Source organism: Manihot esculenta, chromosome 10 (assembly GCF_001659605.2).
Source record: "Manihot esculenta cultivar AM560-2 chromosome 10, M.esculenta_v8, whole genome shotgun sequence".
NCBI lineage: Eukaryota > Viridiplantae > Streptophyta > Magnoliopsida > Malpighiales > Euphorbiaceae > Manihot > Manihot esculenta.
The window spans coordinates 26,354,534-26,417,847 of record NC_035170.2 but is presented as its reverse complement, the minus strand read 5'-3'; the positions used below and the strand labels follow the sequence as shown (position 1 = coordinate 26,417,847).

Below are 63,314 nucleotides of genomic sequence, written 5' to 3'. Positions count from 1 at the left end.
GGGTTGGGAGGGAACAAAAGTGGAGAGGTAAAATTGGGAGAACTTTTCTAAATACTTGGATATATTGCCATTTTCTGATGGAATTAGCAACGGAAGTACTAATTCTTATTAATTCTGTTGCAAATTTGCAGCTAAGTTATAGCTGAAGCACTGATTATTTTTCATTGTGGATCTGTCATAGATGTGGTTGGCAATTTTATTTTTTTTTTTTAAAAAAATTTTGGCATTAACAAGAAAAAAATTCATCTAAGAATTATAATGAGTTGAAAACATAGCATTACAAATCGGATATGTTAGCCTCCATTGTTTGAATTTTATTTATGCCTCCTAACATAGAAAACTATTGAATTATAAGATTTGGAAGTATATTTTACAAATAAATATAGTTTCAAGTGGTATTATAAGGAGAAATTTATTCTCATTAATCAAATGTAACGACGTGTTTACTGCATATTCAAGTCTCATCTTTTTTATACTAGTTTAAAAGATACATAATTGATTCAAGTCTCTCTGATCTCTAGTTGATAGAGAAAGGATTTTTCAATCATTAAGGATCGAGTGTTTATTTAGTTTTTATCTATCCGTTCAGTTGCTATGCATGAGACTTCTCTGTCAGGGACCACGTAACAAGGATTTGACAAGTGAAAAATGCGGTCTCGTCACAGAAAAGAGAGACCGGAACACTTTAATACTCGAATTATCATCAATACTCATCCTCTCTTAATAGACTGAGCGTTACTACAGAGTTATTGTTATCAAGCACAATCCGTATACCACTTGTGATAGCGGGATCACCAATCTATTAGCCGACAATATCTATTATCGAGCAGCCGACCATATAATCGCTGGATTTTTAGGAAATAATATATTTATCTCCGTTTCTTGGAGTATAAAATGCTATATTTATCTCCATTTCTTAGAGTATAAAGGGGAAACGATCGCAGAGATAAAAATATGATATATCTAATACTATTCAATATCTAATACTACTCAAACTCTAAGTAATCTATTGTGTTCTTTTTATTTTTCAGGATATTGACTTGAACGTTGGAGTGGTTGCCATGAGTACTCACCATCACCTCACGTTTTCTCTCTTAGATTCTAGCCAATCACATTACAATTCCATTACAGTTACGTCATCAATCTAATCTCAGCAATATCAATAGTATGTACGGTTTTAATTTTTTAGTCAAATTCAATATTTTTTTTAGAGGTTATTGGTTGGTGTATGTTTTACTTGGTTTTGTGGTCTTAAGATCTACGCTCCCTTGATTTGATCGACCATTGTCGGAGCGGAAGACAGGTGTGGAATGCTAATGCCTCATATCAGCGGGTCAAAATGCTGAAATTATTATGGGTCGGACCTTCTCTAGTAGTATAATGGAATTGGAATGAAAAAGATAACATTATTGAATTTTTTTTAACAATGAAATGTTTGGGCTTTTAATTAAGAATAATTATTTATTTTGAAAGGTCAATAATTATCCAAAATTTGAGGTCACAATTCATCTCTTCATAGATTTGGTCTTTTTTGTGCTTTATAAGCATTTTAAAGTAATATTTTAGGTTTTTATTTTTTTTTTTAAAGTAAAGCTAGTGGTTATATTAATAAAACTCCATTAAACAAAAAAAATATCATTTTAAACAGAAAAACGATTCATTTTAAAATTTAAATCGCGGCTAATGTATAAAAAAATATAAATTTTATTTCAAAATTGAAATGGGAAAGGTAATTTGAATTTTTATCTAGAATAACTTTAGGAGCAGAGGTTTTTGAGATCATAAGAAAAAAAAAATCATCTACTGAAGCACAGAAATGACTAAATCCAAAAAAATACCAAACACCTTATGAATTTTAGAAGTCAAAAATAAAATAAAATCAAAGAGAGCAAAGCAATAGTTGTGAAAGAGAATGCAAAGAAGAGCCCACCACCAATCTAATTAGGAGTCTTGAGGATGGATCTACTAAACTTAGTAGAGAACAACTAAAGAACCAAATTCCCTCAGCATGAGAGCCTGATAAGAGATCTTTTACTCAACTAATTAAGGTAGATCCACAGCAGTTCAGGACTCATGCAGATGAAGAAAAATGCTATCCAACAGAAGAAGAAGGTGTCACAAAGGAAGAAGCCCATTTTTTCCAAGAGCTAGAGTAGGTTAAGTCGAGTTTCAAAGACTTAATTTGGTGATACAATACTAAACCTGTAGGCAAAATAAAATTAAAAAAAAATACAATTAAGAACAAACAACTAAAAAACACTATAGATCTAAAAAGACCATCTTTCTTTTTTTACCATTTTACTTGTAAAATAATGTCAAAAAAGTAGTATAAAATAAAACAAAAGGTGAAAGAGAAAAATATGGATATAAATGAATTAAACTGTTTAGTAAACGAACCAAACTTGAAATTTATAGTATTTGACTCGTTAAAAATTTTGTGAACTCGACTTATTTCTAAATTTATGAATAAATTCGCGAACAAAATCGTAAATAATATCTTTAAATAGGCTGAAATTAATATTATAAGAGAAATAAACTCAAATCCTGCATTATATTATCTGATTTGTCATTATAAAAGCATTCTAATTTCACTTGTAAATTACCTTATAATAAGTTTCATAATCAAAATTTACAATTACTCAAAATTAAACCCAGTTCAGAAATATCTAAATGTGGAGACTAAAGAGATTGAATCACTTGCAAATAATCTATAAGAATACAACTATTAAAAGGTAAAAATTCCGTCGCAAAGAGCAAACAGTGACCGAGAGTTAAAGTTTCAACAATTACCGGCGTACCATTTCCTTCCGAAAAACCAAAAATACCACGTTGAAATATACCCTCAGAGTTTTCCATAATAAAACCGTAGCCAATAAAATCTTGAATTTGAAACAAAACCCCATTAACTTGAAAGTCAACTGAAATTATCCAAGCTTGAAGATGACACACAAATTTGGAGAGGAATGGCTTCAGGATCATGAGCAGAGTTGAAGGAATAAAACAAGTTCCTGCTATGATATAAAGTAGCACTGATATTTCTATACAATCCAAAATATGAGGCATGACGTCTTCCACAAGGTGAGCAGCTGAATTTTGCACCTGATTCCATAATAATGAGTTCCTTACTGATTATAATCTCTATGCACAGACTATTATAAAGGTTTTTCGAAACTTATCTTAAAACTTCAAAATATGTAGTAAAAAATTAAAAAAATTATCATTAGGCTGCAAATCTCCCACTCCTCCTAACCTCCAAACTTCTTTAGACACATGACAATGCAACAAAATAAATTTGACACTTTCATCTTCATGGCACCAAGGACATCTAGCATCCACATCCACACCCTTGTGCCTTAAGTTATCCTTTGTAGGCAATATATTCCTACAAGCTCTCAAATAGAAATCATTCACTTTTCGAGTAACCAAAACATTCAATAAACTAGTCCACAACTCACCCCTCACATTAAAAGATGATCTTCCTAGCAAGTTCATACAAACAAAGTATGCGAACTTCACCGTATACACACCTCATTTATTAAAGTGCCACAAGAAGGAATTTTCCTTATTGATAAATACTAATAGGAATACTAATAATGCCCTTGATATCTCTAGGAGAAAAAAGCTCCAATAAAATAGCAATATTCCAATCCCTCCCATTACCTTCAAAAATATCACAAACATGCAAATGTGGTTCAATAAAATCGAGGCCATCATCTGCAAAAAATGTATCCTCCTTAGGAATCTAGGGATCTGAAGCCGCTAAAATCTTCTCTCTATTACTCACCCTCCACCTTGTACCCCTTCGAATCAACTCCCTTGATGCCATTACACTTTTCCAAACAGCTAGCTCAGGAATATGCTGCTCCATGAATTAATCATCTTCCACATTCTTTCTTTCAGAAAACCAAAAATTGCTTTTTTATTCCTCCCAATAAGAGAAGGTAACCCAAGGTAGGCACTATGATTCAATGGTGAATGAATATCTAGAATATTACTGATATTAGACCTTATAGAGGAGACCACATTGGGACTGAAGGAAATGCCTGATTTATTAAAGTTCACCACTTCTCCAGAAGCAGCCGCATAGCTATTGAGAATAGATTTAATATTATCTGCTTCCTCCAATTTAGCATTAAAAAATAGCAGAGAATCATCTGCAAAGAATAAATGTGAGATCTTTGGGCATCTAACACCTGCCCTATAGCCTTGCAACCAGCCCCTATATTCAACATCTTTAAGTAGTAACGATAAGCCTTTTGCACACACCAAATAGAGATACAGAGATAGGATCTCTCTGTCGAAGACCTCTACTAAGCACAATATGACCAATCCAATCACCATTAAAATTGATATTGTAAGAAACATCTGAAAAACACATAGTCAACCACCTAATCCATTGTGTAGAAAAACCAAATCGTTCCAGCATGCCTTTTAGAAACTCCCACTCTACCATATCATAAGCCTTAGAAATATCAATTTTAAGTGCACAATTACCATCATTTCTACCCTTATTAATTTTCATATTATGAATCATTCCAAACGCAACTATAACATTATCGGTAATCAACCGATGAGGGATAAAGGAAAACTGATTCTCAGAGATAATCATAGGACCTTTTAAATCTGTTGGCCAAAACTTTAGCCACAATATTATATAACATTAACATAACGCAATTGGACGAAAGTTTTTAACTGTTTCAAGACTATCTACTTTAGGGATCAAAACAATCAATGTTTCAGTAAGAGAATAAGGAAAAGTACCTTATTGAAGCCATAGGCGACAACCATCAAAAATATCATTACCAATCAAGTGCCAAAATCTCTAATAAAATGCAGGATTTAACCCATCCGGCCCAGGTGCCTTGTTTGGATGCATCTGAAAAAGAGCAGCTCTAAATTCCTCATTCGAAAAGGGAGCACAAAGATCAGCATTATTGGCATCACTAATCAAGGGCGGCACCAATTCAAAAATCCGTTCACAATCCACAGAACCGCCATAAAAAATAGACTGAAAATAATACAGAACATGATTTTTAATTTCCTGCTCATCCTCAATCCAGGTACCTGACAACTCCTTTAATTTAGTAATACGGTTCATTCTTCGTCTACCATTAATTTGTGCATGAAAAAATTTTATATTTCGATCCCCATTTTTAAGCCAAAAGCTCTTTGCCTGCTATTTAAGTCTAGCTTCTTCCTGCTTAAGAAAACGATTTCAGTCTTCCTTTAAAGAGGCGTGAGAAACAGTACTGGGCCCATTATCCAATAATCTCTGTATAGTCTTCTTATTTTCCCAAAACTCTCTATTTCTACTCCTACCCCACAACGAAAGAGCAAAAACTAAATCACCATGTTTCATCAAAAGGTTGCTTGGTATAGAATTAACCCAAGCTCCTTTAACAACCTCAGCCAGACCCTCATCACATAACCATGCATTATCAAATCGAAATCTCCTTCTATCTCCCCTATTATCCTTAGGAGTTGTATTAATCACCAACGGTTTGTGATCCGATTTAGGAACATGAACAATCGAGCAGACAACATTAGTGAATTTACGAGCCTAATCCTCAGTAGCAAGGGCTCTATCAAGCTTCTCTCTAACCAGATTTTTCAACTCCCTGCCCTTCTCCCATGTGAAGAAAGAGCAAACAGTGAGTATTTGAACAAGATTATTGTCTTCAAGTGCTTGTCTAAACTCCTGCATAATATAATTTGGCAAAGATACTCCTCCTTCTTTCTCATCTCTCGAGCATAAATCATTAAAATCTTCCGAATAAAATTACGGAAAAGAGTTTTTACGAAATAAAGTTTGAATAAGGTTACAAGACTGACGTCGTCGTTGCGATTTCGAAAACCCATAATAATCAATAAATCTCTATTGAACATTACCTTCCGGAACAGCCGAATCAATAAAATTTAAGAAAAAATTAACTACAGATATAAACACATGACTCTTTCACATTAATCAAAAATCTCCTTCCAATCCTTGTTAATTGATTGAGAAGCAATTATCAAAATGTAAAAAAATTAAGAAAAAAAAGTCGATTCTGGCTCTATAATTTTATAATTTTATCACAAGGATAATTATAAAATTATCAACTAATTCTTTAAAACGATAATTTTATAATAATCACATTTTCAAATCAACGATAGAGGAATTAACTCCAAAAAAAAAAAAAAAAAAAAAAAAAAAAAACTCTATCGTCAAACAGGCCCTTTTAAGAATCGATTGTGGCGTGGGAAAGTCGCACCGGCCACGGTCCACCACCTTCGGTGAAAATAAGAAAATATATTGACGACCGACTAGTTTGCCTGGTCGGCTAGTTCAATGGGGTCACTCTTCATAATGAACAAATTCCCTATAATACTGTCATCTTCATCCCCACTAGCTTGCACTCATTTTACAAGAAAATGGACAGGAAATTCCATTCACGCCAAACAGTAGAGTGCATGTTTATCAGTAATTTGATATCTCGTGGTGAAACCCAAGAAATTCAAAAGAAATGGAACGAAACTATGGATTCTATTGATCAGAAAATCCAAGCCATTATCAGAATTCCACTTGTCAGATTAAGGTTAATTCGAATTGGGAAGCAGCTAGAGTGCGAGAAAATGCACGTGCATGGTTCAATTCAAAACACTGGACGCATTCACTTGGTGAGCCCAAGCCACCTACGGCCTTGGCAAATTGTTGATAAGATGATTTCGGTGATCTGCTTTTACGGGAGATACGTGCCTTCAGCGTATACCCAGATGGAGAATTGCATAAATGAGTTCTTCTCAATGTGCCCATATGAGAACAAATGTTATCTAGAGGTAATTCGGCTGTCCTTTGTTCCAGAATTGTTGGTCTCCCTTTACTTGTCACCGTATCAAGTGGACAAAGCCATTGCTGCTGGAATGATTATGCATATTCTGAAGTTGAGTAGAATAGTATTATCGAAAGATTGGCGAAACGAATGTGCACGTTTGGTGTTAGAGTTTTGTGAATTGCTCAGGAGGGTGTCTCATGAGGATTCTCTGTATCTTTCTTGCCGGAGTGCTCTTGGGTTGTTACTCAAAAACATGGACATTGCTAGTTGGTTGTATGGAGAGGATGCCAAGGGAGCCAACTGTTTGATGAAGGAGATTTTTTCTTTTGTTGGTGAGCTGGGGAATAGGTTGTGTGAAGATTTGGTTTCCAGTACAGAATCTCCCTGGAATTCAGGGCCCTTTTTTGGTGATGTTTGTGACTTCAAGGCTTTTTTGCGCCCTTTGTTTGCTGTTATTAAGAGAGATCCTAGTTCTGATCCCATTATCAAGAGGGATTACGAGGAAGCCTTTGAGTTTCTTTATGCTACATTTTGTAAATTGTTGAGAAAGATGGATGAGTGTCTTCTTAAGATGCAGTGTTGTTTTCCTTTGAACACAACATGGGTAGATGTTACTGTCTGGAATGGATGGTTTCAGCATCTTGCCATTTTGGAGGAACTGCATAGAATCAGTGAATTTTACGAGGTCGCTGAAAGAGAATTGTGGATGTCTTTACGGCAGAGAGAGTTTGCACTATGTGTGCTGCTTGTTAAATATTTGAAGCCAACAGATGATATTAGGTGGCTACTAGAGCATAAGAATGAGCATGGCTATGAATTTAGAAGGCATTTGGCCAGGCAGATGATTCCCAAGGCAAATGAAGATCTCCAAAGATCGCTTCAGATAGTAATTGACAAGTACATCAACATGGAAGCATCATTCATCCATGTTGAAGGCCATCAGCTGCTGCCTAACGATTTGTTTTTACAACTCAGGGTACAAGAAGGGAGTGGAGCAGGACTCAATAACTACAGGACATGTTATTTGAAGGAGAAGTGGTTTCCCTCAATATTCCAGGCCATATTCAATCCAGAAAATGCTCTTTTTGTGGCATGTCCAAATGATCCTACACGGCTTTATCCTAATCCTGGTAAGCTTTCTACTGAATATAATGCATGTTTCCTTCAACAGGATCTTATTGTTTTGTATTCATGAATTTTTCCGATAGAAATGATAATCTATCTTGCATTAATAAAGCATCGGTTCCCATATTATTTTAGAATTTGCTGACACTTTAAGATTTATATTTATAACATTGGTCGAGCACCACTGTATTGAATTGAATGAAATGTAAACAAAAGCTATTAAGTATTTCATTTTCTTATCAAATTGTGAGAGATAATTATGCAGTGGCATACCAGGAGATGTTTACTGACAAATTAAAAAAATTAATGATGAATAGGAAGAAAATGAAGTCATTCATATATTGAAATAGTGCTCTGATAGAAACAAATGCTTCCTAAATTGAAAGTCTGGATTATGTATGTGATACTCTCCTCTGACATCTCCTTATTCCAATTGTGTTTTTGTTTCAATTAATATAATTAGAATTGCACATCTTTTATTCCTTCAAAAAGGATTTAGTGCTCATACATTTCTAACATATGCAGCAATTAAGCCGAAGACCTTGCACCTTCAGTATTTCCAGTTGGCTGGTCAACTGATAGCATTAGCTTTGATTCATAAAGTGCGAGTAGGTGTTGTCTTTGATCGTACATTTTTCTTACAATTGGCTGGAAAGACTATTTCATTAGAAGATATACGGGATGCAGATCCATCCTTTTATAGTAACTGCAAGCAGATAATGGAGATGGTATCCAAGCCTATTGTTTCTGATGCTTTAGAACTAAGGTTTATTGGAGGTGCAGAGTACAAGAGGAGCGCAGACCTTTGCCCTGATGGAAAGAGCATAGTTGTGAATAGAAAAAATTGGAAAATATTTGTTGATCTTATCATTGAACACCGCTTTGTTACGTCTATCTCTAAACAGGTTTCTTATTTTACTCAAGGCCTTACTGATGTCCTTGGTGACATACATCTCCAGAAGTTCTTTTTCCATTGTTTAGATCTTGAAGATCTTGATTGGATGATGCAAGGAAGTGGAAGCAGTGTTTCTCTTTATGATTTGAAGGCAAATGCAGCAAGCTTCAAGTATTATGTAAGTGATTTTCTTCCAATTTGCTTATGCTATCTGCTTGCAGCATTGCGCATATCAACTCTCATTGAAATTATCTCTTCATTTTTCATTTCTTCTAACATTTGGACAATCACCATGAATATTTGGCAGAGTGACAGAAGGAGACATGTTATTGCAAATTGGGAAAAAGGTAGGCTTTTGGGACGCGGGTCATTTGGATCCGTGTATGAAGGATATGCAGCTGGGGGTTTCTTTTTTGCTGTGAAGGAAGTTCAATTGCTTGATCAAGGAAATCAAGAAATTCAAACAAAGCAGTGTATTTACCAAATAGAGCAGGAGATTGCTTTATTAAGCCAGTTCAACCATCCAAACATAGTTCAATATTACGGCACAGACAAGGACGAAGCAAAGCTTTATATTTTTCTAGAGCTTGTAAGTAGTGGCTCTCTTGCAGAAATTTACAGCAGGTATCATCTCAAGGATTCCCAAGTGGCTGCTTACACTAGACAGATACTACATGGCTTGAAGTACCTTCACGAGCACAATGTTATTCACAGGGACATCAAATGCGCAAATATATTGGTGAATGTTGGTGGAACTGTGAGACTTGCAGATTTTGGATTGGCAAAAGTGACCGAATTTAATAACCTTATAAAATCCTGCAAGGGAACTCCATGTTGGATGGCCCCGGAGGTCGTCAACCCAAAAAGAAGAGGAGGGTATGGGCTTCCAGCAGACATATGGAGTCTCGGATGCACTGTATTGGAAATGTTAATCAGGAGACGTCCATATTCTCATCTGGAACCTGCACAGGTTTTGTACAGGATTGGAATCGGTGAGCCACCTCCAGTTCCTGATTTTCTGTCTGGTTTATCACAGGACTTTATACTGAAATGCCTGCAAGTCAATCCAGATGATCGTCCCACTGCTGCTGAGCTCTTGGACCATCCATTTTTAAGGAGGTCATCTCATGCCTAATTAGTCTCAGTAATTGTAAGTTTCAATTGATAATTACTCTTTAATCAATATTTACTCTTTAATCAATTGGTTAAGAAATTAAACTCCAAAGAGAATATCAAACCTGCACACTCAAATACAGGCAAAAACACGCATATAGGCATCACAAAAGAAGGTTATGCCTTAGTTTTGTGCATTAATTAAATGCATTTCTTCTTCTTCTTATTATTATTATTATTATTATTATGAATTTATAATGCAGATGAAAGCTTATTATAACCCCATTTTAGCTTTCCTTTGGAAAGGCTAGCCTCACGAGCAGCAGTAAACTTGGCAATGAGCTTGTCCCTAGGTGGCCAGCTTTCTTGGATTGTTGGGATATCGGAGAATTCCTGCATCCAAGCAGTTAATAGTGGGAATTTTTGCTGGTTTATTAGTTTTGCACCACTTATCTCTTCATAAATTTCAAGATAATAAGCAAGCCACCCTAATGCAAGATCTACTATTCCAATTTTCTCCCCTCCAAAGAATTTCTTTCCCTTTAACTCTTCCTCTAAATATTTCAAAGTTTGCTCCGCTACATGTATTACTTCTTCTTGTTCTTTGCCTTGTGTCAAAAGAACTCCAAAGCTTATTGACTGTAACACCTTTATCAAGTTAAAAATAATCAAGAATATATATATAGATTGGATACATAAATTAATCCCTAATCTTTATTAGCGATGATAGCTAATTACAAATAACTTGTCTTCACCAAATCTGACCCAGAACCGAGCCATGGCTTTCGAAAGGTCACTCTTGATTGAAATAATCATGTGAAAATTTAAGTATAACCCTTACAAGTGCAAGTTTTATTGTTCATTTGTCCAAAATTATTCGAGTAATAGATTTTAACTATACAACATATGAAAAATTAATTATTTTTAACTATACAACATATGAAAAATTAATTATACAACCTTAATTAAACACAATCTAATTAAATACAATAAATTGAACTCATACGTGATAAAAATCCCAATGGAGATAATCAGGAGGATGGACTTCCTCGCGTGGTCACAAAAAAAATTAACACAGGGATTGCACAGAAGTGAGGAAATTAGCAGAATCTCTAGTGCTTTTATAGAGAAGAGAGATTGCCATTGAGTTCATTTGACAATAACCTGGTGCTCAATTGGCCACAATTTCCCAGTAGAATTTTGAAATATGACCTCCGACGTTTTTCTCCTAAAACCATAAAGGCAATAATCAAAACTCCCACACAAGCTCAGATGGCACTTAATCTGCAGGTCGAAGCTAAAGAGAAGAAGCCTACATTGTTCTCTGTGAGATTAGAGAACTCTATGTCTGACTATTAAGGATTAAGACTTCTAGCTTGAGAAACGATCCCTACAATACCTTTAGGTTGTTGGGTTAGAGATGAGAGCTTAGGTGAGGGATGAAAGATTAAGGAGATGATAAGGAAACGAAATAAGAATTGAAATTAAAAAAGAAAATAAAGCTATTAAATTTCTTATTTATTTTAAAATAAATAACTTTTTCTCATAAATACTTAATAGCGTGCTCAATTTGGTGCCTTTTATTTACTTATCAGTGGCGAAAACATCACCATGTGAGATGTAAATTGCTTTTGTCATTATTCTGAAATTCTAATTTACTTTTAGTGGTGATTTTTTTTTGCCACTAAAAATTTGCCACAAAAGGATCAATTTTTTGTAGTGTTCTAAGTATCTTGAGCAACAATGGAGTTTGGTTCCATGTCTCATCCAAGTATTCAAGAATGACAAGAGATTCACAGATGGGGTTTTCCATTGTGAACAAGCACAGGAATCTTCTTATGAACAGGATTATATTGCAAAAGTGAAGGGCTCTTCTTGGTGAGATCTTCATATATTTCTTCATGCTCAATGCCTTTCAGTTTTAGTGCCCAAACCACCCTTAATACATATAGACTTGACCATGCCCTCAACACCTCCTCTTCTTCTCCCATGGCTAATTTCATAACACCAACTACTTCTCAGCTAGGCTAACCCACTCCCTTCTTTAAAACCAATTCCCTGCACTCCGCTCCTTTAAATTTGTAAAAAATTTACCATCAAATTCTTGAATTTAAAAAAAAAAAAAAGAAATAGTCTATACCTATTTCAAAATCACTCAAGTCCTTTATTTTGTAAAATCAAACTCTTCAATAATTTTTTAAATAAGTCGTTAATCAATTTATTCTAACTTTAATCAAAGAAGGTAAATAGTATGAGTATTTAAAATTATAGAAACTAAATAATACGTATAATTAAAATTAGCCTTATTGAATAAAAATTTCAAACGTTTACCACTTTTCACATTTATATTCTAACTTTAAATTTTTGGACAATAAAATTAATCATTTCACATTTGCTTCAATTTTAACTATTTACCTTAATTAATTTTGATAAAAAAACATTTTCGTACACTATAATGCCGTATAAGATTATTTGTTAAAAGACTTGTTGAATTTTTTCAAACCCTTACGTTAATTTATATTTATATTCAAAATTTTAAAATTTAGATAATAAAATTAAATTTTTTTTAATTTATCACAATTATAACTAAGAGAATTAAATTGAATCTGTTAATGATAAATTATAATATAGTTCTTAAAGTTTTATTTGAGTAATAAAATAATTCTTAAAATACATATTTTTATATCAATAATATCTTTTTTTATTAATCTTATTATTCACTTTTTATTTTCATTTTTATACATATATCGTAGTTTAATAGAAATTTAAAATGTAAAAAAAATTATAGTATAAAATATATAATATTTTATTTTTATTTAATATTATTAATATGAAATACGATTTTTTATCGAATCAGCCAATAAATTAATATACATTTATTTGTTGTATAGATGAAAAAATAAAAATATTGAATATCTCAAATAACTTACGATAAATAGATTAATATATAATTTTTATAAAAATCATAAAAAAGATAATTTTACATAAAAAATTGTAATATTTTATTTGATTTAATATTATTAATATAAAATTTTATATATTAAAAATATATACATAATTTATAATAATAAATATAAATTTTCAATAAAATACTTTAATATATAATATTTTATATAATAAAAATTTATTTGTAATCATTATTTATTTAATATTATATATAATAAATATAAAATAAAAATGTTCTTTCAATATAAATTTTAAATTAAAGGATTATATATTTATTAATATAAAAACTTTAAGTATTATATTATAATTTATCAATAACTTTTCAAATTCAATTTAATACTCTGACAAAGTTTGAATTTTTTTTCAATAACCCTTAAAATTATAAATTATATAATTACCCCAAGACTTTCTCTCTGGTTGATAGAGAGAAGTTTTTCACTTAACAAGGGTGAGTATATAGTGATGCCATAACATTGGTGGAGTGAGATATATAATCCTAACTTGAAAATTCTACAATAATATATATGATTTGAGTGACAAGATATTAAACTCAAAGCTGATCGTAGTTATTTTAGTCCATACCATACATCACACGTACGATCATATAGTGTCTAGCTAGATGTTATATTCTTTACCCAGCCATCCCTCTCGAACATCTCTTGGGTATCACATTCAAAGGTATAAGTTTTCGAACAGATATCCCAACCTTTTCTCTCATATCTAAGGTCTCATGGGTTGAATCTTTGTCAAGTTCCCAATTAAAACAGTGAATTAAAGATGCTAGACCAAGGAGAATTACTCTTTGAGCAAATAACATACCTACACAAATCCTCCTTCCTGATCCAAATGGAATTAGCTCAAAATTTTGCCCCTTGTAGTCAATGTTTAAACCTAAAAACCTCTCAGGCTTGAAGCTCAAGGGATCTTCCCAAGAATCTGGATCTCTTCCTATTGCCCATGCATTCACTAAAACTTGAGTATCTTTAGGTACATCGTACCCAACGAACTTTGTGTCTTGTATTGTGTTTCTTGGAAGGAGCAAAGGAAGTGGGGGATGTAATCTAAGTGTTTCCTTCACGACAACTTGCAAATATGGTAGTTTCTCTATGTCACTCTCTTCAACATTTCTGTTTTCTCCAACAACTTCAATGAGTTCTTCTTTAACCTTTCTCATGGCTTCAGGTTGACGAAGTAACTCTGCCATGGCCCATTCTATTACTGTACTCGTAGTCTCTGACCCAGCAAAAAACATTTCCTTCAACGTCAGACAAAACCAAGAATAATTAGTTAATTAGCCTTTATTATTGTGCTTTGCAAATTAGCAATTACAAGACATAATACAAAATCTTCAAGTAATGCAAGTATATGCTTACCAATACGAGTATGATGAGCCTTTCATATGGGATCTTCTCATGCCAATCTTTGCCATCACCTTCAAATTCCAACAAAGTGTCTAAGAAGTCCTTACTAGCTTTCTCCTTATCCCCAAATTTGTATTCCTCAATCCTTTCTTTCACAAACCCTTCAACAATCTCCAAAGCTCGTCCCATATCTCTCGTCATGTTTCTCTTTAGTCCTTGTGGATCTAACCATTTCAAGAATGGAAAAAAATCTGCTAAATTTGGCTTCCCAGCCCACACTGAAACCATTCCCATAGCTTGAAAAAATTCATACCCTTCTTTACACTGTGAATCCACAACGTCTCTCGAGAGCATAAGGTTACCAACTATGTTGAATGACATTAGGAAGAGATAGTGAGGTAAATTCACTACCCCTGACTCTCCCCTTGCAGTTGCAGCTGCTGTATCATCTTCAATACTCCTGAACATCAAAGCAATGGTAGTATCACTATTTCAATCTAACTTCATACAAAAATACTATATCTATAAACAGGATTCAAAAGTCAGTGGTTACCTAATCATCTGGAGGATGCACTTCCGCCGAATGGAAGCTGTATCATTGACTCGCTTGACGGTCATCATTTCCACCGAGCAAAGACGCCTAATCATACGCCAGTAGGGGCTAAACTGGCCAACAGCAAGTGACCCATCTCTGTAGTTAAGACAGTTAAATACTTCAAGAGACTTACGGTCACAGAAGCTGGTATCGTGATTCTTAAGCAGCTCAGCCGCAGTCTTAGCTGATTGTATCACAACTGTATCCATGGATCCTAGTCTGAGCCAGAGAACAGGTCCATACTTAAACTTAAGCTCCTCTAAAGCTTGGTGTGGTGCAATTCCTAGATCAAAAATATTGCCCAAGATTGGCCAACCTGGAGGCCCTGGAGGCAAATTCTTGGTTCCTTGTCCCAAAATTTTCCCTCTCCGGCATACAATCACAGCCAAAGATAAGAACAAACTTGCCCAAACAAGGAAACCGCAGATGAACTCCATTATTTCTCTTGAGTTCAAAGACTGCCCGTTCTAGTCGTTGTTCTATGCTTCTGTTTTATATTCTCACGTAGGAATATAATATTGCAATTAGTCATATTTTTGCGGCCACTGTTCTTACACATGCTTGTTTGGAGGGTTGAATAAAAATCAAATTGGGTCTGTGGAATTCAATTACTGCTTTTTAGAGAAATTAGTTTTAAATTTTTATTTTACTATTTTTATTAAAAAATTTAGAAATCTTTTGTATTTTTATAAACATTTCTTAAATATAATATATAATCTATAGAATTTTTTTCAAAATAATTTACAATATTATATGTTAAAAAAAGAAGAGAAATTTATTTTTTTAGAAGCCCAAATAGGATACGCTCAAAATACCAAATCTAATTAAACTGAATTATATATAATTTGATTGGATTCATTCAATTAAATAAATATTATTACTTAATTTATTTTTTAATTATTTATATCGAATTCAGTTTGAAAGAGTCTTATTTAATTTCAATATGATCACTTATTAATTATTATTTTTCTAAATAAATATTTAAAATATCTTTCATATTTAACAAAATTAAATATTAAATATTTTTTAAATGGATATAATTAGAGGGGAGTATTCGGTCGGTTCGGTTCAAAATCAAATCGAATCGAATAAATTGAAAATCAAAATTTTTAGTATTTATGAAAACTGAATCGAACTGATTTTGATCAGAAATCAAATCAAATCGAACCAGTCTGATTCGATTCGATTTGATTCGGTTTGATCAGTTTAAATTTTTAATAAATTTTTTATTTACACTTTATTTTTATTTTTAGTATTTTAAAATTTAAGTAAAATATTTTAATTTTAATATAATTTAATCTCTTTATATTATTTAAAATAATATATTATTATCACTAATCGTTTCGATTTTTTTAATTTTGTTATTAAATTTGAATCGAATTAAAATAACTAAAATTTTTAAAATTAAATATTAAATCAAATTGAAATGAATAAAAAATCAAATCAAATTTTTAAATTAATTTGATTCGTTGAATTTTTTCGATTTAAATCTAATACTGCTCACCCTTAAATATAATTTAAAAATTAATAAAATATTATTTTTTAACATTAAAAAAATAAAATAAATAAAAATTATCAGATAAAAAATACTAACTTTATATAAAAATATCAATTTTTTATATAATATAAAATTATGCAATATCAAATATATATACATATATGTGGTGGCGGCTTTAGGATTAAAAAAATTGGATAAAAGGCAAAGATAATGGAGTCCATGAGAGCAAATTGAATGATTCTAAACGATAAGTTTTAAGATGTTGATGTTCCTATTACATTGACATATTGGGGGACCATCGTCATAATCATGCTTCATAGTTAGACTTTAATTTAGATATATTATGGCTCACACAGTATTGAACTCGATAATAAATATATTTAAATAAATTTAAAAAATTTAAATTTTTATTTTTTTATTTTCAATTTTCTTTAAAGAAAAAGAAAATTTTATTGTAAAAAAAATAATTATTTTATTTATTTATTTCTACAAAATTAATTATTTCTTTTTCTTATCTCAAAAAAATACATTGTTAATAACTCAAAAAAAAAATTTTCAAATTTTCTTTTATTAAAACTTATTCTGGTTAACAATCATTTTGCATTCTATCCAAACACTCCCTTATAATGAAGGCCAAGTAAAAGCCAAACCCATGATTAAGAAATCAAAACTCCAAAGACAATATCATACTTCAATCAAATACAGACAAAAACACACATATAGGCATCACAAAAGAAGGTGATGCCTTTTGTTCTGTGCATTATTTTGTGGGGAAACTTTTGGCTGCATCAGAGAGTATTACACTAAATTAATGGGTGAGTCTCAATTGGCTTAAGCAATTGAGTCTTATTATTATTAACTTCATTTTGGGTGTCCTTTCGAAAGGCTAGCCTCACGAGCAGCTGTAAACTTGGCAATGAGCTTGTCCCTAGGTGGCCAGCTTTCTTGGATTGTTGGGATATTGGAGAATTCCTGCATCCAAGAAGTTAACACTGGGAATTTTTGCTGGTTTATTAGTTTTACTGTGCTATTACTGTTGCTTATTCTTCTTCTCCCATGGCTGATTTCATACCACCAACTACTTATCAGCTAGGCTAACCCACTCCCTTCTTTAAAACCAATTCCCTGCACTCCGCTCCTTTAATTTTTTTAAAAAAATTACTTTTAAATTCTTGAATTTAAAAAAAAAATAGTCCACATCTATTTCAAAATCACTCACGTCCTTTATTTTGTAAAATCAAACCTTTTAATATTTTTTAAAAAAAATCATTAGTCAATTTATTAACTTTAATTAAAAAGATTAAAAGGTATGAATGTTTAAAATTATAAAAACTAAATAATATATGATGATCTGAAATCCAATACAATAGGGTTTTACAAGGGCTTTTGTACTCAAGAAGAACTCTCTCCTCTCTCTAGAGGGGTATCCCTTTTATCCTTTTCTTCCTGCCTACTGATGACGTATAACGGCTCTCCCCTTATTGGACCACGCGTCTCTGCCACACAGATATGGGCGTACGAGAAAATCAGGCGCCTGCTCCATGCGTAACAGCCTCTGATTCTCCCCCGTGCGTACACTCGAACGGATCTGCCAGGCTGTATGACGAGTCTCGTTCTGGATTCTGGGCCGGGCCGTAAGCTGGGCTGGACGCTGAACCTTGGAGAAGAAGGAATCCGTGGGGAGGTTGTATGGGCTGGGCCGATCTCGATGAGGGAGAATCTGGTGGAGTCCGGCCTCAAGGATCTGGTGGTCCGGGCCTGTTTTACTTGAGAAGGCGTGCGGGCCTTCCTTTCATGGGCCATGGCCATAATCTAGGCCCAGGATTGGGGGTAGAGAAATCCAGCGGTCATCAATATATATAATTAAAATTAGATTTATTGGATAAAAAAATTTAAACATTCACTATTTTTTATATTTATATTCTAACCTTAAAATCTTGTATAATAAAATCAATTCTTTCATATTTATCTCAATTTTAGCTATTTATGTTAATCAATTTTGATAAAAGAAATTTATTACACTCTCATGCCACATAAAATTATTTCTTAAAAGACTTATTGAATAAAAAAATTCAAATATTTATGTTAATTTATATTTATATTCAAAACTTTAAAATTTAAATAATAAAATTAAAATTTTTTAATTTATCATAATTATAATAAAAAAATAAATTGAATTTGAAAATTTTATGTTAAATTATAATATATTTCTTAAATTTTTATTTAACTAATAAAACAGTTCTTAAAATATATATTTTTATTTTAATAATAATTTTTTTTATTAAATCCATTATTTACTTTTCATTTTCATTTTTATACATGCATAGTAGTTTAATAAAAATTTAAAATGTTAAAAAATTATAATATAAAATATATAATATTTTATTTTTATTTAATATTATTAATATAAAGTACAATTTTTTATCGGATCAGATAATAAATTAATATACATCACAAATTTACTTATTATACAGATAAGAAAATAAAAATATTAAATATTTTAAATAACTTATAATAAATATAATTAATATATCTAAATTTTTATGAAAATCATAAAAGGAATAATTTTACATACTAAAAAATGTAATATTTCATTTGAATTAATATTATTAATATAAAATTCATATATTAAAAATATATGCATAATTTATAATAGTGAATATAAATCTTCAATAAATTATTTTAATATATAATATTTACATGTGATATTTTACATAGTGAAAATTTATTTATAATAATTATTTATTTAGTATTACATATGATAAATATAAAATAAAAATATACTTTTAATATAAATTTTAAATTAAAGAACTATATATTTATTAATATAAAAACTTTAAGAACAATAACTTTTCAAATTCAATTTTATACCTCAATTAAAATTATGATAAAAGTTTGATTTTTTTTTCCAATAACCCTTAGAATTATAAATTATATAATTACCCCAAGACTCTCTCTGGTTGATAGAGAGAAAGAGATATATAATCCTAACTTGAAAATTCTACAATAATATATATGATTTGAGTGACAAGATATTAAACTCAAAGCCAGTCGTAGTTATTTTAATCCATACCATACATCACACAACCATATAGTATCTAGCTAGATGTTACATTCTTTAGCCAGCCATCACTCCCGAACATCTCTTGGGTATCACATTCAAAGGTATAAGTTTTCGAACAGATATCCCAACCTTTTCTCTCATATCTAAAGTCTCATGGGTTGAATCCTTATCAAGTTCCCAATTAAAACAGTGAATTAAAGATGCTAGACCAAGGAGAATTACTCTTTGAGCAAATAACATACCTACACAAATCCTCCTTCCTGATCCAAATGGAATTAGCTCAAAATTTTGCCCCTTGTAGTCAATGTTTAAACCTAGAAACCTCTCAGGCTTGAAGCTCAAGGGATCTTCCCAAGAATCTGGATCTCTTCCTATTGCCCATGCATTCACTAAAACTTGAGTATCTTTGGGTACATCGTACCCAACGAACTTTGTGTCTTGTATTGTGTTTCTTGGCAGGAGCAAAGGAAGTGGGGGATGTAACCTAAGTGTTTCCTTCACAACAACTTGCAAATATGGTAGTTTGTCTATGTCACTCTCTTCAACATTTCTGTTTTCTCCAACAACTTCAATGAGTTCTTCTTTCACCTTTCTCATGGCTTCAGGTTGACGAAGTAACTCTGCCATGGCCCATTCTATTACTGTACTCGTAGTCTCTGACCCAGCAAAAAACATTTCCTTCAACGTCAGACAAAACCAAGAATAATTAGTTAATTAGCCTTTATTATTGCGCTTTGCAAATTAGCAATTACAAGACATTATACAAACTCTTCAAGTAATGCAAGTATATGCTTACCAATACGAGTATGATGAGTCTTTCATATGGGATCTTCTCATGCCAATCTTTGCCATCACCTTCAAATTCCAACAAAGTGTCTAAGAAGTCCTTACTAGCTTTCTCCTTATCCCCAAATTTGTATTCCTCAATCCTTTCTTTCACAAACCCTTCAACAATCTCCAAAGCTCGTCCCATATCTCTCGTCATGTTTCTCTTTAGTCCTTGTGGATCTAACCATTTCAAGAATGGAAAAAAATCTGCTAAATTTGGCTTCCCAGCCCACACTGAAACCATTCCCATAGCTTGAAAAAATTCATACCCTTCTTTACACTGTGAATCCACAACGTCTCTCGAGAGCATAAGGTTACCAACTATGTTGAATGACATTAGGAAGAGATAGTGAGGTAAATTCACTACCCCTGACTCTCCCCTTGCAGTTGCAGCTGCTGTATCATCTTCAATACTCCTGAACATCAAAGCAATGGTAGTATCACTATTTCAATCTAACTTCATACAAAAATACTATATCTATAAACAGGATTCAAAAGTCAGTGGTTACCTAATCATCTGGTGGATGCACTTCCGCCGAGTGGAAGCTGTATCATTGACTCGCTTGACTGTCATCATTTCCACCGAGCAAAGACGCCTAATCATACGCCAGTAGGGGCTAAACTGGCCAACAGCAAGTGACCCATCTCTGTAGTTATGACAATTAAATACTTCAAGAGACTTACGGTCACAGAAGCTGGTATCGTGATTCTTAAGCAGCTCAGCCGCAGTCTTAGCTGATTGTATCACCACTGTATCCATGGATCCTAGTCTGAGCCAGAGAACAGGTCCATACTTAAACTTAAGCTCCTCTAAAGCTTTGTGTGGTGCAATTCCTAGATCAAAAATATTGCCCAAGATTGGCCAACCTGGAGGCCCTGGAGGCAAATTCTTGGTTCCTTGTCCCAAAATTTTCCCTCTCCGGCATAGAATCACAGCCAAAGATAAGAACAAACTTGCCCAAACAAGGAAACCGCAGATGAACTCCATTGTTTCTCTTGAGTTCAAAGACTGCCAGTGCTAGTCGTTGTTCTATGCTTCTGTTTTATATTCTCACGTAGGAATATAATATTGCAACTAGTCATATTTTGCAGCCACTGTTCTTAAACATGCTTTTTTGGAGGGTTGAATAAAAATCAATTTGGTTCTGTGGAATTCAATTACTGCTTTTTAGAAAAATTAGTTTTAAATTAATATTTTACTATTTTTATTAAAAAATTTAGAAAATTTGTGTCGAATTCAATTACTATTTTTATTTTACTATTTTTATTAAAAAATTTAGAAAAATTATTTTTTAATTATTTATGTCGAATTCAGTCTGAAATAGTCTTATTTATTTCTTACCCCTAAATATAAAATAGATATTCTCTATGTTACACATTTTAAAACTAGTAAATTAACTTAAACAAATTTAAAGTGTTTTTTTATTTATTTAAAATATTTCAAAATTTTTAAATAAATTCATGAAATTATCTGTCTCATAATTTTTATTCATTCTTTATTTTTTAATTATTTTAAAATTATTATCCACTTTTCTTTTTTATATTATAATTAATATATAAATTAATTATTATAATCTTATTTAATTTTATCTTATTTTTAATATAATTTCTTATTAATATTTTATTTTTCTAAATAAATATTCAAAATATCTATTTAAAATAGATATAATAAAAAATTATTTTTTAATATATTTAAAAAAATAAAATAAATAAAAATTATAAAAATATTAATTTTATATAAAATATCAATTTTTTATATAATATAAAATTATGCAATATCAAATATATATATATAAGGTGGCGACATTAGGAATAAAAAATTGGATAAAAGGAAAAGATAATGGAGGCCATGAGAGCAAATTCAATGAGTCCAAAATGGAAAGTTTAAAGATGTTGATAATTAATCACATAGATTCATTGAATGACAGACATTGATGTTCTTATTACATTGACATATTGTGGGAGACAGAAATTGTGGGACCATTGTCATAATCATGCTTCATAGTTTAGTCATAAATTTAGGTATATTTGACTTTAGGAAAAATAATTGTTTTATTTATTTATTTCTACAAAATTAATTATTTCATTTTCTTATCTCCAAAAAATACATTATTAATTACTAAAAAAAATTTCAAATTTTCTTTTATTAAAATTTATTCTGGTTAACAATCATTTTGCATTCTATCCAAACACTCCCTTATAATGAAGGCCAAGTAAAAGCCAAACCCATGATTAAGAAATCAAAACTCCAAAGACAATATCACACTTAGTCAATCAAATACAGACAAAAACACACATATAGGCATCACAAAAGAAGGTGATGCCTTTTGTTCTGTGCATTATTTTGTGGGGAAACTTTTGGCTGCATCAGAGAGTATTACACTAAATTAATGGGTGAGTCTCAATTGGCTTAAGCAATTGAGTCTTATTATTATTAACTTCATTTTGGGTGTCCTTTGGAATGAGCTTGTCCCTAGGTGGCCAGCTTTCTTGGATTGTTGGGATATTGGAGAATTCCTGCATCCAAGCAGTTAACACTGGGAATTTTTGCTGGTTTATTAGTTTTACACCACTTACCTCTTCATATATTTCAAGATAATAAGCAAGCCACCCTAATGCAAGATCTACCATTCCAATTTCCTCCCCTCCAAAGAATTTCTTTCCCCTCAATTCTTCTTCTAAATATTTCAAGTTTTCCTGTGCTATAAGTGTTGCTTCTTCTTGTTCTTTGCCTTATGCCAAAAGAACTCCAAACCTTATTGACTGTAACACCTGCATCAAATAAAAAGACAAAGAATAAAAATAAGAGATTCAGAGATGGGTTTTCCATTGTGAACAAGCACAGGAATCTTCTTATGAACAGGGTTATATTGCAAAAGTGAAGGGCTCTTCTTTCTGAGATCTTCGTATATTTCTTCATGCTCAATGCCCTTCAGTCTCAGTGCCCAAACCACCCTTAATGCATATAGACTAGACCATGTCCTCAAAACCTTCACTTCTTCTTCTCCCATGGCTGATTTCATATCATCAACTTCTCTGCACTTCCCTCCTTTAATTTTTATTTTAAAATTTATTATTTTACTCTATATTATAAAAAAATTATTAATTCGTCTTTTAATTTTAAAATAAACCTATTAATTAATGCTTTCATATTAATACTTCATCTGTTTTATAAAATCATCCAATTAAAATATCATAATATTATATATTATTTTTAATTTTTTTAACTATTAAATATAATTAAAATTATAAAGAGTAAATAATATAAACAATTACATACAAGTAACGAATTTTTAAAAGACGGAATTGTTGAATTTTGCAATGATTTTGTCGCGATAAAATAATTAAAAATTAAATTGAAAACTAATCATGCTTGTTTGTTTTAACATTACTCAATAATTTTGTAAAATATTATATAATGCCAATGATACAATTGAAAAATATATTTTATAAAAAGATTTATTGTTTAAGTTGGAATCTAATCATGCTTCTTTGTTTTCATATGTAAAAGAAGGTCCACAATAATACAGAGGGTCGTTGAATTCAATTTAAATTGAAAAAATTAATTAAATTAAATTAAATTAAAATTTTAGTTTTATTTTTTATTTATTTTGATTTAGTTTAATTTTTAATTTTAAAATTTTATATTATTTCGATTCAATTTAATTTTAATAAAAAAATAAAAAAATCAAACCGAACTAATTAGTGATAATAGTATATTATTTTCAATAATATAGAGATTAGACTATATTAAAATTAAAATATTTTAATTAAATTTTAAAATATTAAAAATAAAGTGTAAAAAATAAAAAAATATTAAATATTCAAATCGATCAAATTGAATCAAATCAGATGGGTTCAGTTCGATTTGATTTCTGATAAAATCGATTTGATTTAATTTTTATAAATACTAGAATTTTAATTTTTAATTTATTCGGTTTGATTTAATTTTAAATCGAACTGATTGAATGTTCATCTTGTGTAGTGCAATAATTAAATTTTTTTATATTAAAAAAATAAAAAAAAATAATAGTAGCAAAAATTATCGATTAAATTATATAAAAAAATCATTAAAATAAATTATCCACCATATGAATATTTACAATGAAATTATTTATTATATATCAATAAAAATTTATAATTATATTTAGAGTGGAATGAAATAATATATAAGTATAAATAAAACTCTCTTTTGAAGATGATTTCTGCATTGATCATATATGCCGGCAACTACTCTTAACTAAATTGTTTTATATAGATAAATTAAAATAAATACGTTATATTTTTTTAATCTTTTCATATCTTTAAATTTTGATTTTATATTTAATAAAAATAATTTAAGTAACTCATTAGTAATATCGTATTGATCTTGCAAAAGAAAAAGGGTTTCCTAATTTTATATTTATTTATAATTTGTTTTAAATATATTTCTATGTCTATTTTATATTTTGTTTTATAATTTTTAATCATAAAAAATAAACTTTCAGCAATGAATTTTACAAACTACTGACTATGTAAATTTATGTTTCTCTCTTGATTATCTCTTTTTTCTTATTTTCAGGTATATATTTATGGTACATGTTTATGTAATTTTTGGAATAAATATTTTTTAAATATATTAATTAAAGGCTATTTTAAAAATTATTTTAAATTAAATATAATTTATTTTAATCATTAATAATTGAAACAGTTAAATAACTTTTCAAATTATTTTTTAATTGATTTTTTTTTTAAAAAATCCAATTTAATCATTGCAAACAGTTCCCAGTACTTTTATTAGCAAATCCAAAGAGTACACGGGCAAGAAAGCCCAATTCAAGATGCAAGAAGCCAAATACATAAGATGGCACAGAGGGCTTGTTTAGTTTCCTATTTGCGCGACAAGTGAAAGCTCAGAACAACCTTAAAGTCCTGCTTTTGCAAGGGCGGCCTCACGACAGGCAGCAAACTTGGCAATAAGCTTGTCTCGAGGTGGCCAATTTTCTTGGATGATTGGGACATTTGAGAATTCTTGAATCCATTGTGCCAATTGTGGGAATTTTTGTTGGTCTATGAGTTTTAGACCCATCACTTCCTCAAATATACCCAACTCATATGCAAGCCATCCCAATGCAAGATCCACTAATCCAATTTCCTCTCCTCCAAAGAATTTCTTTCCTTTTAGTTCCTCTTCTAAAAACTGCAAATTCTCCATTGCTTTTGGTATTTCTTCCTCTTGCTCTTTTCCTTGCTTGAACAGAATCCCATATACTATTGATGGTAATACCTGCATCATTCTTAGTGCTGTAAGAGTCTCGACTCGAGCCACATCTAAAGTAAATGCTATTATATAATAAATCTAAGAAAGCAATTGTACCTTATCATCGCCAAACTTGGCCCAGAAGCGAGCCATGGCTCGCTCATGAGGATCTTGAGGCAACAACGGAACTTGTGGCCATGTCTCATCTACATATTCAAGAATAACAAGAGATTCACAGATGGGTTTCCCATTGTGCAGAAGCACAGGGACCTTCTTATGAACAGGGTTGTATTTGAGAAGCAAAGGGCTCTTGTTGGAGAGATCTTCATACACAGTATCAAACTCAACCCCTTTCAGTTTGAGTGCCCATATCACTCTTAAAGCAAATGGACTTGACCATGTTCTGAAAACCTTTACTTCTTCTTCTGCCATAGCTTCTTTGCTTTGTTCTTTCCAATGACTCTAGCCCACTGAGCCTGCCACTTATATACAATTTTTTTTTGCTCCATTCTCTATGTTTTTTCTTTATTTTATTTTATTTTAAAGCCAAGCTTTCATTGAATTTTCACACTCAACCCCTTATTCTTCCTTTCATGCGCGTGCATATTCGGCTTAAATTAAAAAAATTGACATATTTGAATTAATTTAAAATTTTAATTTAATTTTTTATTATTTTAGGGAAAATTACTTCTTAGTCCCTGAGGTTTAACGTAATTAACACTTCTGTCTCTTTATTTTGACGATCCAATACTTAAGTCCCTCACTTTCTCTTCCGTCCAAATTCGTAGTCCCTCCGTCCATTTAAACCGTTTGGTCAAAGAGTCAAAAGTGAGAGGTGATAATTTTTTCCAGAAATACCCTTTTCTTAATGTGAAATTCCTATTTTTTTTTCTCTTTCATGTTTTCTCCAGTTGCAGAAGAAGAAGAAGAAGAAGAAGAAGAAGAAGAAGAAGAAGAAGAAGAAAAAGAAGAAGAAGAAGAAGAAGAAGTTGCAGCAAGGGTAGGAAGAAAAAGAAGAAAGAAGAAGAAGAAAATGAAGAAGTTGCAAAAAGGGTAGGAAGAAGAAGAAGAAGAAGAAGAAGAAGAAGAAGAAGAAGAAGTTGCAGAAAGGAGGGTAGGAAGAAGAAGAAGAAGAAGAAGTTGCAGAAAAGGGTAGGAAGAAGAGGAGAAGAAGAAGAAGAGGCATTTGGGTTTGGGTTTAGTGAGAGTTAATTTTGTCAATTCACGTGTCCCAAACGGCTATTTTGGACGGAAGGACTATGAATTTGGACAGAAAATAAAGTGAGGGACTTAAGTGTTGGGTCGCCAAAATAGAGGGACAGAAGTGTTAATTACGTTAAACCTCAGGGACTAAAAAGTAATTTTCCCTTCATTTTAATTTAATTTAATTTTTAATTTTAAAAAATTTTAATTATTTTAATTTAATTTAATTTTAATTAAAAAATTAAAAAAATCAAATCGAATCTATTAGTGATAATAATATATTATTTTTAATAGTACAAAGATATTATATCATATCAAAATTAAAATATTATAATTAAATTTTAAAATAATAAAAATAAAGTGTAAAAAATAAAAAATTTATTAAAACTTTAAATTATCAAATTAAATTGAATCAAATTAAATCAGATTGGTTCGATTCGATTTGATTTTTAATCACAATCAATTCAGTTCAGTTTTTATAAATACCAAACTTTTAATATTTTATTTATTTGATTCAATTCGATTTTGAATTGAACCGATCGAATGCCTACCTCTAACTGAGATAGAATGACAAGTCTCATTTTTTTTTAATGAATGGTTGAAATTTGAATTCTAAATATAAAATAATTTTAAAATTTATGAAAAAATATTTATTTTTTTAGTAAATTATTTACTGTGAATTCAAATTAATTGATGTAATAAAATTTTAAATATTGAATAGTTTAAATAAAAAATATTTTAATAATATATAGAAATATTTTAAAAACAAATAGTTAAGGTTTATTTGAATAGTCGACATATTACATTAATTATAGAAATTTAATCATTGGTTTAATAGAAAAACGAAAACTTGAAGGACTATATCATAATTACAACATCACAAATTAAAAATTTACTCTGCCAATTTTATAATTTGTATCTATTTTTTATTTTTAATTATTAAAATTTTATTTGCTTTCTTCTTTTAAATTATAATTAACATACAAATTAAGTATTATAAATATATTTATTTTGTTTTGTTTTTAATATAATTTTTTATTATTTATTTTTAAATAAAATTTTAAAATATCTTTTAATATTTAATTCAAACTATATGTTATTAATAATATTTTTATTATTTAATTTAATATTTTTTGTATTAAAAATAAATATAATTGAAAAGTTAATAGAAGAATTTATTTTTTAATTAATTGAAAATAAGTATTATTTCATGAATACATAATAAATAACAAGTGTTTAGGGCAAAATGTATAAGAAATTATTCAATATTTCTGATAATATCACATATGAATGATGTGATATTTTTTATTAATAAAATTAAAATTTTTATTTATATGAAATAATTAAAATTTTTATTTATATGAAATAATTAAAAAATATAATTATCAATTCATTATTTTATTTTTATTCATAAATTATAATATAAATTGTTAGAAATACCACCTCATCTCATCATGAGATACTTTTGATATATTGTATAATTTTACACAGCCTTCGTTTTCAAATTCCAAATTTGACTCTCAAGCATTCCTCTTTCTTGACGGCTTCCTACTTTACGAAAATCGAAAAGTTTAGTTTGACTAAATATGAGCGCACTTTAAATTCCGCCCATGCAAATTCTTATTATATTATTATTAGGAGCACAAACGAATTAAATTATTTATAAATTTTATTGAGTGAATTTAATTTTTAAATAAATTAAATTTAAATTTAATTTTTAATATTATTTATTAAATAAATTAAATTTAAATTTTATAATATTCGATTCGTAAATTAATTTATTAAAAAACTCATAAACAGATTTATTTCTTAATATAAATGAATTCATTAAAAAATTTATAAACAGACTCGTTAAGAGACTTATGAACAGACTCATTAAGATATTCATAAATAGACTCGTTAAAATACTCATTACGTAAATTCATTAAGATGTTATCGAACAAATTTATTAAGAGATTTAATTCAATTAATTTATATATTTATATATTTATTTTTAAATATAACCGTAAATATACTTTTTAAATTATTAAATCTCTTAATAAAGTATTGTTATTATTATTAGTTTTATATGTTTATATGTATAAATATATATATATTTGTATGATTTTTTTTTTATAAATAAATATGATTCTATTGTTAAAATTTGAATATAATGTATAAATATAATTATATAACTTAAATTGATTATACTTATATTAATATATTTATTTTATATAATATTTTATATTTATATTATATATAAAATATTTTTATATAATAAAATAATTTAATATAAATTATATATTTAAATAAAAATAAATAATGATATATTATTTGAAATGATAACATATAAAAAAATAATGATAGTATATTAATAAATTTTATATAAAAAGTATATTAATACTAATAATAAAATTATATAGATTTAATTAAGATTATATATTGTTTATATTTAAATTTATATATTTATTATATATATTTCAATTAATTTTTCATATAATATAAATATTTAAATAAATAATTATTAAATTTAGTATTATATCATTAATTTTATATTAAATATATTTTATATAATTAATTAATTTTTTTTAAAATAAATTAATTAAAAGTTTATAATTAGTATTTAAATAATAAATATTATTTGATGTTATAAATAAATATGTAAATATTAAAATTTAAATAATAAAAGAAAATTTTAACCATTGTGAATGATAACAAAAACTCAACTTTTAAAAATTCACCTTTCATTTACCGGTAAATTATAGTTATTTTATTTATTAGGTATTAATATTTATTAAAATAATATTTTTTATCAAAAATTTATAGAGATGAAGAAGTCTATAAATAAAGATTTCACTTTCTATTGTACTTTAAATTAAAGATTTGATTACAGTAGATTTTAATTAAATTATATTTAATTTTATAAAAATATCTTTTAACTTTTTAATTTAAAACTTAAATATTTAAAATTTTAAATTAATTAAATTTTACTCATGAGTTTTTTAATTAAAGTTTCAAACTTGGATTTGAATTAGACTTATTATTAATTTAAGCGAACTTTTTAATTGAATTTTCAAGTTCGAATTTCAATTAGACTCGTTATTAGTTTAAACGATATTTTCATGAGTCGAATTAGAATCAAACTCGAATCGAGTTTGATAAAAATATTTAATTTTTGAGTCGAGTTCAAGCTCAATATTAGAGTTTGAGCTCGAATTTATAAAATTTTTTAATAAATGAGTTTAAATTTTACAAATTTTAATTTGACTTGATTTGATTACCCTACTTATTAGAAAAAATTTAAGGAAAATTATTATTTAGTTATAAAAATTTATTAATTGTAGAAAGAATATTAAAATATTTTAAAATTTTAAAAAATTATTAATTAATTCTTTTATTATGTATTTTAAAAAATTTAAAATATATTTATATAAAAAAATTAATTAGTAAATATTTTTATATAATTGAAAAATTATAAAATCTAAATAAAATACTTAATAATTAAAATTAATAGAATAATTAATTTATAAGTTTAAAAAATTTTAAAATATTTTAATTTATTTTTAAAATTAAAAAATTAATTAATTTTTTTATATTATAAAAATTAAATAATATATTTTTAAAATAAATCATTTAATTTTCATAATTTAATAAAATAATTATTTTATCTATTTATTTTTTAAAAAATATATTAGATAATTTATTTATTTTTGAAATATTAATTATTTATTTTCCCTTGTAAATTATAAAAACTAAACGGTCATACTTTTTGAATTATAAAAACTAAATAATGGCATCTTAGTCTTTTCATAGGTTACTAACGTTAGACTAATATAAAAATAAATCAATTGAAGTAAGATTCAATTTTTTAAATATTTATTAATTTATCATAATATAGTAAACTTTTAATAAATAATAATATTTAGAAGACTAATATCTTATTAAAACTAATTTTTTTCTATAATTAGAATTGCTATTAAAATAATTGTTAATATTTAATTTATATTAACCACAGCAATATTATATTTCAATTTTATATATGGATTCAAATTACCATTTAAATTTTTATTACTAAAAATTATTAGTGACAAGTTCTTCATGGCTAAAAGTTATTAGTAACAAATTAATATGTATTTGTGATTTAAATCTATTAATTCCTTCATTTTATAATTTTTATTTGTTTTTTTTTATTCCATAATTATTTTCCATTTTTTTTCTTTAGACTACGATAACAGATAAATCGACTATTATAATCTATTTAATTTCATGTTATTTTTAAAAAAAAATTTAAAATATTTTTTAATATTTAATAAAATTTAATATATTTAAAATAAATATAATTAAAAAGTTAATAAAATAAATTATATATTTTAATATATATGAAAAATAATGTGAAAAAAATTATAGTACGGAAGAGTATTAGCAATAAATTTAAATATCTATCACTAAAGAACTATTATTATTATTATTATCTTGAATTTTTGAAAAGAAATAAGTATTTTTATTTAATTTTTACCCTCAATCACTTCCTTTATTTTTTTTTCTCATTGGAATTAAAAATTTAAAAGAATTAAATTTATTTTATTTCATTTTATTTTTATCAATTTTCTTATTTAAAATGAAAAAAAATTTTAAACAGAATGAAATAACTCAAAATTTTTAACTTACAAAAAGATTATTTTAAAAGAAACTAAAATTTAATTCTAATTCAATTATTAAAGTGATGCCGAATAATTAGTTTTAGATTTTTTAGAAGATTTAAATAGAACTTAACTTTTACTATTGACGTCCGTTAGAGGCTCACAATAACTTACCAGAAAAGAAATTTTGAGAATGATAACTTTCGAAAGTGTGACGAGAACTGCAAGTCTATCACAAAATTTGAGACCCAAATTCTATTATTTAGAGAGTTAATTTTGTATTTTAATTATTTTTTTATTTTTTTTCGTAATTTTCTGCATTAATATTTTTGTTATTATAAATAGCATTTTTTTTGTTGTTTGAGACACTTTTCAATTTTCGAAAATTCAATAAGAAATGTTGACTTCTATCTTTTTGTTCTCTGAATTTCATCTTAACTAAACGTTATTAGTTAAAACTCTTAACGGAGGCTTAACAGTTTTATTCAGTTGGTATCAGAGTGAAGTTCATCCATCGCCGACAACTAAGAGGCGTGACTTAATGCAATTAAGCCATCCTTGGCAGAATGAAGGGAAATGATCGAATAGCTAACTCTACAACGGGGTAACAACCAACCTGCTGCATCCAAAAGCCAGCAGCCAGTTCTAAATTTTGTGGTCGCAAATCCTGTGGTCGCAAATCCTATGATCGCAAATTATCATGAAGGTTACAAGATTAAGATAGACTTTCAAAATTTTTTGATTCGTTGGATGTAGAAACTATTCTGGATTGGTTAGCGAAGGTTGATCGATTTCTCGAAGTTATGAACGTGAAAGAGGATTGAAAGGTTTCGATTGTGCTTTATAATTTAAATGGTGGTGCAACAGTATGGTGAAATTCTATTCAAAATGAACGCTATTGCAGGAGGCTTGAACCTATATGAAATTGGCTGTTGATGAAATAGATGATTGAACAACGGTTCTTGCCTAGTGATCACGCCTTGGTTTTGAATAACCTGCATCATGACTGTATTTAAGGGAGTCGAAGGGTGGATAAATATACATAGGAGTTTTCGAAGTTGAAAGCGAGGTGTGATAACTGTGAGAATGAAGCCTAGCAGATTACTTATTATCAGAGGGAACTGTATCACGTAATTCGTTATATGATAAGAGTAATGGTGATTTTCACTTTGGCAGATGCTATTGAGATAGCGAAAAGAGCGAAAGAACGTATTGCATTGCAGCCTCGACATCAGCTTAATCGAAATTTTAATTACAGAAATTCTCGTTCGATAGGGAATCAATAATAGAGGTAATTACAGCGGATAATCTTCTGGGATTGTAAATTATGGCAATCAACAAACTACTGTGAAAGAAATGAGAAACAGTAAGGGAAAAACAATTATCAATATAATTAACAAAGGAGGTAAAATCAATCCTTATCAGAAACCAATTGGAGACATATATTATCGTTGCAGGCAACCTGACCATCGATCGAATAATTATTTATGTAACTGTAACATCCTCTGGGCCCACACCAGTGAATATTGTCCGCTTTGGGTTCACGCCCAACGTCCTTCCCCTCACGGTTTTGTTTCTAGGTCAAGGGATTTACTACCCTGTCTTCCCAAAATGCGTCTACTGGGGTGTCCAGGGCTTGACCTTATAAGGCCCTCACCTTTTCAATCTCTTTCCGATGTGTGATACTTTAAATCCACCTACAAGGGGTATTATATTCTTCCCCCCATAAGGCCTGAGCATCCTCGCTCAGCACACCGTACTCATGAGGCCCAGGCTCTGATACCAATTGTAACATCCTCTGGGCCCACACCAGTGAATATTGTCCACTTTGGGTTCACGTCCAGCGTCCTTCCCCTCACGGTTTTGTTTCTGGGTCAAGGGATTTACTACCCTGTCTTCCCAAAACGCGTCCACTGGGGTGTCCAGGGCTTGACCTTATAAGGCCCCCACCCTTTCAACCTCTTTCTGATGTGGGATACTTTAAATCCACCTACAAGGGGTATTATATTTTTTAACTTTTTGGGGGAGAATGTAATACCCGGCTAGACTCCGGTATCGGAATTCCTACCGTCCGGTGGAATCTCGAATGTCGGAGACCTCTAGAAGGGTAAAATCATGTTTTCATGAAATGTTTTAATGTATTTTATAGTTTTAAGCAAGAAGAAAATTGAGTTTTGAATGAAAATAACCAAGGAGGGAAATCCAGGCTCGGCCGCCGAACTTGCATGCGTTTTGGAGTCACCTTCAGCCTCCGAAGGTGGTCTGGCCAGCCACCTATAAAAGGCCCCAAGGCCGAAAACGGGTGAGTTTCCTCCCCCATTTTCGGCCAACGGTGAGTCCATGCCCTCCCATGGTTGATTTTGATGATTTTCCTCAAATCTTTCAAGTTTTAACTAGTTTTTAACTTGGTTTGAAGATTTTTAAGCTCAAGACCAAGTTTTGGAACTTGGAGACCAAGGAGTTGATTTCTCCCCATCTCCAGGCTAGGATCGTCTCTCCTCTCGATTTTCAAGAGGTAAGCTTAGATCCTACTCTCCTTCAATGTTTTACTAAGTTTTTATGATGGTTTATGGGGTAGAAATGCTTGTTTAGGATAGTTGGATGTTGATAGGGTTTATGTGCTTTTCATGACAATGTATGTTGTATATGTATGTTAGATGTGTTTTTGTTGGGGTTTATGTTAGTTTGAGACCCTTCTGGAAGAACACAGGTTCGGCAGCCGAAGGTACTTTCGGCCGCCGAACCTGCTTGTGAAGGCAGCTTTTGGCTGTCGAACCCTGCCCACGAAAGTTGGACTTTCGTCTCTGGAGGGCAGTTTCGGCCGTCGAAAGTGCCACCGAACATGCATGAGTTTCGTCTCTGGAGGGGACTTTCGGCTGCCGAAGGTGCCGCCGAAAGTGACTGAGTTTCGGCTCTGGAGGGACTTTCGGCCGCCGAACCTGCCACCGAAAGTGCCCTGTTCAGCCTTCCTTTGCATGTTTTCTATGATTGTTTTATGAGGTTTTAGGGGGTTTTTGGGGGGGTTGTTTAGTGTCATGTTAGTCTTTGTTCGGTCCCTCATTTGAGTCCACCTGTGTAGGTTCGGACCCGAGGAACCAAGGACCCCAGCAGTGAGCTAGCTGCTTCAGAGTCAGCCAGAGGTGAGTGGAATAAACTCTTATGTTTTAAATTAAAGAAAGTTTTAGCATGACTCATGCATCATAAATGCCATAGATATATTAGGTTGTTTGCATTAGAATTCGCGAATATGTTGCATTGCATATCATGTTGTTGATGTGGATGAATATTGGATGATCCATTGGCCATCGTATGCTATGATGATGTTATATGATATGATGATACGGTATGGAAGTCCAGGAAGACCCATTCTATGTCCCTGGCACTATGTAAGAGAAAGTCCAGGAAGACCCATTCTACGTCCCTGGCATCTTGGAATGTTATGATATGCTATGTAAGAGAAAGACCAGGACCCATTCTACGTTCTGGCACTATTGGACATGTAGAGGGCTATTGGTGACAAGTTCATCCTTATGTGATTTGTTTGTGATGTGATGCATTCCATGTTATCATATGCTTTAAATGTTTTTTTTTTTATTATTCTGCTCGCTGGGCTCTAGTAGCTCACCCCACTCCCTTAACCCCCAGGTTTGCAGGTACGGGCTAGACCAGGAAGTCAAGAAGAGAGAAGTCATATGTAATGTTATAGTTAGAGTGGACATGATGAATTGTAAAATGTTGTAATGTAAAGTATTGAATAGTCATGTTATGTAATGACGTTATTGAGGATTAGAATTGTGCTTGACCCTAGTATGTTTGGTCATCCCTTTGATACATGATCTATAAAATATTTTGATGATGTTTAAGATAGACTAATGTTTATGATAGACAAAGCTTAATGTATGTTATGATACCCCATTGGAGCATTTGATGAGGGCTCCAGTGTGAGGTTTTATGTTTATGAGTATGTATATGCACAGGTTAAGCTTGGTAAAAGAAAGAAAAAGTTTACATGTTTATGTATATGTATGATCATGTATGAGATTTAACAGGTATACAGGATGTATGTTAGGCTTGCTACGGGTCCCGGCGACCTTAAGTCGATTTGGATCCTAGTGCTGGTAGCGGTCCGGATTTCCAGGTCGTTACAGTAACATCCTCTGGGCCCATACCAGTGAATATTGTCCGCTTTGGGTCAAGGGATTGAAACCCTGTCTTCCCCCACGGTTTTGTTTTCGAGTCAAGAGATTTACTATCATGTCTTCCCAAAACGCGTCCACTGGGGTCTTTTGGGCATAGGCTTATAAGGCCCTCTCCCTTTCAACCTCTTTCTGATGTGGGATACCTTTGATCCACCTACATAGGGTTCCTTCCCCCGATACAGGCCTGAGCATCCTCGCTTAGCACACCGTACTCATAAGGCCTAGGCTCTGATACCAATTGTAACATCCTCTGGACCCACACCAGTGAATATTGTCCGCTTTGGGTCAAGGGATTGAAACCCTGACTTCCCTCACTGTTTTGTTTCCAGGTCAAGGGATTTACTACCCTGTCTTCCCAAAACGCGTCCACTGGGGTCTCTTGGGCATAGGCTTATAAGGCCCTCTCCCTTTCAACCTCTTTCCGATGTGGGATACCTTTGATCCACCTACATAAGGTACAATATGAGTCTGTAACGACCCGAAAACCGGACCGCTACTGGCGCTAGGATTCAGATCTACTTAAGGTCGCCGGAACCCGTAGCAAGCCTACTATGCATCCTGTATACCTGATAATATCCCATACATGATCATATATTTCCATAAAAATTTAAAACTTTTCATATACCAAGCTTGACTTGTGCATGCATCAAAACTGTAACATAATACCCATACTAGACCCCTCATCAAATGCTCTATTGTGGTCAACATCTCATGTATCAAGCTTGGTTCAACATACATCATTATTAAAAACATTTACATAAAGATCATGTACAAAAGGGATTACAACTGACATTAGGGCCAAGCACAATACTAATCCACAATACATTACATGTCCACTACTAATCTATTATATTAAGTTTGAACCCAAAACCTTGCTGACTCTCCCAGAGCTACATGTGATCCTGCAAACCTGGGGTTAGAGGAAAGGGGTGAGCTACTAAAGCCCAGTGAGCAGAACAGTAAAAACAATTTAATTAACATATGCTTTCATGAAATGCACCACAATACAAACAATTCACATCACGGATGGACTTGTCACCAATAACCCTCTACATATCCAATGTGCCCGGCCCACAACGGAGCTCCTCAGGACTTTCGCTTAAACATAACATAACTTATCCAACTGTGCCAGGGGCGTAGAATGGGCCTCGACCTGGACTTCCATATCATATCATATCATATCATATTGAGGGTTAGTGGGTCATCCAATATCCATCCACATCAACAGCAAATTATGCAATGCATCATATTCGTGAATTCTAATGCAAACAACTTATTACATAACATGGCATTCATGATGCATGAGCATGCTTAAAAGTTTGATAACTTTAAAAGAATAGATTAGTTTAGTTCTACTCACCTCAAGCTGACACTGGAACAGCTAACTCACTGCTGGCCTTCTCGGTTCCTTGGGTCCGATCCTACACAGGTGGACTCAAATGAGGGACCAAATCAACTCTAACATGACACTAAACATCTCCCCAAAAACCCCTAAAACACTACAAAACATGCATAAGAAACAAGCAAAGAAAGGCTGGGCAGGGGACTTTCGGCGGTAGGTTCGGCGGCCGAAAGCCCCTATAGATCCGAAAGTCAGGCACTTTCGGGGGTAGGTTCGGCGGCCGAAGGCCTTCACAGATTCGAAAGTCACTAACCTTCGGGAGCAGGTTTGGCGGCCGAAACTCCCCCACAGATCCAAAAGTCCATCTTTCGGGGGCGAGTTTAAGCGGCCAAAGCTGCCTCTCCTAGCAGGTTCAGCTGTTGAACCTTGCTTCGACGGCCGAACCTGGGTCTTCCTGGGTGACAGCACTCGATTCTGCCATCATGCCAAAGCCACCAAAACTCTCCAAAACACACATCCAACTATTCTAAAACATACATACACATTGCAACATGCATAAGGCGCATAAAACTAGCCTAAACCTCAACAAACAACACATAAACATCACATTAAGCATAAAGCTAACATAAACCCTAATATTTTAATCTACTAAAAAACATGCATTATATATCCTTAACCCCTTTTAAAACTTTCTTAAAACATAAGAATAGATGATGATTTACACTTACCTCTTGAAGATCGAAGGTAGGCGTGACCCAAACTTGGAGATGAGGAGGAAACGAGCTCCGGAGGTCTCCAAGCTTAAAAACTTTGATTTAAGCTTAAAATCTTCAAAACAAAGCAAAAACTTATAAAAATCTTGAAAGATTTGAAGGAAAAACATAAAATCAACCATGGAAGGGCAGAACCTCACCTATACCCTAAAACGGAGAGAGAAAGCTCGCCCATTTTCGGATAGAGGGCCATTTATAGGTGGCTGGCCAGATCACCTTCGGGGGCCAAAAGAGCTTCCGCAACAGCACCATGTTCGGCGGCCGAACCTGGGCTTTTCCCTCCAAGGCATTTTCTTTTAAAAACTCACTTTTCTTTCTTCATTAAAACCATAAAACATATAAAACATTTCAGAAAACCTTAATTTTCACCCTTCTAAAGGATTTCGGCCTCGGAATTTCGGATTCCAATGGAGATTCCGCTGGAAAGTTAGGATTCCGATACCGGAGCTTAGCCGGATATTACAATCTAGAACACAGAGGAGTTAATAATGATCGTCGACATGTTAATGTAGTTGAGGAGGTGGTTAAATCTGAGGTGGAAGTGAATAAAGATTATAGGTCTACTATTGGTTCTGAAGATGGGGAGGACACCTATGTGGTGAATAAAATTTTATGTCCGACGAAAGAGGAGGGCAAAGGAGGAAGATTTTTCAGGCGAAGTGTCAAGTGGGAGAAGCAATTTGTAGGCTAATTATAGAAAGTTGCAGTTGTGAAATTCTGATAGCTAAGCAATTGATGAAAAAACTGTAGTTATCACCCTTCGCCATACAAAGTTGGGTGGATTAAGGAAGGTCCAACAATTAAAGTCAACAGAATTTACAGTATGTCTATTTCTATCGGTAAATCTTATACTGAATCTGTTAATTGTGACGTTGTGGATATGGATTGCTGTGAATTTTGTTAGGTCGTCCTTGGCAGTTTGATATTGATGCTTTGCATAAGGGGAAAGATAATTCATACATATTTACATAGAATAGGAAGAAGATGACTATTTTGCCTTCTGGTTTTGCAAAACATTCTAAAGTGAAAGGGAAATTTGTTGCTGCTGTTTTTATGTTGAGAAGTCTAGATGCACATTGGCTTTATTGGTAAGAACAGAAGGTGAAATAGAGGATGCACCATCTTTACCACCTATCAAAGAGCTATTGGAGGAGTTTTCTAGGGTAGTAGATGAGCTTTCAAATCTTCCACCTTTATGGGATATTCAACATCAGATTGATCTCATTCCTGGATTCAAATTACTAAATCTGCCTCATTATAAGATGAGTTCAAAGGAGAGGAAAATCCTTCAGGAACAAGTTGAAGAGTTATTGAAGAAATGGCATGTTCGAGAGAGCATTAACCCTTGCGGAGTTCCTGCCTTATTAGTTCCAAAGAAAGGTGAAACTTGGAGAATGTGTGTAGACAGCAAAGCAATCAATAAGATTACGGTTCACTATCGATTTCCTATTCCTCGCCTAGATGACATGCTGGATCAGTTATCAGGGTCTAAAGTTTTCTCAAAGATCGATCTTAAAAGTAGCTACCATCAAGTTTAAATTAAGGAGGGAGATGAATGGAAAACAACCTTTAAAACTAAGGAAAGTTTGTACAAGTGGCTGGTTATGCCGTTTGATTTAATGAATGCACCAAGTACGTTCATGCGACTTATGAACCAGGTTTTGCGCTCTTTCTTATGCAAATTCATGATTGTTTATTTTGATGATATTTTAATTTTTAGTCACGATGAATAAGAATATTTACCGCACCTCCGTTAAATCATGACAATCTTACAAAAAAATGAACTAGTTATTAATTTAAAAAAAAAACATTTTTATGACAAAGCATGTTCTGTTTCTTGAATATGTTGTTAGCACTGAGATACATGTTGATGAAAAGAAGATAGAAACAATTTGGAATTGGCCCATTATATGAAAATTTTAAAGGGAAAATATATTTTTTAAAACTTATTTTGCAAAAGCCTAAAAAGTTTGACCCAAAAAAAATTGGTCCATTTCAAATTATTCAAAAGATTAATGATAATACATATATTCTTGACCTCCTAAATTATATGAAAATTTTCAAAATGTTTAACATGACAGATCTATTTCAGTATTACCCTGCTGATAACAATTCGAGGTCGAATTATTTAAACGTGAAAGGAAACGATGCAGAATAATTAGTTTTAAATTTTATGAAAAATTTAGACTTAGTTTAACTTTTATTGTCAATATCTGTTGGAGGCCAAAATAGTTTTTCGAAAATAAAATTTCGAGATGGATGACTTTCAAAAGTGTAACGAGAACCGTATGTCTATCACAAAATTTAAGGTATAAATTTTATCATTTAAAAGTTAATTTTACATTTTAATTATTTTTTAAAATTTTTTTCATAATTTTCTGAATGAGAATTTTTGTTATTATAAATAACTCTTTTATTGACTATTTAAAATACCTTTCAATTTTTGAAAATTTAATAAAAAATTTTAATTTCTAAACTTTTATTTTATAAATTATCTTAATCAAATATTGTAACGACTCAAAAATCCGGACCGCTATCGGCGCTAGGATACAGATCGACTTAAGGTCGCCGGGACCCGTAGCAAGCCTAACATACATCCTGTATACCTGTTAAATCCCATACATGATCGAACATACACATAAATATGTAAACTTTTTCTTTCCTTTACCAAGCTTAAGCTGTGCATGCACATAATCATAAACATAAACCTCACACTGGAGCCCTCATCAAATGCTCCAATGGGCTATCATAACATACATTAAGCTTGGTTAAACATAAACATCATAAAACATTTTATAGATCATGTATTAAAGGGATAACCAAACATACTAGGGTCAAGCACAATTCTAATCCTCAATATCATTATTACATGACTAGCCAGTACTATACATTACAGCATTTTACAATTCATCATGTCCACTCTAACTATAACATTACACCTAACTTTACTCTTCTTGACCTCCTGGCCTATCCCGTACCTGCAAACCTGGGGGATTAGGGAAAGGAGTGAGCTACTAGAGCCTAGTGAGCAGAATAATAAAACATTTAAAACATATGCTTAACATGGAATGCATCACATCACAAACAAATCACATCAAGGATGGAATTGTCACCAATAGCCCTCTACATAGTCCAATTGTGCCAGGGGCGTAGAATGGGCCTCACTGGTCTTCCATACCGTATCATCATCATATCGTATCATACGAGGACTAAAGGATCATCCAATATCCACCCACATCAACATCATAAAATGCAATGCAGCATATTCGTGAATTCTAATGCAAACAACCTAGTATATCACATGGCATTCGTGATGCATGAATCATGCTAAAACTTTTATTAATTTAAAACATAAAGGTTTATTCTATTCACCTCTGGCTGACTCTGAAACAGCTAGCTCACTGCTGGGGTGTAATACCCGGCTAGACTCCGGTATCGGAATTCCTACCGTCCGGTGGAATCTCGGATGTCGGAAGCCTCTAGTAGGGTAGAATCATGTTTTCATAAAATGTTTTAAGGTATTTCATGGTTTTAAGTATGGAAATTTAATGAGTTTTTGCATGAAAAGTCTTTGGAGGAAAACCCAGGTTCGGCCGCCGAACATGCATGCGTTTTGGAGGCACGTTAGGCCCCCGAAAGCATGAGGGAGGGAAGTCCAGGTTCGGCCGCCGAAAGTCAAGTTCGGCCGCCGAACATGGCATGGATGCGGAGGCACTTTCGGCCCCTGAACGTGGCCTGGCCAGCCACCTATAAAAGGGTCGCTTAGCCGAAATGGGCGAGCTTTCCCCTATTTTCGGCCATAGCTAGCTTCCGACCTCCCTCTCCCCAGATCTTGTGTTCTTTCTCCAAATCTCCTCCATTTTTCTTGAGTTTTCACCTCTCATTGCAAGTTTTGAGCATTTAAGACAAGTTTTGGAGCTTTGGGAACTCAGGAGCTCTTTTGCTTGGATCTCCGAGTTTAGGTCGTCTCTCTCTCGATCTTCAAGAGGTAAGAGCCGATCTTAAGCTCATTGTATGTTTTAAGTAAGTTTTAAGTGATTTTATGGGGTAGAATGGCATGTATAGGGTTGTATGAGTTTTTAAGCAAATGTTATGTTTTTGAACAATGTGAGTTGCTTGTGTGTTGTAGTTGGGGTTTTTGTTGGTTTGATGCCCCTAGGAGCTTGTATGTTTGCTTGTGAATGCTTGGGAATATTGTAGAATAGGTTTATGCTTGATTGGTTAGTTTTGGAGGCATAAATGCATAAGGGAGCCAAGTTTCTGCCCTTTGGCAGAAACCAGGTTCGGCAGCCGAAGGAGCTTTCGGCAGCCGAAGGAGCTTTCGGCCGCCGAACATGGCTGGGGAGGCAGGCCTTTCGGCTGCCGAAGTTGCCCCCGAAAAGAGACTTTCGTCTCTGTCTGGGAGTTTCGGCCGCCGAAGGTGCCGCCGAACCTGCCTGACTTTCGGCTCTGGAGGGACTTTCGGCCGCCGAACCTGCCGCCGAAAGTGCCCTGTCCAGCCATTTATTGCATGTTTTTATGTGGTTATTTTATGATGTTTTAGGGGGTTTTGGGGAGTATATTAGAGTTATGTTTATGTATGTTTGGTCCCTCATTGGAGTCCACCTGTGTAGGTTCGGACCCGAGGAACCGAGGACCCCAACAGTGAGCCAGCTGCTACAGAGTTTGTCAGAGCTAGCCAGAGGTGAGTGGAATAAACCTTAAGTTTTAAAATAAAATGAAATATGAATTTTGAGCATGATCCATGCATCATGAATGCCATGAGATATAGTAGGTTGTTTGCATTAGTATTCACGAATATGTTGCATTGCATTTATGATGTTGATGTGGATTGGTTATTGGATGATCCTTTAGTCCTCATATGGCATGATGATGTTACGGCATGATATGGTATGGAAGTCCAGGTTGTACCCATTCTACGTCCCTGGCACATTGGTATGTTATGATATGTTATGATAAGAGAAAGACCGGTTGTACCCATTCTACGTCCCGGCACAGTTGGACTATGTTGAGGACTATTGGTGACAATACCATCCGAGATGTGATTTGTTGTGATGTGTTGCATTACATAATGGCATGAAATTTTAATATATGATTTCACTATTCTGCTCACTGGGCTTTGTAGCTCACCCCTCTCCCCTAACCCCAGCTGTGCAGGTACAGGGTAGACCAGGAGGTTAGCCAGAGTTTTGAAGTATGTTTATGTAATAGTTAGATGGTGGACATGACAGTTGTACTATAATGTAATGTAAGAGATTACAGTATGTTATGTAATGAGGTATATTGAGGTTATAGATGTGCTTGACCCTATGAATATTGTTATCCCTTTTGATGCATGATCTTAGATATTTGATGATACAGATGTAAGCCAACTCATTTCATGTTATAGTGCTCATTGGGGCATTGTTGAGATCCCACAGAGGGGTCATGATTATGGTTATGTAATGTATGTTCAGGTTGAGTTGGATGAATGAAAGAAAAGTTTAAATTTTTATGCATGTTGTTGATCATGTATGGGATTATACAGGTTTACAGGTTATATGTCAGGCTTGCTACGGGTCCCGGCGGCCTTAAGCCGATCTGGATCCTAGCGCCGGTAGCGGTCCGATTTTCGGGTCGTTACAGAATGGTATCAGAGCCCTAGGTTCATAGGATCGGACCTAGAGTGTCGGGCTCATAGATGTTTGACTCGCGGTTGTCGAGGCCGGTCAAAAATAACCTTTCTGGTTATCAACAATTTACAACTGCAGATAGTGGTGAAAGGATCGAATCCACAGAGAATTGATTACCTATTTATTTTTCTCAACAAGACCAATAAAATGAACTGAAACAATAATAAATTAATGATGAGATAAAAGACTGAAAGTGGGATCAAATGAGATAAACTGGAAACAGAATAAAAATAAATTGCAGTAAAAGTAAAATGGGGGGGTTTGAGATTGATTGTAGTAACTAATAATGAGAGTAATAATAGAAAGCAAATAATTAAAATAAAAGAGTAAATCAATATGAGAAAAGCCTAGTTGAAGATATGGATCCACTTTGGTTGTTTGGGTTGATCATTGAAACTTAAATTATCTTGATTGGTTCAATAGATTAGTTATGGGGGTGGAAGACGCTTCTCACCACCATGTCTCTACTTATGATTAAATTAATTAGGGAACGTCCTCTAATTAATTACTAATTAACAAATTGCCAAGGAACGTCCTTGGGCCCTAGGCATCAAACAATTGTCAATTGCATAAAGAAATAGAAAGATCCAATCCTAACTACCCAAACGTATGGAGATAACGCTAGATCATGCAATTCCCTTGGGTTTTATCCCAAGTGTTCTAAGGTCAGAATATTTCCAGCAATTACGGACTAAAAATAATCCCAACTAACAATTAATTAACTTTGCAATTAAAATCAAGTGGCCAGTTTGATCAAAACAACAAAGTAATCATGTAATTAAAGCATCAATTGCATAAATATTGAACAAAATCAAAGACAATAATTTATGTTCAGATCTCACAACCCATTTAAATAACCTTAGTTTCAACCAATCCTCAACTAGAATTAAAGAAATCAGCCACTCATTGGCTGATTAAAAATCAAATAATAAAAGGAAAATAAAAGAGGAAGAAGGAACCGAAGGATGGAGGCAGAATCTGCCTTGCGCCGACACTGCCGAATTGAAGAAAATTGAATTGTGAAAATTCTTTCGTTCGGCCACTGGAAGTTCTTTAAATAGAGAAGAGGAGATGTGCGCCCTAGGTTCCTTCATTGCTGTCCACGTGAGGCGCTCTGGGCCATTTGAAGGTGGATGTGTAAGAGCGGGCCCGTTGCGTGAATTGATGAGATGAATTGAGGGGCTCGGTCCACGTGCCTGGTCCATGCAAAGGTGCAGGAGTTGGCGTGAGTGTTGGTCCACTGTGAGTGAAGTTGGAATGTGCGGATCCACGTGCATGAATTGATGAACGTGCGGGTCCTACGGTCCATGTGCAGAGTGCGGGCCCAAGTTGCGCATGAAGAGATCGTGGGCGTGAATTGAGTTTGGCGTTGAATTTGCCTTGGCGTGGGAATTGAAGCGCCTTGGTCCACGTGTGCATGTGCGGTTGATTGTGCGTGGACTGGTCCACGCGAAGGCAAGGTGGAGTTGCGGCCATGAGCTGGTGAATGGGTTGTCCACGATGCGAATGGGAGCGTTGAAGCGGCAGGGCCCATCCGTGGGCTGGAGCTGAGGAAATGCGCTGCCCATGTATTAGTGAATGGGCTTTGATTTGAGCTTGCGGAAATGGGCCGTCCAATTGCTTCAACATTCACACTTCAAAATATTTTCTTCTCATTTAGCTTGATTTGAATCCAACTTGGCAGGGTTGCTCTCTTTTGCTCCAAACAAGTCAGTTTTAAGGGGATTTTCTCCAAATTATCCTTTTACACCATTTTCTGCAAAATAATATTAAAAGCAATAAATTAAGCAGAAATCATGTAAATATTTATCAATAATATTAATATAAAATGGACTAAATTACGCTCTATCAAATACCCCCACACTTAGCCTTTCGCTTGTCCTCAAGCAAATAAACATAGTCAAATAAGCTTTCCTTGCTCTAGATCCTTATTACCACTTAAACTCTTACTCTAGACACCCATTTTGAAGCATTGCAGTGAAGAATATATGCATGAAGATTACTCACCTCCTTTCCTTGTTTCGCTTTGCTTACCATGGCTAGGATTTGTTTTCCTCAAGAGAGACCATACATGCACATTTTTGTTAAGACTTTTTCTAGCTTTTGGATTGACTTACCCTTACCTTGAAATACTTTATTCAGGCTTTTGAACTTTAGATCTCGCTTGGAAAGGTCACCAACCTATTTTTGATTTGAAGGTTTATATTTTTCAGTTGGTCACCTATCCAAGTGGCTACTTGCCTTGTTCATAGTCTTTTGACCATTGGAGCAATTTTCAATTTCTGCTTTTGAGGTCTTTGCCTTTGCTGAATTTTCTTTCTCTCAATGATTTGGGCAAATCAACACCAATCGCTAAATCAAGTCACATTAAGTTCATTCACACAATTTTAATTTATTCTCAATCAATTGAGGGTCATCAATATATTTTTCACCATGGCAAACTCAAAGATTCAATTCAAAAGGCAATTCTCAAGCATGAATATAACCCACTGCAAGTGATTCAACATAAGTTTAAAGAGTTTTCACATCAATGGGGTCATGGAAAGAAAGATTCATTCAACATAGTTCATCAGTTTTGAGTAGAGCAAAACAAAAAGAAGAAGATGGTTGTGGTTGTGTGTGTATTATTGAAAGCAAAAATATACTAAAAGAAAACTGAAAGCATAAATCGCATAACTGAATTTTTTTTTTTTTTTTTTTGAAAAATCTGAAAGGAGAAACTGCAAAAGAGGGAAGAAGAAGATAGAAAGAAAGAGAAAGAAAAAGGAGAAGAGATATGCACCCCCACACTTAAATCATGCATTGTCCTCAATGTAAAAGAAGAGAGAAAAAGAGAACAAAGGAAACTGAGTACTCCCCTGGGGTGTGGTGTGCATGGCATGATCACTATTCAGACCGAGAGAGTGGAATTTCTTCCACTACTTGAACTGCGAATCCTTCATAATATGGTTTCAATCGATGCCCATTTACTTTGAAGATTTTTCCAGTTTCTATGCTTTTGACGTCTACAGCTCCATGGGGGTAGACATGTTCCACAATGAATGGTCCAATCCACCTAGAACGTAGCTTTCCTGGAAACAATTTCAAACGAGAGTCAAAGAGTAAAACTTTATCACCAACCTCAAATTGTTTTCTTGAAAGATGACTGTCATGGGAGGCTTTGGTTTTTATTTTGTAGTTCCAAGAGTTCTCATATGCATCTCGTCTTATCTCTTCTAGCTCTTGTAGTTGCAACTTGCGATGGTGTCCAGCTTCTTTGAGGTCCATGTTGCAATTCTTTACAGCCCAATATGCCTTATGTTCAAGTTCAACTGGAAGGTGACAAGCTTTTCCATAGATCAATCTGTAAGGTGACATACCTATAGGGGTCTTGTATGCTGTCCTGTAGGCCCATAAAGTATCTTCCAAACGTGAACTCCAATCCTTTCGGTTGGGGGACACTGTTTTTTCTAGGATGGCCTTGATTTCTCTGTTGGATACTTCAGCTTGCCCATTTGTCTGAGGGTGGTAGGCTGTGGATGTTTTATGGATCACATTGTGCTTTTTTAGGAGACTTTCTACTACCTTGTTGCAAAAGTGGGTCCCTTTATCACTGATGATTGCCTTTGGCACTCCATGTCTGGCAAAGATGTTGGTTTTCACAAAGTCTATCACTGCCTTGGCATCATCAGTCTTTGTTGCTCTAGCTTCCACCCACTTGGATACATAATCCACTGCAAGAATGATGTAAGTGTATCCAAAGGATGGTGGGAAAGGGCCCATGAAATCTATGCCCCATACATCAAACACCTCGCAGACCATGATGGGGTTCTGTGGCATTTGATTCCTTTTGCTCAGATTTCCAGTCTGTTGACACCTAGCACAAGATCTGCAAAACAGAAAAGCATCTCGAAAAATAGTGGGCCAAAACAGGCCACTTTCAAGTATTTTATGAGCAGTCTTTCTTGGGCCAAAGTGTCCACCACAACTATATGAATGACAAAAAGTAAGAACAGAAGCTATTTCTTGGTCTGGGATACATCTCCTTATCATCTGATCAGCACAATGTTTCCACAAATATGGCTCATCCCAAACATAGTGTTTGGCATCTTTCTTTATCTTGTCTTTAGTGTGCCTTGGCATGTCAGAGGGTAAGTTACCTGTGGCCAAGTAGTTCACCATGTCTGCATACCATGGTTCGTCAGTTTGAGCAAGGAAGATTTGTTCAAGGAGATCATCCTTACATTCTTCAGAGTCAGGAGGGTGTTGCAAAGGAGGACTAGAAGAGCTTGCTTGTGTTGGAATCTTGTCAGAAAGGACTTCAGATTGTTTACCTTGAGCAGGACTGGACTGAAAGGGAGGCGGAAGGAGACAGCTTTGCGCGGGAGGCTGTAAGGACATGCCTGAGAGGCTTTCAGGTTCTTCTTTTTGCGCAGGAAGGGTCTGCACACCATTCTGAAGTGGTGCAACTGAGTTTTCTCCAATCTGTGCTTGACTGCAAACTATCTGTTGGATGCTACAGACTGTTTCCTTTAGTTTTGGCTCTTTCTGGCTCTCAATTTGTACCTGATCAGTATCTCTGCAGAAATCACTGTTAAGAATATCATCTTGATTTTCATCAAAAACTTCCTGGCTCAAGCAGTCAACAATATCAAGACCGTAAACAGGGGACATATCATGTGGATATTTCATAGAATCATAGACATTATATTTAATGACTTCCCCTTCAAATTCCATGGTAAGAGTACCATCATGCACATCAATTTTAGTTCTAGCAGTACTCAAGAAAGGACGTCCAAGAAGAATATCAGAACTAGTATTACAACTATCTTCCTTAGTATCAATCACATAAAAATCTGCAGGAAAGACAAGTTCATTTACTTGGACTAACACATCTTCTAGAACACCTATAGGATATACCACAGATCTATCAGCTAATTGAATCACAACTCTTGTGTCTTTTAGTGCACATGCATTCAGAGATTTATAGATGGAGAGAGGCATGACATTAATGGATGCACCAAGATCACACATAGCTTTCTTTATACCAACATTCCCTATCTTGCAAGAGATAGCAAACATACCTTTGTCTTTGCATTTAGTAGAGAGTTCTCTTTTAATAATAGCAGTCACAACCTCACCTACACTTACTTTTTCTCTTTCTGCAAGCTTTCTTCTATTAGTGCAAAGTTCTTTCAGAAATTTAGCGTACCTGGGAATCTGCTTAACAGCATCTAGCAGAGGTATATTGATTTTTACTTTTCTGAAAGTGTCAAGGATCTCCTTTTCTTCCTTTTCTTTTTGTGTTCTTTCAAATCTTTTTGGAAAAGGAGGTGGAATCTGAAAGCGTACCTTTTGTTCAGTCTTTTGCACAGGGGAAGCTGCAGATGGCGTTGGAGAGGCTTCAAGTGACTTTGGCTCTTGCGCAAGTGTTTCAGAGGGCACAAGGATGGTTTCAGATTGTGTGGGCCTTTGCTTTTCTTCCTCACATCTAGCATCTTGAAGTTCTTTCCCACTTCTCAAAGTAATGGCACTTACATTTTGTTTGGGATTTTCCTCAGTTTGGGATGGCAACTTTCCTTGAGCTTCAAGCCTATTTATGGAGATGGCCATTTGTCCCATCTGTTGTTGCATCATTTGCAAGGTCTTCATTACCTCATTATTAGTGTCCATTGGTGGTGCTGGTTGGACTTGGCTTCTTTGATAACCTTGGTAATTCTGATCACTGTTGGGCTTTCCATAGCTCAAATTGGGGTGATCTCTCCAACCTGGATTGTATGTATTGGAGTATGGATCATATCTAGGTTGGTTGTTGTACCTCCCAATTGCATTGACTTGTTGATTATCTTCTTGGAGGTTGGGACATTGATCAGTGGAATGTCCTACATATAAGCAGATCCCACATGTCCTAGGAGGCTGGGGTGCTTGGGTCTGTTGGACCTGGTTAAGGGCGATCTTTTCCACAAGAGAAGTTAGTTTAGAAATTTGAGATTCAACATAGGGTGTACTTACCTCATAGATTCCTCTTTGCGTTTGCTCCTCTTCATCATATTGCTTGGATGAAGCTGCAAGGCTGGATATTAGTTCTTTCATCTCCCTGGGTGTCTTGTCTAGGATAGATCCTCCACAGGCTACATTTATGAGTTTTCTTTCTGATGGAATCAATCCTCCATAGAAGAACTGAATGAGGGCTTTGTCTGACATATCATGTTGTGGACAACCTGTGCATAGTCTTTCAAACCTTTCCCAATAATCATATAAGTCCTCATTTTTTCTTTGCCTTATGCTGGTTATTTCTCTTATTATGCCAATTGATTTAGATGGTGGGAAGTATTTGTCCAAAAAGGCTTGGACCATATCATCCCAAGAAGTTATAGATCCAGGTGGCAAATAAAATAACCAATCCTTAGCATGGTCATCTAATGAAAAAGGGAAGGCTCTTAGCTTAACATGATCTTCAGAAACACCTTGAGGTGCCATGGATGAGCAAATAATTTTAAATTCTTTTAAGTGCTTATGTGGATTTTCATTTTGCAAACCTCTAAATTTAGGGAGATGATGAATCAAACCTGATTTCAGTTCAAAGGGAACTGTAAGAGGTGGATAGGTGATGCAAAGTGGAGCATAATCACCTATGGGAGTTGCTAACTCCCTCATGGTTCTTTCCCTTTGTGCTTGCGGCCTATTTGCTGGATTTTCTTGAATTAATTGGCCTTGGACAACATGTCCATCATGGGCAGCAGCTGGTGCTTGAGGTTCTGCCATTGGTGCGGCTTGTTGGCAAAATTCGGTTGCTTCAGATGAAGCTTCTGCGGCTTGCTTTCTAAGTCTTCTGAGAGTGCGTTCAATTTCTGGATCAAAGGGCAGTGTGTCCCTACGTTCAGATCTGGTCATAAAAGAAAAAATAAACAAGTTAAATCAATTCCCCGGCAACGGCGCCAATTTTTGACTCGCGGTTGTCGAGGCCGGTCAAAAATAACCTTTCTGGTTATCAACAATTTACAACTGCAGATAGTGGTGAAAGGATCGAATCCACAGAGAATTGATTACCTATTTATTTTTCTCAACAAGACCAATAAAATGAACTGAAACAATAATAAATTAAAGATGAGATAAAAGACTGAAAGTGGGATCAAATGAGATAAACTGGAAACAGAATAAAAATAAATTGCAGTAAAAGTAAAATGGGGGGTTTGAGATTGATTGTAGTAACTAATAATGAGAGTAATAATAGAAAGCAAATAATTAAAATAAAAGAGTAAATCAATATGAGAAAAGCCTAGTTGAAGATATGGATCCACTTTGGTTGTTTGGGTTGATCATTGAAACTTAAATTATCTTGATTGGTTCAATAGATTAGTTATGGGGGTGGAAGACGCTTCTCACCACCATGTCTCTACTTATGATTAAATTAATTAGGGAACGTCCTCTAATTAATTACTAATTAACAAATTGCCAAGGAACGTCCTTGGGCCCTAGGCATCAAACAATTGTCAATTGCATAAAGAAATAGAAAGATCCAATCCTAGCTACCCAAACGTATGGAGATAACGCTAGATCATGCAATTCCCTTGGGTTTTATCCCAAGTGTTCTAAGGTCAGAATATTTCCAGCAATTACGGACTAAAAATAATCCCAACTAACAATTAATTAACTTTGCAATTAAAATCAAGTGGCCAGTTTGATCAAAACAACAAAGTAATCATGTAATTAAAGCATCAATTGCATAAATATTGAACAAAATCAAAGACAATAATTTATGTTCAGATCTCACAACCCATTTAAACAACCTTAGTTTCAACCAATCCTCAACTAGAATTAAAGAAATCAGCCACTCATTGGCTGATTAAAAATCAAATAATAAAAGGAAAATAAAAGAGGAAGAAGGAACCGAAGGATGGAGGCAGAATCTGCCTTGCGCCGACACTGCCGAATTGAAGAAAATTGAATTGTGAAAATTCTTTCGTTCGGCCACTGGAAGTTCTTTAAATAGAGAAGAGGAGATGTGCGCCCTAGGTTCCTTCATTGCTGTCCACGTGAGGCGCTCTGGGCCATTTGAAGGTGGATGTGTAAGAGCGGGCCCGTTGCGTGAATTGATGAGATGAATTGAGGGGCTCGGTCCACGTGCCTGGTCCATGCAAAGGTGCAGGAGTTGGCGTGAGTGTTGGTCCACTGTGAGTGAAGTTGGAATGTGCGGATCCACGTGCATGAATTGATGAACGTGCGGGTCCTACGGTCCATGTGCAGAGTGCGGGCCCAAGTTGTGCATGAAGAGATCGTGGGCGTGAATTGAGTTTGGCGTTGAATTTGCTTTGGCGTGGGAATTGAAGCGCCTTGGTCCACGTGTGCATGTGCGGTTGATTGTGCGTGGACTGGTCCACGTGAAGGCAAGGTGGAGTTGCGGCCATGAGCTGGTGAATGGGTTGTCCACGATGCGAATGGGAGCGTTGAAGCGGCAGGGCCCATCCGTGGGCTGGAGCTGAGGAAATGCGCTGCCCATGTATTAGTGAATGGGCTTTGATTTGAGCTTGCGGAAATGGGCCGTCCAATTGCTTCAACATTCACACTTCAAAATATTTTCTTCTCATTTAGCTTGATTTGAATCCAACTTGGTAGGGTTGCTCTCTTTTGCTCCAAACAAGTCAGTTTTAAGGGGATTTTCTCCAAATTATCCTTTTACACCATTTTCTGCAAAATAATATTAAAAGCAATAAATTAAGCAGAAATCATGTAAATATTTATCAATAATATTAATATAAAATGGACTAAATTACGCTCTATCAATGTTATAGAAGGTCAAGCACAATAGGAAGATCATGTCCACTAGGATAGGATGTGGAGTCCTGTCTTGTTTGATGATGTGAATTGCCATGACTTTGTGCATGTGCATTAATGATATGCTATGTTATGTGATGTATGTGATGAGGGTTCATGTGTGCCCACATGAACCATATGATGCTAATGTTTGTATGATGTGTACTGTTTTTCAGAAAACAGGATGAGAGGAACTCGTCGATCTGCACGATTGACTGGAGTGCCACCTGAGGATGAGGGCACGAGCGCCCGTCCTCCTACATTGCCTAGGGCAATGTCTTGTAGAGCCAACAGAGAAAGAGTGTCAAGGGACCCTAGAAGGTCTTTTGATGCTAGCAGAAGGGGGACAGATAGAGGAGGAAGTTCTTCAGATGTGAGGGAGGTTACAGAAGAGGATCAGAGGAGGGATGGGAACTTGGATGTGAGCATGGAGGAAGAAGGGACAGGGGAATCTCAAGGAGGCGTTCAGGCCTCGGGGTATGGTTTTCCACCCCACTATCCACCCTTCCCACAGGGTTCAGGGTACCCGATGGGAGGTACATCGGATTTCTCCAGCTTTAACCCCTACCCTACCTACATGCCTTATCCACCTTTCTATCCACCTTATACACAGTACCCAGCTTATCCACCCTCACCCTTCTATCCAAACCCGGCAAACCCCACCTCGGGGAATGCTGCACCCCCACCTCCACCACCTACAGAACCAGTAGCCCCAGTTACTCAACCTCCTAGACCTAGCTCAGCTGGTGGGAGCAAGGTAAAGATGACAGATTACCTCAAGCTGGATGCTCCCAAATACAAGTCAGGGGATGACCCCTTTCAGTATCTGAGAGTGGTGAAGACAATAACTGATGAGCTAGGGGCAAGTGACAGCAGGGCCATTCAGATGGCAGGGTTCACTTTAAAGTGCAAGAAGGCACGGGAATGGTTCAAGTGTTATGTGGACCCGAGACTAGACGGTATGACATGGGAGGAATTTGCGAATGAGTTCGCTGGATGGGCTTTTCCAGACAGTTCCAGAGAACTGAAGATGATTGAGTTTGAGCAACTGAGGCAGTCAGAGCACATGGGTGTAGAGGAGTTCACGGATAAATTCTTGGAGTTATTGCCTTTTTCAGGGCAAGCTCTAGATACAGATACGAAGAAAGCCAAGAGGTATGTTATGAAGCTGCATTCCAGGTACTCCTCGTTGATTCAGTCAGCTGAGAGAGAAAGTTTCCACACTGTGGTGGATATGGCTCGAAGGATGGAGGCGAGTGCTATAGTTGAGGGGTCAGTGAAGCAGTCAGTGACCCAGTCTTCAGGGTTTAAGACCCCAGGCAGAGGAGGACCAGGTTTCTCTTCTCAGAGCTCAGGTAAGAAGAGGTGGGATAACACCACCAGGAAGCCGAAAAAGAATAAGTTTTGGAACAAGTTGAAATCCGGTCTGGGATTTGGCGGTGGCTCGAGCTCAGGCTTAGATGGTACAAAATGCCAGAGATGTGGAAGACCGCACAGGGAGTGTGTCGAGCTGGGACTAACACATGTTTCAAATGTGGACAGGAGGGACACATAGCTCGGGAGTGTCCTAGAGCGCCTTTTATGGGCCAGCCCCAGCAGACAGCTTCTGGTAGTGTGGCACAGCCAGCAGCTCCAGCCACAACTCAGGGCAGTGGCAGAGGTAGAGGGAGAGGGGCAGCCTCTTCTTCTGGTTCCCGAGGTGAAGGTCCATCAGCTCCAGCCAGGATCTTCACCATGACTCAGCAGGAGGCTAACACATCCAACACCGTGGTGTCAGGTAATCTCGTCATTGGGTGTTCTGATGTGTATGCATTAATGGACCCGGGTGCATCTCATTCATTTATTGCTCCGACAGCCGTTGAGAGGTTGGGTCTGATAGTCTCTGGGTTAGAGTGTCCCCTATGGGTCAGTGGACCCAAGTGTGACCCGTCAGTGGCAGTGTCAGTCTGCCAGTACAGTCCAGTTTTTGTTGAGGGAAGATGCCTCTCCGCCGACCTTGTGGTTCTAGATTTGACAGACTTTGACGTCATTCTAGGGATGGATTGGCTATCTACCCATGGTGCTACCTTGGACTGCAGGGACAAGGTAGTCAGGTTCAGAGATCAGAACGGGTCAGAGGTCGTCTTCAGAGGAGACAAGAGGGGCACACCTAGAGGTCTGATATCAGCTCTTCAGGCTCGTAGGTTACTTAGGAAGGGATGTCAGGGGTACTTAGCTCATGTGAGAGAGCTAGACAGTCAGGTCAGGGAGCCGGCCTCGGTGCCAGTTGTCAGAGAGTTTCAGGATGTTTTTCCGGATGAGCTTCCAGGTTTACCACCTGCTAGGGAGATAGAGTTCGAGATAGAGTTGGTGCCTGGAGCTAGACCGATCTCTATTCCTCCCTACAGGATGGCCCCAGCCGAGTTAAAGGAGTTGAAAGAACAGTTGCAAGAGTTGGTAGAAAAGGGCTTCATTCGACCGAGCACTTCACCTTGGGGTGCACCAGTTTTATTCGTAAGAAAGAAGGATGGATCCCTTAGACTTTGTATCGACTACAGACAGTTGAACAAAGTCACTACCAAGAATAAGTACCCATTGCCAAGGATCGATGATCTATTCGACCAGCTAGCAGGAGCGGGTTGTTTCTCCAAAATAGATCTGAGATCGGGGTACCATCAGTTAAGGATAAGGGAGGAGGATGTGCCGAAGACAGCCTTCAGGACCAGATATGGGCATTTTGAGTTCCTTGTAATGCCGTTCGGGTTAACCAACGCCCCTGCAGCATTCATGGATCTCATGAACAGGGTGTTTAGCCAATACCTGGATCACTTCGTCATTGTCTTCATAGATGATATCTTAGTGTATTCCAGGAATGCAGAGGAGCATGCCCATCATCTGCGGTTGGTCTTGCAGACTTTGAGGGAACATGGCTTGTATGCCAAGTTCTCTAAATGTGAGTTCTGGCTGAGGAGCATTTTGTTCTTGGAGCATGTAGTGTCAGAGAATGGGATTGAGGTGGACCCCAAGAAGACAGAAACTGTGGCTAACTGGCCTAGACCCACTTCAGTGACAGAGATTAGAAGTTTCTTGGGTTTGGCAGGTTACTACAGGAGGTTCGTTCAGGACTTCTCTAAGATTGCAGCTCCTCTGACCAGACTAACCAGGAAGATTCAGAAGTTTATGTGGACCGACCAGTGCGAAGAGAGTTTTGAAGAGCTTAAGAAGAGGTTGACTTCAGCACCAGTTTTAGCTCTGCCATCTAGTGATGAGGACTTTACAGTCTTTTGTGATGCGTCCTGTGTGGGACTGGGTTGTGTACTGATGCAGAATGAGAAGGTGATTGCTTATGCTTCTAGGCAGCTGAAGAAGCATGAGTTGAATTACCCCACACATGACCTTGAGATGGCAGCAGTAATCTTTGCACTCAAGATGTGGAGGCATTACCTCTATGGGGTTAAATGTGAGATCTTCACGGATCATAAGAGCCTACAGTACATCTTGAGTCAAAGAGATTTGAATTTGAGACAGAGGAGATGGGTGGAGCTGCTGAGTGACTATGATTGCAAAATTCAGTATCATCCGGGTAAGGCGAATGTCGTGGCAGACGCCCTAAGCCGGAAGTCACTAGGCAATTTATCCCATATATCGGCAGAAAGGAGGCCAGTGGTGAAGGAGTTTTACAAGCTCATTGAGGAAGGTCTACAGTTGGAGTTGTCTGGTACAGGTGCCTTGGTGGCCCAGATGAGAGTAGCACCCGTGTTTCTGGAGTAGGTGGCTCAGAAACAGCATGAGGACCCGGAGTTAGTAAAGATTGCCAGGACTGTTCAGTCAGGCAACGATAGTGAGTTCAGATTTGACAGCAAGGGGATCCTCCGCTATGGGAGCAGACTATGTGTACCAGATGACATTGGGCTAAAAGGAGACATTATGAGAGAGGCTCATAATGCAAGATACAGCATTCACCCCGGAGCTACCAAGATGTATCAAGATTTGAAGAAAGTTTATTGGTGGCCAGCTATGAAGAAAGAAGTGGCACAGTTTGTGTCAGCCTGCGAAGTGTGTCAGAGGGTGAAGCTGGAACATCAGAAGCCGGCTGGAATGCTTAACCCGCTACCTATTCCAGAATGGAAATGGGAAAATATAGCTATGGATTTCGTAGTGGGGTTACCGGCGGCGTCCAACAGAGTGGACTCCATATGGGTGATCGTGGACAGACTCACCAAATCTGCTCACTTCATTCCTGTCAGGAGTGGTTATTCTGTGGACAAGTTAGCACAGGTGTATGTCGACGAGATCGTCAGGCTGCATGGGGTTCATGTTTCGATAGTGTCAGATAGAGGGCCCCAGTTCACCTCCAGGTTCTGGCGGAGTCTGCAGAATGCCATGGGTACTAGGCTGGATTTCAGTACTGCCTTCCACCCCCAGACTGACGGACAGTCAGAAAGGACCATCCAAACTATCGAGGATATGCTCAGAATGTGTGTGCTGGACTTTGGCGGTTCTTGGAGGCAGCATCTACCTTTGGTGGAGTTTGACTACAATAACAGCCATCATGCTAGCATCGGGATGGCTCCATATGAAGCGTTGTACGGAAGGAAGTGCAGATCACCTTTTTGCTGGGAGGAAGTTGGAGAAAAGGCCTTGGCAGGGCCTGAGCTAGTAGAGATCACCAGCAGGGTGGTACCCATAATCAGAGAGAGAATCAAGACTGCTGCCAGCAGACAGAAGAGCTATGCAGACGTCCGCAGGAGACAGTTAGAGTTTCAGGAGGGGGATCTGGTATTGCTCAAAGTGTCTCCAATGAGAGGAGTGGTTCGCTTTGGGAAGAAAGGTAAACTAGCCCCACGATACATCGGACCCTTTGAAATCTTGCAGAAGATTGGGAATGTGTCGTACAAGCTAGATTTGCCTGCTTCGATGGCAAGAATCCATCCGGTTTTCCATGTTTCAATGTTGAGGAAGTTTGTGTCAGATCCGAGCAAGGTTCTTAGTGAGCCTGATGTGGAGGTCCAAGAGGATCTCACCTATGTTGAACAGTCAGTTCGGATCATGGACACCCAGATCAGAAAGTTAAGGAACAAGGAAATCCCGATGGTGAAAGTCCTGTGGAACCACCACAATTTGGAGGAATGCACTTGGGAGACACGGGAGTCTATGCTCCAGCAGTACCCTCATCTCTTTTAAGGTTAGATCTCTATGTGTTTATGTGTTATGTGTGTATGTTATGTTTGATGCCTTGTTGTGTGCTAGTTGAGGTACATTCGGGGACGAATGTTCTTCAGGGGGGGAGAATGTAATACCCTGCTAGACTCCGGTATCAGAATTCCTACCGTCCGATGGAATCTCGGATGTCGGAAGCCTCTAGTAGGGTAGAATCATGTTTTCATAAAATGTTTTAAGGTATTTCATGGTTTTAAGTATGGAAATTTAATGAGTTTTTGCATGAAAAGTCTTTGGAGGAAAACCCAGGTTCGGCCGCCGAAAGTCAAGTTCGGCCGCCGAACATGCATGCGTTTTGGAGGCACGTTAGGCCCCCGAAAGCATGAGGGAGGGAAGTCCAGGTTCGGCCGCCGAAAGTCAAGTTCGGCCGCCGAACATGGCATGGATGCGGAGGCACTTTCGGCCCCCGAACGTGGCCTGGCCAGCCACCTATAAAAGGGTCGCTTAGCCGAAATGGGCGAGCTTTCCCCTATTTTCGGCCATAGCTAGCTTCCGACCTCCCTCTCCCCAGATCTTGTGTTCTTTCTCCAAATCTCCTCCATTTTTCTTGAGTTTTCACCTCTCATTGCAAGTTTTGAGCATTTAAGACAAGTTTTGGAGCTTTGGGAACTCAGGAGCTCTTTTGCTTGGATCTCCGAGTTTAGGTCGTCTCTCTCTCGATCTTCAAGAGGTAAGAGCCGATCTTAAGCTCATTGTATGTTTTAAGTAAGTTTTAAGTGATTTTATGGGGTAGAATGGCATGTATAGGGTTGTATGAGTTTTTAAGCAAATGTTATGTTTTTGAACAATGTGAGTTGCTTGTGTGTTGTAGTTGGGGTTTTTGTTGGTTTGATGCCCCTAGGAGCTTGTATGTTTGCTTGTGAATGCTTGGGAATGTTGTAGAATAGGTTTATGCTTGATTGGTTAGTTTTGGAGGCATAAATGCATAAGGGAGCCAAGTTTCTGCCCTTTGGCAGAAACCAGGTTCGGCAGCCGAAGGAGCTTTCGGCAGCCGAAGGAGCTTTCGGCCGCCGAACATGGCTGGGGAGGCAGGCCTTTCGGCTGCCGAAGTTGCCCCCGAAAAGAGACTTTCGTCTCTGTCTGGGAGTTTCGGCCGCCGAAGGTGCCGCCGAACCTGCCTGACTTTCGGCTCTGGAGGGACTTTCGGCCGCCGAACCTGCCGCCGAAAGTGCCCTGTCCAGCCATTTCTTGCATGTTTTTATGTGGTTGTTTTATGATGTTTTAGGGGGTTTTTGGGGAGTATATTAGAGTTATGTTTATGTATGTTTGGTCCCTCATTGGAGTCCACCTGTGTAGGTTCGGACCCGAGGAACCGAGGACCCCAGCAGTGAGCCAGTTGCTACAGAGTTTGTCAGAGCTAGCCAGAGGTGAGTGGAATAAACCTTAAGTTTTAAAATAAAATGAAATATGAATTTTGAGCATGATCCATGCATCATGAATGCCATGAGATATAGTAGGTTGTTTGCATTAGTATTCACGAATATGTTGCATTGCATTTATGATATTGATATGGATTGGTTATTGGATGATCCTTTAGTCCTCATATGGCATGATGATGTTACGGCATGATATGGTATGGAAGTCCAGGTTGTACCCATTCTACGTCCCTGGCACGATGTAAGAGAAAGTCCAGGTTGTACCCATTCTACGTCCCTGGCACATTGGTATGTTATGATATGTTATGATAAGAGAAAGACCGGTTGTACCCATTCTACGTCCCGGCACAGTTGGACTATGTTGAGGACTATTGGTGACAATACCATCCGAGATGTGATTTGTTGTGATGTGTTGCATTACATAATGGCATGAAATTTTAATATATGATTTCACTATTCTGCTCACTGGGCTTTGTAGCTCACCCCTCTCCCCTAACCCCAGCTGTGCAGGTACAGGGTAGACCAGGAGGTTAGCCAGAGTTTTGAAGTATGTTTATGTAATAGTTAGATGGTGGACATGACAGTTGTACTATAATGTAATGTAAGAGATTACAGTATGTTATGTAATGAGGTATATTGAGGTTATAGATGTGCTTGACCCTATGAATATTGTTATCCCTTTTGATGCATGATCTTAGATATTTGATGATACAGATGTAAGCCAACTCATTTCATGTTATAGTGCTCATTGGGGCATTGTTGAGATCCCACAGAGGGGTCATGATTATGGTTATGTAATGTATGTTCAGGTTGAGTTGGATGAATGAAAGAAAAGTTTAAATTTTTATGCATGTTGTTGATCATGTATGGGATTATACAGGTTTACAGGTTATATGTCAGGCTTGCTACGGGTCCCGGCGGCCTTAAGCCGATCTGGATCCTAGCGCCGGTAGCGGTCCGATTTTCGGGTCGTTACATGGGGTCCTCGGTTCCTCGGGTCCGAACCTACACAGGTGGACTCAAATGAGGGACCAAACATAGACTAACATGACACTAAACAACCCCCCAAAAATCTCTTAAAACACCTTAAAACATACATAGAAATCATGCAAAGGAAGGCTGAACAGGGCACTTTCAGCGGCAGGTTCGGCGGCCGAAAGTCCCTCCAGAGCCGAAACTCAGTCACTTTCGGCTGCACCTTCGGCAGCCGAAAGTCCCCTTCCAGAGACGAAACTCATGCATGTTCGGCGGCACCTTCGGCGGCCGAAACTGCCCTCCTGAGACGAAAGTTGAAACTTTCGAGGGCAGGGTTCGGCAGCCAAAAGCCTGCCTCCACAAGCAGGTTCGGCAGCCGAAAGTGCCTTCGGCTGCCGAACCTGAGTTCTTCCAGAAATGGCAGAACTCAGCTCTCACATGCACAAATGCCTCCCAAACTTCTCAACTCAACCAAAACATGCATACACACTTCCATAAGCATATAGGGGTCTCAAACTAACTTAAACCCCAACAAAAACACAAAGCATAAACACATACAACATACATTGTCCCTAAACTCACATAAACCCTATCAACAAACAACTAACCTAAACATGCATTTCTACCCCATAAACCATCATAAAACTTGTTTAAAACATACAAGAAGGGTAGGATCTAAGCTTACCTCTTGAAAATCGAGAGGAGAGACGATCCTAGCTCGGAGATGGGGAGAAATCAACTCTTTGGTCTTCAAGTTCCCAAAACTCGTTCTTTGCTCAAAATCTTCAAAAACAAGTTGAAAACTCATAAAAATCAGAAGAGATTTGAAGGAAGAACACAAGATCGGCAAGGGGATGACGGAGACTCACCTTGGCCGGAAATGGGGAGAAAAAGCTCGCCCATTTCGGACAGGAGACCCCTTTATAGGTGGCTGGCCAGGCCACTTTCGGGAGCCTAACGTGCCTCCGCATGCATGCCATATTCGGCGGCCGAACATAAGGTTCGGCCGCCGAACCTGGATTTTTCCTTCATTCCCTTTCTTTCTTTTCTTTAAAACTTTAACTCAAAAATAAACTTTAAAAACATGAAAAACATTTGTAAAAACATGATTTTACCATTCTAGAGATTTCCGACATCCGAAATTCCATCGGACGGTAGGAATTCCGATACCGGAGTCTAGCCGGGTATTACAAATATTATTAATTAAACTCTTAACAAATATTAAATAGTTCTATTTCATAAAAACTTTAAAATCATTAAAAAAATAAAAAGAAATACTTTAAATAAAGATATATAAGTATTTTTTTTTAAACTAAAACCTAGAGATAAATCTGAAATCTCTCATATTTATTTAGATATACTTATTATAAGATTAAGTTTCCAGTGAATATAAGTATTTATTTTATATTTTTTAATTAATTTTAAAATTTATTTGAATAATCAATATATTACATTAAATTATAAATATTTGAGCATTGGTTTAATAGATTAATGATAATAAAATAAACCATTAAATTTTCATAATTGCTATTTGTCGACTTTTTTCTTTAATGTTAAAAAAATTATACTCGTCCAGATTCAATTTTTGATAATCATCCTCGCTTTAATTGCTCATAGAAAAGCTTTCATGTTTGGGAAGAAACTAAGAAAAACGAAAAGTTGAAGGACTATATCATAATAATTACACCATCACAAATTAAAAATCTAACCTTATGAGTACGCAAGTGATGACGTTGACGAGCGTCTTAGTAGAAAGCGTTGCCTCAGTGTCTAAAGTCTAATTTGACGGCTCTGTATTCCATGAAAATCAAAGACTTCAATTCTGCTTTTATAATCCATTCGGTATTTGAATATCACAACTGGACAAATTAAAATTTGTACCGATTAAATTTATTAAAAAGTAAAACGCTTTTAAATCTTAAATAGTTTATATTTAACTGTTGATACTAAAATCTCTAATTAATAGAGGAAAATTTTATCTTTATTTTTATAAAATTTAGTTATTGTATCCGTAAATATTTTGACATGTTAATAAATTTAATAAAAGATTATAATTTAAAAATAAAAATTGACTTTAAAAATGATCGCAATCCATATATTAATATTTTCTTTTAAATAATACAAAAATTGTATTTATAAAGTTATAAGAGATTCAAAATATAAAAAAATTCAAAAATCTGTATATAGTACAAACCAAACCAGAAAAATAAAATGCAACTAAATCAATTTAAATCAGCCTAAAACCTAGGACCGAGCGTTCGATCAGTTTAATTTAAAATTAAATCGAATTGAATAAATCGAAAATTGATATTTCAGTATTTATAAAAATCAAATCGAATCGATTTTATTCAAAAACTGAATCGAATCAAATCGGTCTGATTCGGTTCGATTCAATTCGATTTGATCGGTTTCAATTTCTAATAAATTTTTTACTTTTTACACTTTTTTAATTTTTTAAAATTTAATTAAAATATTTTAATTTTAATATAATTTAATTTCTCTATATTATTAAAAATAACATATTATCATCACTAATTGGTTCGGTTTGATTTTTTAAATTTTTTCTAATTAAAATCGAACTGAACCAAAATAACTGAAATTTTTAAAATTAAAAATTAAACCGAACCAAATTAAATAAAAAATTAAATTAAATTTTAAAATTAATTCGATTCGGTTATTTTTTTTCAGTTGAATTAATAAGTGCCCACCCTGCTAAAACCCACTCAATTCGGCTGCAGAACCCAATACAATGTATAAAGAGAGAAATCTCAATTGTCATCGTCATAGGAGAAATCGAAACCCACCATCATCATCACCAACCAAAATGAAAAATTAGTCAAATACAGGGATAATAAAATTAAAAATAACAATGAAAAGACAAGTACGTAAAGAAAAAAAATTATGTATATCCAACTGAAAGCTCCATATGAACACAAATCTAAAACAGTACTTATTAAAAATAGATTTTAATATCAACATAGATCAATAAGAGCGTGATTCTCCAAACGTAGTGGAACAATTCTAAAATATCAATATCATAATAATGATATTTTTCTATAATAATGAAATTCGAGTACAATAGATAATTCAGACCGTCGAAATTACAAAATAAAAAAAAAATAAAAAAATAAATATAGACAATTATGAGAAAAAAAATTAAAATCGATGAATTATCGTTCTTGTTCCAAAGCAAGAAAAATCAAAACAATCTAAGAAAAAAGCAAGAAAAATCAAAACGATATAAGAAAAAATCAAAACAAAAAGGAAAACAAAACAAAACAAAACCATCAACAAACTCAATCAAGAAAGAAGTTATATTCATTGGTTGCTGTCTTTTTTGTCTAACCCCAATTTTTCTCCTTGCTCCTCTTTTTCCCTGTCATTCTCTCTCTCTCGCTCAATATTAAAGAACATCGAAAACAATGACAAATATCATACAGTATTTTAAAATTTGTTTCGCATAAGATACTAGTCGAGTGAAGATGGCTGACGGCCCACCTAAAATTAGGCCCATGCATATTCATATATTAGTTTTTCATAAAAAAAATATTATTTAATTTTTATTTTTTAAAAATACATTTTTTTTTCTTTAAATGTATTAATATTTTTGTCTCTCTTGAGAAGATTGGAAATTAAATAATTAAAATCTCAAAATTAAAAAAATTAAATAATTATAATTTTAAATTA

General features: G+C 34.8%; 4 protein-coding genes and 2 pseudogenes across 4 annotated transcripts; 1 reads left to right on the top strand and 5 right to left on the bottom strand.

The window, feature by feature from the left end:
- Positions 1-6,270: 6,270 nt before the first annotated feature.
- LOC110624520 (E3 ubiquitin-protein ligase UPL5) lies at positions 6,271-10,163 on the top strand. Its single transcript, XM_021769714.2, has 3 exons — positions 6,271-7,942; positions 8,463-9,010; positions 9,140-10,163. The coding sequence occupies exons 1-3, from the start codon at positions 6,412-6,414 to the stop codon at positions 9,965-9,967; spliced, it is 2,907 nt and encodes a 968-aa protein (XP_021625406.2). The 5' UTR covers positions 6,271-6,411; the 3' UTR covers positions 9,968-10,163.
- Positions 10,164-10,197: 34 nt separating this feature from the next.
- On the bottom strand, positions 10,198-12,018 carry LOC110624297 (annotated as a pseudogene).
- Positions 12,019-13,382: 1,364 nt separating this feature from the next.
- Positions 13,383-15,297, bottom strand: LOC110624521 (iridoid oxidase). The gene is made up of 3 exons (XM_021769715.2): positions 14,806-15,297; positions 14,265-14,712; positions 13,383-14,146 (listed from the first exon to the last, which is right to left on the bottom strand). The coding sequence occupies exons 1-3, from the start codon at positions 15,282-15,284 to the stop codon at positions 13,523-13,525; spliced, it is 1,551 nt and encodes a 516-aa protein (XP_021625407.1). The 5' UTR covers positions 15,285-15,297; the 3' UTR covers positions 13,383-13,522.
- Positions 15,298-17,206: 1,909 nt separating this feature from the next.
- Positions 17,207-23,255, bottom strand: LOC110624298 (annotated as a pseudogene).
- LOC110624497 (cytochrome P450 76A1) lies at positions 19,381-21,270 on the bottom strand. The gene is made up of 3 exons (XM_021769678.2): positions 20,747-21,270; positions 20,206-20,653; positions 19,381-20,087 (listed from the first exon to the last, which is right to left on the bottom strand). The coding sequence occupies exons 1-3, from the start codon at positions 21,223-21,225 to the stop codon at positions 19,464-19,466; spliced, it is 1,551 nt and encodes a 516-aa protein (XP_021625370.1). The 5' UTR covers positions 21,226-21,270; the 3' UTR covers positions 19,381-19,463.
- A 1,725-nt stretch (positions 23,256-24,980) lies between the features above and the next one.
- LOC110625076 (probable glutathione S-transferase) lies at positions 24,981-25,942 on the bottom strand. The gene is made up of 2 exons (XM_021770591.2): positions 25,594-25,942; positions 24,981-25,503 (listed from the first exon to the last, which is right to left on the bottom strand). Exons 1-2 carry the CDS (start codon positions 25,906-25,908, stop codon positions 25,141-25,143), a joined length of 678 nt encoding a protein of 225 aa, XP_021626283.1. The 5' UTR covers positions 25,909-25,942; the 3' UTR covers positions 24,981-25,140.
- Positions 25,943-63,314: the final 37,372 nt, after the last annotated feature.

What these genes read in the sequence shown, in the direction of transcription:
- LOC110624520 (XM_021769714.2), top strand. Translation starts at nt 6,412, where the DNA reads ATGGACAGGAAATTCCATTCACGCCAAACAGTAGAGTGCATGTTTATC. An exon ending in ACGGCTTTATCCTAATCCTG is followed by an intron (nt 7,943 to 8,462) that starts GTAAGCTTTCTA and finishes TAACATATGCAG; the next exon opens with CAATTAAGCCGAAGACCTTG. An exon ending in CAGCAAGCTTCAAGTATTAT is followed by an intron (nt 9,011 to 9,139) that starts GTAAGTGATTTT and finishes AATATTTGGCAG; the next exon opens with AGTGACAGAAGGAGACATGT.
- LOC110625076 (XM_021770591.2), bottom strand. Translation starts at nt 25,908, where the DNA reads ATGGCAGAAGAAGAAGTAAAGGTTTTCAGAACATGGTCAAGTCCATTT. An exon ending in CCAAGTTTGGCGATGATAAG is followed by an intron (nt 25,504 to 25,593) that starts GTACAATTGCTT and finishes AGAATGATGCAG; the next exon opens with GTATTACCATCAATAGTATA.
- LOC110624497 (XM_021769678.2), bottom strand. Translation starts at nt 21,225, where the DNA reads ATGGAGTTCATCTGCGGTTTCCTTGTTTGGGCAAGTTTGTTCTTATCT. An exon ending in TGCATCCACCAGATGATTAG is followed by an intron (nt 20,654 to 20,746) that starts GTAACCACTGAC and finishes TTTGATGTTCAG; the next exon opens with GAGTATTGAAGATGATACAG. An exon ending in GACTCATCATACTCGTATTG is followed by an intron (nt 20,088 to 20,205) that starts GTAAGCATATAC and finishes CTGACGTTGAAG; the next exon opens with GAAATGTTTTTTGCTGGGTC.
- LOC110624521 (XM_021769715.2), bottom strand. Translation starts at nt 15,284, where the DNA reads ATGGAGTTCATCTGCGGTTTCCTTGTTTGGGCAAGTTTGTTCTTATCT. An exon ending in TGCATCCTCCAGATGATTAG is followed by an intron (nt 14,713 to 14,805) that starts GTAACCACTGAC and finishes TTTGATGTTCAG; the next exon opens with GAGTATTGAAGATGATACAG. An exon ending in GGCTCATCATACTCGTATTG is followed by an intron (nt 14,147 to 14,264) that starts GTAAGCATATAC and finishes CTGACGTTGAAG; the next exon opens with GAAATGTTTTTTGCTGGGTC.